Source organism: Engystomops pustulosus, chromosome 1 (genome assembly GCF_040894005.1).
Source record: "Engystomops pustulosus chromosome 1, aEngPut4.maternal, whole genome shotgun sequence".
Lineage (NCBI taxonomy): Eukaryota > Metazoa > Chordata > Amphibia > Anura > Leptodactylidae > Engystomops > Engystomops pustulosus.
The window spans coordinates 181,330,589-181,402,677 of record NC_092411.1 but is presented as its reverse complement, the minus strand read 5'-3'; the positions used below and the strand labels follow the sequence as shown (position 1 = coordinate 181,402,677).

General features: G+C 41.5%; 3 protein-coding genes across 6 annotated transcripts; all 3 read left to right on the top strand.

Annotated features, from left to right (window-relative positions):
* Positions 1 to 12,620: 12,620 nt before the first annotated feature.
* FNTA (farnesyltransferase, CAAX box, subunit alpha) lies at positions 12,621 to 26,499 on the top strand. Its single transcript, XM_072114342.1, has 9 exons — positions 12,621 to 12,880; positions 13,073 to 13,158; positions 13,244 to 13,358; positions 14,197 to 14,301; positions 18,655 to 18,781; positions 19,908 to 20,056; positions 20,535 to 20,597; positions 21,026 to 21,197; positions 25,891 to 26,499. The coding sequence occupies exons 1-9, from the start codon at positions 12,738 to 12,740 to the stop codon at positions 26,029 to 26,031; spliced, it is 1,101 nt and encodes a 366-aa protein (XP_071970443.1). The 5' UTR covers positions 12,621 to 12,737; the 3' UTR covers positions 26,032 to 26,499.
* A 4,328-nt stretch (positions 26,500 to 30,827) lies between these two features.
* On the top strand, positions 30,828 to 35,100 carry POMK (protein O-mannose kinase). Of its 2 annotated transcripts, none has more exons than XM_072114333.1 (3): positions 30,828 to 30,955; positions 33,469 to 33,792; positions 34,235 to 35,100. In XM_072114333.1, exons 2-3 carry the CDS (start codon positions 33,508 to 33,510, stop codon positions 35,006 to 35,008), a joined length of 1,059 nt encoding a protein of 352 aa, XP_071970434.1. In that variant the 5' UTR covers positions 30,828 to 30,955; positions 33,469 to 33,507; the 3' UTR covers positions 35,009 to 35,100. The 2 variants fall into 2 exon arrangements, with proteins under 2 accessions (XP_071970434.1, XP_071970430.1); XM_072114329.1 differs by having other exon boundaries at positions 30,931 to 31,073.
* HGSNAT (heparan-alpha-glucosaminide N-acetyltransferase) lies at positions 30,949 to 70,915 on the top strand. Of its 3 annotated transcripts, none has more exons than XM_072114319.1 (18): positions 30,949 to 31,073; positions 48,248 to 48,360; positions 49,296 to 49,423; positions 51,006 to 51,127; positions 51,894 to 51,963; positions 54,736 to 54,805; positions 54,981 to 55,081; positions 57,077 to 57,153; positions 57,369 to 57,399; positions 57,559 to 57,719; positions 58,225 to 58,340; positions 58,473 to 58,594; positions 61,506 to 61,632; positions 63,131 to 63,217; positions 63,376 to 63,453; positions 64,928 to 64,998; positions 68,149 to 68,261; positions 70,279 to 70,915. In XM_072114319.1, the coding sequence occupies exons 2-18, from the start codon at positions 48,277 to 48,279 to the stop codon at positions 70,458 to 70,460; spliced, it is 1,740 nt and encodes a 579-aa protein (XP_071970420.1). In that variant the 5' UTR covers positions 30,949 to 31,073; positions 48,248 to 48,276; the 3' UTR covers positions 70,461 to 70,915. The 3 variants fall into 3 exon arrangements, with proteins under 3 accessions (XP_071970420.1, XP_071970428.1, XP_071970413.1); XM_072114312.1 differs by lacking the exon at positions 30,949 to 31,073 and adding an exon at positions 43,265 to 43,563; XM_072114327.1 differs by lacking the exons at positions 30,949 to 31,073; positions 70,279 to 70,915 and adding an exon at positions 43,264 to 43,563 and having other exon boundaries at positions 64,928 to 65,006.
* Positions 70,916 to 72,089: the final 1,174 nt, after the last annotated feature.

Here is a 72,089-nt window from a genome sequence, read left to right as displayed (position 1 = left end):
GGTGTCGGATGGGAGCACACAGAGAAGACCGGCCGTGGTGCGGGACATCGCCGGCGCTGGACGAGGCAAGTACATGTTTATTATTTTTAAATAGCCCTCCCCAGCTCTGCCCTCAGTAATTTTTAAAACCCGGATAACCCCTTTAATTCTTAAAGGATGGACTTGTGTCTTTTTCCAGCCTTATATACTATGATACGGTGAAATTGATGAAAAAAAGAAGTTAAACCATTTTCCTATGGGCTGAAAAATAAATAATGGAAAATGTCAACTGGTCGTGCAAACAATGAAAATTAAAGAGGACCTGTCACTCTGAAATTCAGCACTAGGATCTGCTTACTAAAGTGCTAAAACAAATGCAGCAGTGTTACACTGCTAGCGTTATTGGAACTTGCGATAACACTATCTAACACTGCTGCGCTGTACACTAGAAACACCGGACTGCTCTCATGAGTGGGCGAGATTAGGGGCAGTGACTGCCACTAGACCCGCGGCACTCACTGCTGAGCTATGGCGCGAGGCGGTCCGGGGAAGAGGCAGTTCCTATTTTCTATTGTACACCGCAGAGGTTTCCGATAACGCTATCATTGTAACACTGCTGCATTTGCTTTACCACTAGGAGCTGCTTACTTTAGTAAGCAGGTCCTAGTGCCGAATTTCTGGCTGACCGGTCCTCTTTAAGCAAGCTTAGAGTGAATGCACACGTGGCGTTTTGAACACATTTTTGGGCCATTTTTTAAGCAGTCCGTCAAAAAACGCATGCGTTTTTGACCAGTTTGAATTAAGATAATTGATCAAACCTGTCAAAAACGGATGCATTTTCAAAAAAAAGCATGCGTTGACAGACTGCTTAAAAACATCCCAAAAACGCATTCAAAACGCCACGTGCACCATCATCCTTACTGTGCCAAAGTATGAAAAAGTTACAGGTGACAGAATATAGCAATGCAGCATCATTTTTTCTTTTGTGAAGGTTTGTAAAAGTATGTAAGCTACTGACTTAAAGAATAAAGGAGATGTGTCAGAAAATGTCTCAGGCCGGTGACACACGTGCCATTTTTGGTGCGTTTTTCTCATAGCGTTTTTGCATCCTTGTAAAACACATCAGTTCTACATATAGGCTTTTTATATCGGTTTTTGGACAAAGTGTTTTAACTTGGCATTTTCTCCCTTGCTTTTTTGAGCTGCATTTTCATTGCGCTTTTCAAAGCAGTTGCGTTTTTTTAAAACGCATGCGTTTGTAGTCTGCATTTTAAAACACATGCAATTACGTGCACAAACAGGAGGGAGAACAGGATCACTGCATTTTTCCAAATTCCAAGAGCTAAAGCTCCATGCTATTAATGCATGTGTTTTCAAGGTGTTTGAAATTGCTCCAGAATGCCATGTGCATAACCGTCCTCAAATGTTAATTCCACTTCAATTAACTGCATTAGAATATTAACTCAATGCTGACCACTCACTGGCTTTAGTGACTTTGCAGCAAGAAGTGTCTGCGCAAGTTTTGTGTCACAACTGCACTCTCCAACAAGATGGAAAAAAATGTGCACGAAAAGGAGCGTGTTAGTGCTTGGACGGAGTTTGCGACACATTTAATACAGCGACTCGACAGAATTGTGTCGACTAAGTACTCCGACTAAGCACTAACATGCCCCTTCAGGTGCACACTTTTTCTGTCTTGCTGGCACAATGCAGCCACAACACAAAACTGGCGCAGACACTTCCTAAATACATGTGTAAGCTCCAAACGACACAAAATTGGCGCAGACACTTCCCAAATACATGTGTAAGCTCCAAACAACAGAAAACTGGCGCAGCCAGTTTAATAGACCTGGCCTGGTGCACACTTCCCGAGTAGTACAGGATACGACAGATAATTGAAGAAAAAATAAATTCCAAATTTATGGCATTTGCAAAATGATTATGTCTGCATACAGGTGTGTATGAGTTTTGACCCAGAGAAAAAAAAAAGTTTTTATGTTATTAAACAAAAATTGATTTACTTTGTGTCCCCCTTAAAATAGTTAATAAAGGCCTCTTAAGTTTGCATTACCAAAAAAAATTAATTTATAGCCTGTACAATGTGACAATACAAATCTGCTCTGAATGGCACTGTCTTCTTTTTATGCCTGGCCATGTGCCCATACACCAGCTCACCACCACATGTGGGGTATCAGTGCACTTGGGAGAAATTGGGCATTAAACTCTGCTGAGCATTTCATCATTTAGTTCATTTTGAAAGTAATTGTTGGCATAACTAAATGTATTTTCCATTCTGGTGGTCTGACTATCTTCCTGGAAAGCAGAACATTTAAAACTTTGAAAATTAAGAATTGATATAATTTATTATTCCATGCTGTGTACTGGGAAGCTGGAAAAAAATTTCAAATGTGGAAAAATTGAAAAAAAAACGCATGTGTGAGCTCAGTTTTTACGACTTTCACTCTTCGCTCCAAATAACACCTCTACTTTATTTTTTGGTTCGGTACGATCGTGGTGATACCAAATTTATACAGGTTTTATTGCATTTTAATACATTTTCAAAAATTAAACAAATGTGTACGAAAAAAAAAATTGCCATCTTCTGACGCTAATAACTTTTTCATACTTTGGTGCAGGGAGCTGTGCAATGTGTAATTTTTTACAAAATGAGCCGACGTTTTCATTGCTATCATTATGCGAAATTTTGATCACTTTTCATTACATTTTTTATGTCATGTAAAAAGGTGTAAAAGTCACTGTTAGGATTGGGTAACACAGAAGACAGGGGAAGGTGTGCCCTGAGCTTCTCCCAACCTCTGTCCCTTCCTATAGACCGCCCCCCACGCTAAACCGTGTCGACTACTTGAAGACTCGAAATACACTGGATAAGTGTGGGAAGGGAAAACACAAACAGACTGACAAACATAAAACACAAAAGAATGGTAAACTAGCCGGGGTCACAACGAGAGGGTAAGTCAAGAGCGAAATCAGTAAGCAAAGAGTCAATGTCAAAAAACTAGCCGAGATCACAACAATTCAGACACAGAGCAAGTCAAACCAGAAGCAAGGAGCAAGTGATGAATGGGATTTCAAACACTGGCACAGGTGATTAGTGAATCTGCAATTTATGCAGCCAGAACCTGATAGGAGCTGGACAACTTCTGGGAATTAACCCCTCATGGTGCAGAATAACCAAGCACAATAGCAGGCACCATGCAGAGGTACCACAAGTCCCAGCAGTTCAGAAAACAACTCCTAGACAGCGCAAGGACGCACGCCAGAGACTGCTGGTAGCGGACGAGAGGTGGAGTTTGCACGGATAAGCGCCAGAGGTCGGAGAACGCTGGCAGAACCACCAGAAGTCCCAGCATTCTCCCCAGCGAACCTGACAGTCGCATTTCGAACATTTGGGCACCATTTCCCGTCTCGGAGGTCACCGCCCGGAATAACCATTTTTATATTTTGATAGATCGGGCATTTTGGGACGAGGTGTTGCCTAATGTGTTTGTGATTTTTACTGTTTATTATATTTTATATCAGTTCTAGGGAAAGGATTTGAACTTTTAATATTTTATTAATTTTTTTACATTTTTTAAACTTTTTTTTCTTAGACCCTCTAGGGTACATTAACCCTAGATGGTCAGATTGTTCCAACCATATACTGCAATAGTACTGTATCGCAGTATATGGCATTTCTGCACAGTATACGTTACAATGAGCCACTGGCTAATTTTAACGAATATGCAGAAGCCATTCAGCCTCGGGTCAGACGAAGACCTGAGGCTGTCATGACAACCTATCACCGCCCCCCCAATGACGTTCGGAGGAGCGACGATTGGAGGAAACATGGCGGCGCCCATGAAGAATAGGTTAACACCCGCGGGTCTTTGCTGTGATATGCACTGCACAAACTGCGCCCGCTACCACAAGCCCCCCCCCGCGCCCGAACTCCAGCCTGTTCTGCCCGCTATCGCAAGACCCAACCCCCCCGCAAGAACTCCAGGCCGCTCTCACTCCCCCCCCTGCTCAACTCCGGTCACCCCCCATCACCCCCTCCCCTGGAACTCATGCCTCATAACCACACTGCCCCGAACTCCAGATGCTGCATAACCTCCCCCCCCCCTGGAACAACAGACACCTGAGCAAGAGCAAGTAACATATGTATTTTTATGTATGTATTTATGTATATGCATATTATATTATAAATGTATATGTGCATTTGTATATACCTGTGTGAGGGCTTATTTTTTGCGTAACATATTTTACTTCTCAGTTATTTATTATTCCATGCCGTGTACTGCGAAGCTGGATTTTAATACTTTCGCTCCAAATCATTTGTCTCCTTTATTCTTTGGTTCGGTAAAATCACAGTAATTATATGCTTTTTTTATAATTAAAACAGTGTACGAAAAAGAAAATAGTTTCGCCATCTTGTGAGGCTAATAACTTTAGTGTACGGAGCTGGGGAGGTGTGATATTTTTGGTTAACGAGACGTTGTTTTCATTGCTACCATAGTTTCATAGTTTAAACGGTTGAAAAAAGACACTTGTCCATCAAGTTCAACCAAGGAAGGGTAGGGATTGGATGAGGAAGGGATTTAGGGGAAACAATTCTATATAACATAACAATCAATGTTATTTAGGTGTAAAAAGGCATCTAGACCCTTTTTGAAGCTCTCCACTGTCCCTGCTGTGACCAGTGCCTGAGGCAGGCTATTCCACAGATTGACAGTTCTCATAGTAAAAAAGCCCTGTTGCCTCCGGTGATTAAAGGACACCTGTCATCAGGTCTCTGTCACTTGTCCTGTCACTACTACCTGTTGGAGCAGCTCACAAGGATCCCATCCCAGCCTTTATCTAGTTATTTCATACATTATTCATTGTAAAATCATCTATTCTTTATCATGTAAATGAGGCTGGTCACATGGTCAGAGGCAGTGATGTCACCCCTGTTACCCCTCCCCTCTCCTCCCCCTGCTCATGTCTGTGTGTAATATATAGTGAAGCATGGCTAGTGTGTGTATGTCATCTGCTGACATGCTGCATCCTCCTAATATACAGGTGAGAGACACAGACATCAGCTACACATGAATCTGACATGTTCTGCTATAACATGGCTGCATCCTGGAGCTGCTGTATCTCTCCTAAACACACACACATGCACACACAGGCTGCAGGGGGTGTGGCCACCAGCACCAGGAAGCACATCATTATACAGCCTCACATCATTACACAGGCTGTCAGTCAAGCACTGGGGGTGTGGCTGTGCCTCCCACTCATGAATAGAGTGGACAGCTTGAATATGCTAATGCTTCATTGGACATTTCACAGGTCATTTACATACAGCTTTAGGACCTCATTGCTTAGGTTTACAGGCATGTAGAGGGACAATGAAGGGATAGAGGCAATGCTCTCTAATGGCAGTTTATGAAAATATATTTAGTTTAGGGGGGTTATTTTGCATGACGGGTTCTCTTTAAACCTTGTTTTCTCCAGACGGAGACAGTGCCCTCTCGTCTTTTGATTTGATTTAATCTGAAACAACTTACCACCATATTTTTTGTATGGACCATTCATATATTTATATAAATTAATCATGTCCCCTCGTAGTCGTCTCTTTTCCAGACTAAATAAATCTAGTTTTTTTAATCTTTCCTCATAACTAAGAACCTCCATACCCCTTATCATTTTTGTAGCTCTACGTTGAACCCTCTCCAGCTCCAGGGCATCCTTTTTATGGTCCGGTGCCCAGAACTGGACAGCATATTCCAGGTGTGGCGAACCAGTGCCTTGTACAGTGGTAATATTACATCCCTATCACGAGAGTCCATTCCACTTTTGATACATGACAAGATCCTACTAGCTTTAGAGGCAGCTGATTGACATTGCATGCTCTTATTCAATTTATGATCTACTAGTACCCCCAGGTCCTTCTCAACAAGGGACTCTCCCAGATTTACTCCCCCAAGGACATATTTTGCCTTTGGATTATTGGCCCCCAGGTGCATAACCTTACATTTATCCACATTAAACCTCATTTACCAAGTGGATGACCAAACATTCAGTTTGTCCAAGTCACCCTGCAGCCTATGAACATCCTCCATGGACTGTATTACACTACACAGCTTGGTGTCATCTGCAAAAATAGACACAGTGCTATTAATTCCTACCTCTATATCATTAATAAATATATTAAATAGTAGTGGGCCAAGCACAGAACCCTTTTTGAGGACTGCGTGACCTTTTGATAACTTTTTATTACTCTTTTATGTGATAATACACCAAACAATATGTGGAGGTGGTTGTTAGGGCAAAACACACCACCTCCCTTCCTTAACCCCTTAACGCTCTGCGCCGTAGCTCTACGGCGCAGAGGTATAAGGGATGTATGAAGAGGGCTCACGGGCTGAGTCCTCTTCATACAGAGGTGGGGGTTTTTGCATTTTGCACAAAACCCCCACCGCTAATAACCGCGGTCGGTGCTTGCACCGATCGCGGCTATTAACCCTCTAAACGCCGCCCGCAAAGTCGCGGGCGGCGTTTAAAAGACGGCGGCGCGCGGGCGCCGCCATCTTTTTTTCGATCGCCACGCCCCCGAACGTCATCGGGGGGCGGCGATCGGTTACCATGGTAGCCTCGGGTCTTCTCTTGACACGAGGCTACATGGTTTATGCAGGTTCGTTACAATGAGCCAGTGGCTCATTGTAATGTAAGACCTGCAAAAACGCCATATATTGCAATACTGTAGTATTGCAGTATATGGTAGGAGCGATCTGATCATCTAGGGTTAATGTACCCTAGATGGTCTAAAAAATAGTGAAAAAAAAAAGAAAAAAAAAAGTTTAAAATATAAAAAAAATTAATAAAATATTAAAAGTTCAAATCACCCCCCTTTCCCTAGAACGGATATAAAACATAACAAACAGTAAAAATCACAGACATATTAGGTATCGCCGCGTCCCAAAATGCCCGATCTATCAAAATATAAAAACGGTTACGGCCGGCGGTGACCTCCGAGGCGGGAAATGGCGCCCAAATGTCCAAAATGCGACTTTTACACCTTTTTACATAACATAAAAAATGAAATAAAAAATGATCAAAATGTCGCACAGACCTCAAAATGGTAGCAATGAAAACGTCGCCTCATTTCGCAAAAAATGACCCCTCACACATTTCCGTGCGCCAAAGTATGAAAAAGTTATTAGCGTCAGAAGATGGCAAAAAATTTTTTTTCTTTTTTGTGCACATTCGTTTAATTTTTGAAAATGTATTAAAACACAATAAAACCTATATAAATTTGGTATCACCGCGATCGCACCGAACCAAAGAATAAAGTAGGCGTGTTATTTGGAGCGAAGAGTGAAAGTCGTAAAAACTGAGCCCACAAGAACGTGACGCACGTGCGTTTTTTTTTCAATTTTTCCACATTTGGAATTTTTTTTCAGCTTCGCAGTACACGGCATGTTAAAATAAATAACATTACGGGAAAGTAAAATTTGTTACGCACAAAATAAGCCCTCACACAGGTCTGTACACGTAAAAATGAAAAAGTTATGGATTTTTGAAGTTGGAGAGCGAGAAATTAGCCGAAAAACCCTCCGTCCTTAAGGGGTTAAACATAAACTCCTATCAAGTGTGAGTAAATAATCAAGTACCAAAAGAAGGTTAACAAAATTCAATATGCTTTATTAGATAATCAAAAAGCTTCCCGTAGGGATAAAATATGGGAACACAAGGACAACAAACAGACTAATATACAATGCACAAGACCCGGATAAAAAACATCTATTATGTTTTTTATCCGGGTCTTGTGCATTGTATATTAGTCTGTTTGTTGTCCTTGTGTTCCCATATCTTATCCCTACGGGAAGCTTTTTGATTATCTAATAAAGCATATTGAATTTTCCTCTCTTTTATGTGATGTAAAATGGTGTAAAAGTGGCGTTTCAGTGTGTATAGGACTGCTGGAATCCGAGCTCAGACAGTCCTGTGAAAATTTATTCTAAACTAAACCGTCAGTTTTCAGGTTAAATTGCCGTACTGGCACTTTGCGATAAGTAATTAGGTTTTGGGTTGCAGTTTGGGCACTAGGTCTCTAAAAGGTTCGCCATCACTGCAGTATACCAACTATACCTCACACTGTGCTCCAAATTAATATATACCCCTCATAACAGCCCTTAAAGAGAACCCGTCACCCATAAAAAAGGCACTAGGAGCTGCTTACTAAAGTATCTCCTAGTGCTACAAGAAGATAGAAATGTTACACTGCAATCGGATACCTCCAATAACGCTAGCACACACTGCCCCGCTGTACAATAGGACTAAGCTCACAGCCTCGAGCGTATTTAGGGAGGGCGGAACTAGAAGGCGATGACTGGCGCATGAGGCCTGGCATTGGGATGGGCGGTCCGAGGAAGAAGCAGCGCCTCGGACCACCCCCTCATTAATTTCTTTTGTACAGCGCGGCAGTGTCTGCTAGCTTTATCGGAGGGTTCCAATAACGCTAGCAGTGTAACACTGCTACATCTGGGGTAGCACTAGGAATTGCTTACTTTATTAAAGGGGTTGTCCGAGTTCTTTTAAAAAAAGCTAAAAGTGGCCGGGACAGGGCTGCTTAAAAAAAATAAAGATGTACTTACCTCCCGGTGCCCTCCCGTATCCAGCGCTGCTGTCGCTCTGGTCCGGGCGCCATGTAAACAAACATGGCCGTCGGAGCAGCGCTGGACTCAGTTCCAGCCGGACCCGACAACCTTCCGGCCCCCATACACAATGCTGTGTATAGGGACGGATAGGCGTGCCCGGCCACGGCCGGCCGGAAGCTGAATCCAGCACTGCTCCGGCAGCCATGTTTGTTTACATGGCGCCCGGACCGGAGCGACAGCAGCACTGGATACGGGAGGGCACCGGGAGGTAAGTACATCTTTATTTTTTTTAAGCAGCCCTGTCCTGGCCACTTTTAGCTTTTTTTAAAGAACTCGGACAACCCCTTTAAGCAGCTCCTAGTGCCTTTTTATGGGTGACAGGTCCTCTTTAAAACACATTGGCACTCTGCCTGGCATAGAATTGTGTTGTAACTTGCTTTAGAAACTGGCGCAGGCTATAGCTGTTGCGAGACGTCCATGAGCTGGCCCATTCCTGACTGAGCTTACTTCATGCCCTTCCCCACCCACTTGGCATGGAAATGGCAAGGGAATAGTCACAACTCCTGGCTTTGATAAATAACCCCCAGGACTCTGCTTGACGAAGGGGCTATTACTCTCTGCCCGCTCTAGAGGGAGGAGTAGGTAATGTAATTGTGTTATGTGTAACTAACATGAGAGCCACCAGTTGGCAGCTCTGTGAATAGTGAGGTAGAACAGCTCCCTGTTTTCCATCAGTCCCTCCATCCTAGTTTGTGATTCTGCATAACTGTCTCTCTGTACCTCAAGCTATGTTAAATGTTAACATTTTAAAAAGTAATAAAGACATAAATGTTTAAAGGAGTTTGCCCATGAAAGAAAATTCCTCAAATTTAAATCCCCTAGTAATGTTTATAAAATAAAGGTAAGTGTGGGCGGGGAATCTCTAAGCAGACACTTCATGATTGCTCTGCGATAAGAAATGCTGTGTGTTGACAATGGGGGTCATTAACTAAGGGCCCGATACGCGTTTTCCTGACGTGTTACCCGAATATTTCCGATTTGCGGCGATTTCCCCTGAATTGCCCCGGGATTTTGGCGCACGCGATCAGATTGTGGTGCATCGACGCTGGCATGAGCGCGACGGAAATTGGGGGGCGTGGCCGAACGAAAACCCGACGGATTCGGAAAAACCGCCGCATTTAAAAAAAAAATGTGTTGCGAAAATTGCACTTACCTTCACTCAGCCCGGCTCGGTGTACTCCAGTGCATTCTGATGCTCTTCGGCGCAGCAGCGCCACCTGGTGGACGGTGGAGGAACTACCTTAATAAATCCCGGCCGGACCCGAATCCAGAGCAGAGAACGCGCCGCTGGATCGCGAATGGACCGGGTAAGTAAATCTGCCCCATTGTGTTTGGATTATCAGGGTACATGGTTTATTTACACTTTTTTAGCTTCTAAACATTCTCCAGTATCTGACAGTATCTCAAAAAGAGAAATTAGATCCGTGAAATGGATATAAAGCACAATGACACACAGATGAGGGTGTGCAGTGCTACACACCTCTCTCCTACGCGTGGCTGTATGATCATACAGAGCATACGTTCATGTGCAGGGGCCTTACATAGAATTGAAATAAAGATAAACAACAAAACTGATAGGTATTACTTCCTCCCAAAATTTCTATCGCAATATTAACACGATTATTTCTGACAGTAATGGAAAATAGCAACCAAATGTCTGAATTCTCACGTGAATAGAGTCATCATTTGGCCCTAACCTTGTAGGCTTGAAGTAGGAGAAGCTGCTGAGTTTTTACTCATTTATCACATCATGATTTTAGTGTTAAAAATTGCAATGCAAAAATCAGAAAAGAGCATTTGCACATGCTAAAAGAAATAAGCTTTAGAAGGTCTGTGACAGCATCTTGCTAACTCATTTACGAAGTAGTCCTTACCCATTAAATGTGGAAAATGATGACAATAAATTAGAACCATTATAATGTGGTCTGATTAAAACAAAGGCTTCCACCTACAAAAGTGTTGCAATTTCCATTTACTGTAGATGCACTTTATCTGGATGTGGTTACTAAGAAGCACTAAACTTTGTATATGCACAAATATAATTATACATCTTGAATAATACATAGCTTAGCAATACAACTTTTAAGCTGCATCAGTAGATTTATGCAGTTTTACATTAGGTTTTTTTTTACCTTTTTTTTTTTACACAATTTTACTTCAGTCTAGTGATATTGATAGATTGACCATTTTAAAATGCTTGCCATAAACTTAGGCCATGTATCTATATTTGGATTAGTGTAGGCACATTGGTCTTAAAGGAAACCTACCACTTGAAGTGGCAGGTATAAGGGGGAACTACCGTGCACCAGCTCAGGGTGAGCTGGTGCCGGAGCTTAGTTATGTTAGTGTTTTAAACTGCAGTATCGCGGTTTAAAACACTTTTTAAACTTTATGGCCGAAGCTGCTTCGGCGCAGGGAGGTACGCACAGAAAGGATTAATAAAAATTTATCGGTAGCATATACAAAACCCACAGTTGTGCTATTAAAAACATTTTATCCCAAAAAAATCCATACCCAATACAACTATAGTGACAGAAAAATAAAAAAGTTATAGCTTGTAGAAGACAGTGACAGAAAAATGGCTCAGTGGTTATCATTACATCCTTGCAGCGCTGGCGTCCAGGGTTCAAGTCCCATCAGATGATAGCGATTGATTCCATTTTAAAACAGAATGAAAGCGTATGATGGCCAATCCCATATGTGTTTCTATGCAAACGCATGCAATCAGCAATCAGTACTCATGTCTTGCATTTAGACAATGCAGTACAAGATACCAGGTGCTGGGCGCCGATGGCAAGGGCTATTAACTGTGAGGCCATGCCCCATTTCTCTGAGGCCAGCAATTAATCTGGCACAGCAGAGAACTTTCTAGTTCTTCTTTGCACTGGTTTAAAAACCATCATTTTAATATGTCCCTTCCCTAGGATCAAACAGTAGAGCAAATGTATTTCACTTTTGTAATTTTAACCCCTTACCGACGTGTGACATGGTAGTTCGTGACACATCGACTCCCCCATATTGCAGCAAACACCCAACGATAACACTCGTGGTGACACACGTGGCGTTTTGACACCGGTTTTAGTCCATTTTTAAGCAGTCCGTTAAAAACCGCATGTGTTAAAAACGGCATGCGTTAAAAACTGCATGCGTTTTTTTTTTAAAACGCATCAGTTTTTGACAGGTTTCACCAATTATCTTAATTAAAACAGGTAAAAAAACGGATGCGTTTTAAAAACTGGATGAGTTTTTTTTAACAGACTGCTTAAAAAACGGACCAAAAACGGCCTAAAAACGCAATGTGTGTCACCATCCTTAGGCTATATTCACACTGCCGTTGCCCGCCCGTACCGTACCGTAGCGGGCAACGGCAGTGTACGGGGAGAGGAGGAGGAGGTGAGCGCAGCTCACCCCCGCCCCTCTCCATAGCAACCTATGGCGCACGGCGCCGTATTACGGGAAAATATAGGACAGGTCCTATCTCTTTCCCGGGTACGGAACACGTGCGGCACCGTACCACTCCCGTAGGGTGCCGTGCGCCCATAGAAGTGTATGGGGGACGTATATCGGCCGTATATACGTCGGCCGTATATACGTCCCCCATACGTTAGTGTGAATGTAGCCTTAGTCAGGGATGAGGTCAGCTATCTCAAACTGGGGAAAACCCAATCAGGAAATGCTTTCATTTTCCAATGGTCTTTGAACTTTGTGTACCATCTTTGATACATCAGTCCAACCATCCTGCATATTCACTACAAGTGTGGCCATAGTAGTCACAGCAGGATTTAATAAGTGGTACTGCATAAAAGAACAATGAGCTAAAAGGTAAACACGTACATTAAGCTAGTACGGAATACTACGACAGTTCTAGTTAGCGGAATACAGGTCTTCTAGAAAATGGCTCCCGATACGGACAACTCCAGAGAACGGCGGTTACCCCCTGCTGTTGCTATGTCAGGAGGACATGGAGGAGTGGTGTGGGCTGCTCCCGGCTCAGGTTGATAGCGCAGCTTCCTCTTCCAGAGCAGCTTTCGCTTTCCTCCATTAGGCAGGGTGAGGATGCAGGCTCCGGGGGAAGAAGATGAGATGGTCGGCGGGCCAGGAGGAGCGGAGCAGCAGGACGCACAGTATAAGGAGATGGACGGAGCCGACGACTGTGACATGGAGTATGAGCGGATGTTTGACCGCTACGTTCCCTACAGGTATCACCCGCTTGCAGGGGGTTTACGTACATGGCCAGTGATTACAGTCCTTCACAATATGGAGCTGTGACTGTATCCAGTTAAAGGCCAAGTCCATTCCTTTCTTTGTTTGTGAAGGTGAACTAGCCCTTTAAACTTTATAACGATGACATACAAGTAGTACTTCATTATCAGTAACTACTGTATCCACAGAGAACGCAAAGAATGGGCAGATGTGACCCCAGTCCCTCAAGATGATGGACCAAACCCAGTTGTCCAGATCGTTTATAGTGAAAAGTGTGAGTAAGCCTGGAATCGTGTTGCTTGTTTTGTATTTGTGTTATTCTTTTAAGAATGATGATAATAAGAATTTTACCGTTCCAGTTCGTGATGTATATGACTACTTCCGTGCTGTTCTTCAGAGAGATGAGAGAAGTGAAAGAGCTTTGAAGCTGACAGCTGATGCCATTGAACTAAATGCGGCTAACTACACAGTGTGGTGAGTTACATTCAGGAATGGAGATGTTTAATCATAATAATATTGGCTTTTGGAACCTGTCATTATAATGATACTTGCCATCTGTGAGCATCTGGACTCTTCTTAGGAGCCCACCACAATTTGTGCCTAAAATTCAGTGAAATAATCTCGTATACCAGAGTACAGTATTCAGAATCCAGATATCCACAATCCTGGAATAATACATGTTTTCTCAGTCTATCTATTAACTAAGATATGATTAAACTGCTCTACAGGGCTGCTACCTAACACTATTGCAGCTTTTTATGGTCAAAATTGCAGACTGACTCCCTTGAAAGAGCAAGCTTTTTACTCACATATTTTAGAGCTAGAATTCCTGATTTGTTCACAGCAAAACTGACTTTGTGTTTGTAAATTGGCTCTATGTTCAGAGGAAGCCTCAAAGTGATGAAGATCAGTACCAAAACATATTCTACAAAAATGTAAGACTGGCCCCTTTAGTGACTAGGCTGCGTTGGGCCTTAATGAGCAACACTCTTTATATTTTAGTATGATAGTTGCTGAAAGGTAAGGAGGAGTATCTGCTCATTGGCCTGGTCTGGAAGCCACCGACACACCCTGGGCAAATTTAGTTGCACCTTTACTTATTTTTTTTTTTTTTTAATATGACTGTAGTGTGCTCTGAATGTTGGGGCACTAATATGGTGAGGAGGGGGTAGATTCCATTTATTAAAATTATTGTTGTGTGTGTGTGTTCAATGTATTTTTTCAATTTTTAAAAGACTTGTCATGAATGGCAAAGTGTCAAGTGCTTTTTGCCCATACATGGAAGTAACAGTTTCATTGACTTGTAACTCAGGCATTACAGAAGAGTACTTCTGCAATCTCTAAATAAAGACCTCCGAGAAGAAATGAATTATATAACGGCAATAATTGAGGATCAGCCAAAGAATTATCAAGTCTGGTAAGAGTCTTCTTAATGTCTTACATTGTTGTGAATACAATCTTTTATGCTTACTTGAGTATTAATTGTTTGAAGCTAAAGCCAACATATAACTTGTCATTTTATCCAAACTCTGAATTGCTGGTGCTGGAACCATTTGCGAGCCTTAGTTGCTAGGTTTGAAATCTGTATTCCTTAACAATTATTATTGGGACATAGAAAATTGCAGTACATGCAAAGCATCCAAAAGGCTACTACTTCATCTTTTGAATCATAACTGTGTGACAGAAGTCTACCAACTAAATATTGTTCTACCACTAAATTGTGTAAATTGTGGGGCATAAAGACTTTTTAAAGAATTAAAAAAATTACCAGAGTGTTTCTTAAAGACCCTACAAGTAATAACAGCAGAGGACCCTTATGTCACCTGGACTAGCTGAATACCTTTCTGTATGGTGGTCTCTTCACAAAGGTAGGTGTTAAGCAAATTGGTGGGAAGTTAGGATTCAAAATTTGGCCCTTTAAAAAGTTGCAGTAGTACATTTGTGCTAAAATGTTGTAGTAATTACACAACTTCAGTTGTGAATAGTAGGTTCCCTTGAACAGCCTAAAGAAGTGTGCTTTAATAAATCATTACCAGTATGCTGTCTTGCAACTTACCGTATATACTCGAGTATAAGTTGACCTGAGTATAAGCCGAGATCCCTAATTTTGCCAAAAATAACTGGGAAAACTTATTGACTATAGTATAAGCCTAGGGTGGGAAATGCATTCGTCACAGTCTCCCCAAGTTATGAAATGCCCCATGCAGGCAGCACACCCCAGCCCCAAATGATGAAATGCCATGCAGCTACGTGGTGTATATCAAAAATAAACACTCTGTGCATCTCCTTTCTTTTCTTTGTGTAACAGTGGGCAGAGGTGTGCTCCGCTCACTGGCTCACACTATGATGCAGCGGTGTTGTCAGTAATGATGTCATAGTGTCCGCCGGCGACCAGAGTGTTACATGCACATGTTATTTAATTTATTATACGCTAGTGTATTAACAGAGTTGGGGGTTTTTCAGCACATTTTTTTTTTTTGTGCTGAAAAACTCTGCTTATAAATGGCAACTTTTTCCCGATAATGTTTCTCGTGGCCCTGTTTCGAGGCATCCTCCATAAAATGGGCTTTGATGTGAGATATAAATTGGCTGTATAGTTAAGTCACCTTGGGATGCCACCTTTTTGCTATAATTATTTTTAATGCCCTTATGTCCAAGATCATCCCTAACCAGCTCTCCTCAAGTCTGGTGCATAATGTCAATCGCAGAAGAGCAGGGGGGTATTCGGAGGAAGAGAGAGCTTGACTGCAATGCTGAGCTTTCCGCCACTGGAAGGTGTTTAGCTGCTTGACAACACACTGACAGTGATTATTTGGTAAATTACCAAAGGTTCCCTTTAACCCCTTAAGGACGCAGCCATTTTACAGCTTAAGGCTCAGCCCGATTTTTTGGATTCTGACTTGCTTCGCTTTATATGGTTATAACTTTTGAACACTGTTACTTATCAAAACGATTCTGAGATTGTTTTTTCCCCACATGTTGTACTTCATTTTAGTGGTAAATTTTGGCAGATAAGTTTTGCGTTTATTTACAAAAAAAAGAAAATGTGATGAATTTTTTGAAAAATTTGCCATTTTCGAAATTCTAAATCATCACGTTTTCAGGCAGATAGATTTACCAGCTAAATAAGTTGCTGAATAACATTTCCCATTTGTCTACTTTACATTTTCATAATTTCTGAAATATCTGGATAATTTATTTTGACGTCACGCGGCTTGCAAATAGAATATCGCTTTTCCGGATTTTCAGAATTGACTATTTTGGGGATAAATACAGTTTTGAATGAAATTTTACATATTTAGCATCAAAACCCCCTATATAACCAACCCATTTTCAAATCTGCACCCCTCAAGCTATCAGAAACAGCTTTTACGAAGATTGTTAACCCCTTGAGATCTTCATAGTAATTGAATCAAAATGGAGGTGAAATTTAGAATGGTCATATTGTTCCCTTATACGTTCATTTAGCACCAAAATTTACACATTTCCAAAATATAAAAAGAGAAAACCCACCATACAATTTGTTCTGCAATTTCTCCTGAGTACAAAGACCCCCCACATGTGGCCGTTACTTGTTTTATGGGGGCACAGCGAGGCGCAGAAGGGAAGGAGGGCGCTGCAGCTGCCAGGAATTTAGTTTCCTCATTGGCCCCTTTTGAAGGCTATAACATTTTCGCTTTTTCGTTATTGGGGCCATGTGACGGCATTTTTTTTGCGGGATGAGATGCTTTTTCCATTGTTACCATTTTGGGGTTGGTATCACCTATTGTTGAAAATTTAGGAACTTTTTTTGAGGGCAGGAGTAGAAAAGCATCAATTCTGTACTGGATTTTTGACTTTTTTTTTTTTGGTGTTCACCGTATAGACTAATAGTCATGTTATCTTTATTCTATGGGTTGATACGATTACGGGGATACCAGACATGAATATATTTTCTTACGTTTTACTAAATTTGTCAAACAAAACCCTAATGTGGGGAAAAATCTATAATTTTTGTATTGCCATCTTCCAAGTGGCATAACTTTGTTACGTTTTTGGCTACGGAGCTGGTTGATGGCTTGTTTTTTGCGGGACATGTTGTACTTTGCACCAGTATCATGTCTGAGTACATATGGTTTTTTGGTCGCATTTTATATCATTTTTTGTGGGATTGAAAAGGTAAAAATCATAATTTTTGGAGGGTTTATAACAGTTTTTTTTTACGGCGTTTATCGTGGGGGTTCAATAATGATTTACTTTTATTCTACGGGTTGTTACGGACGCGGTGATACTATATATGTGGGGTTTGTGTTATGATTTAGACTTTTTTTTTGAGTTATATGTCTCTTTATATGTTTTGGGGGTTTGGGGCATTTTTAGTGATTTATGACTTTATTTTTTTATTGAATAACTTTTTTTTTTACTTTTTCACTTTTATACCATGGGACATGAAGAAGCAATCTTCTGATTGCTTCTTCATGATAATATTCTGCAATACTCATGTATTGCAGAGTATTATCAGTGTCAGCCTATGCACTTGCATAGGCTGGCACTTTGCCAGTAAGATGACGTCACAGACGCCATCTTACTGGCAATTCTTGCAGGTAACTCTGGGGTCCAGATCGGACCCCAGAGTTACTATAGCAACGATCGGCGCCCCCCGAAAACGGTTCGGGGGGGCCGATCGTGGGGGAAAGACCCCCCAGATACTTGTTAGATGCCGCGGTCGCGCTGACCGCGGCATCTAACGGGTTAAGCACCCGCGATCGGAGACAACTCCGATCGCGGGTGTTACACTGGGGTGCCGGCTATTAGTTACAGCCGGCACCCCGTGTTTCCCGATGCCGGTTCGGCTCTGATCCAGCCGCGGATCCGCCGCGGAGCGCGAAGGGGTTAAGCCAAGTTTCCTTTTTAAACATTTTTTTTAACACGGATATATGAGGGCTTGTTATCTAAGGGACACATATTTAATTTTTATAGTATTTAAAATTTTTTAATTTTTTTTTCATAACTATAGTAGTTCTTAAAATAACAGTTATGGGAGCCTCTTAGAGGCTCCAGGCTGTCATGGCAACCAATTGCCCCCCCCTAGATCCAAGATAATGGCACCTCAAGTTTGACCATGGCATCTGAAAGGTTAACAACTGGTTGTTAATGGTGGTGGCTGGTATATGATTCAACAATATACAGTCTTACTGCGAGGTACATATACAACACATGTCATGAAAACTGTCTCAATATCACTCCAGCAAAGAAGTGGCAAAGAAAGTAGATTGACATCTCATGCCCGACTAATGATGCCCCAAATTCATCAATCAGTTCAATGCAGTCGTCAGCAAAACTTACTTCAAAATGTTGCATTGCGCAGACTTGGCTAAGCTAAACTCGCTTGTATATGAAGGAATCTAGAGGAGCATCTGAAAACCCCTTTAAATGATAGGGGTCTCGGTGATGAAATCTCCCACAGATCACGAGAACGGGGGTTCTGGTAGGTTCTAAGGTACCTCTGTCTGTCCGCTCGTCGCTCCCCACGATGAGTGGAGCAGGCGTTTGCTCGTGTCAGTTCTGCCCCATTTCTCTCTGTGGAGCTGACGGAGATTGCCGAGCGTGGCGCTCTCATGATCTGTGGGGGTCTCACTGACCAGCTTGTTTGATGGGTAAACCCCTTAATAACTGTTAGTCTTGCAAAGTAAATGTGTGAAAACGATGATGCTTTGTATTTACTGCTATTATGGAATGTGACAAATACTATTGGTATGCTATCAGTTGCTGCATTTCTTTCATCCTTTAGGCACCACAGGAGAGTTCTGGTTGAGTTGCTAAAAGAACCCTCAGAAGAACTTGATTTTGTTGCAGATATCCTAAACCAGGACTCCAAAAACTATCATGCTTGGCAGCACAGGCAATGGGTCATTCAGGTATAGTGTCTCATAATTGGAACCATAATTACTTAGTTTACCGTTTACCCTCACAATTGTCCGGTTCTCAAGTATTTAAAAGGGTTTTCCAGGCCAGTGACATTGTTAACGCATCCACACAGAGAATAGAGCTGTAAGTACAGGAGTGGCCAGCTCAGATGGCTAGAGACATCTAACCCTCCCCCCACCTAACTGCAGCCACAGTATATCCAAGAAAATCTACCATTTGATGCATTTATGATCCAAACATACCTTTAGAATGATGTAGCTACACTGATGCAGAATAATATCTTTGTAATTCCTGAGTTGTAATTTTGCTAATTATTGCAATTATAAAATTCTGTACCTTGGGGAAAACTGGATCCACATTCCACACGGAGCCAAGAGAGGACTAATTAACCTGAGCTGGATCACTCATACACAGACTATGTGGATGGTGCAGAGATTGATTACTTCTGCCTGTCAGGGACAACACAGTGATTACATCCTCCTCTGGTGCAGTGCATAACTAATGTGAAAGGAAAAGCTCAACATTTTATGATGTTTTTTGAGCAAAACCACTCAGCACAGGGATTAAAATAGATATTATTCTGCATCAGTGTAGCTACAGCATTCTCAAGGTATGTTTGGTTCATAATGCATCAAATCAAATGGTAGGTTTCCTTTTAAGGGGTGTGGTTGAAAGATACAGGGGGCATGTTTGCAGGAGGAGGGGGTGTGCCAGTCTGACTTGCTACATAGCATTAACAAGTCACAACAGTAAATGAGGTAGGACCTGCAGTTTGGGTGGCTACTAGATGTGGATGTCAAGTTCTCTTTAAGTTCACGAGAGCCAGCCACTACACAGAAAACTTTTGACTCGGTTAAATGTTGTTTTTGGTTGCTCGAGGCTATGACATCAGCTGTTCAATGGAATATCAATATTTCGGCCCCATTTATCTATAGATGAGTTATCAAATCACTAGCCTGGGAAACCCTTTTAATTTGTGAGACCCAGCTTATTGGGCAGAAGGAAATCTCTTGTTGGCCTCTGCTTCCTGTCTACTATATCTAGACATGGTTAATAATAGGTCTTTATTTCTGGGTTTTTGTTTGTTTTATCTTCTTGATTTTTTTATTTTTATAGGAGTTCAATCTTTGGGATGGTGAATTGCAGTTTGTTGACCTGCTGTTGGCAAGAGACCTCCGAAACAACTCTGCATGGAACCAAAGATACTTTATAATTTCTAATACATCTGGGTATAGCAATCCTCAGATCCTAGAGAGAGAGGTCCAGTAAGTGAAAAGTGTATAGTATTAATAACAAGCAAGTTATATTTATAGGGGGGGTTTTCTGGTAATAACAAGTTAGGCGCATTCAAGTGGTAATTGCTAGATTGGTGGGGTCGAGTACGTATACTACAGCTTTGTACAGTACATGGCAGACCTATAGAACGCCAGTCCAGATCGATCTTTAATGCCAAGAAAATGTTGTCATACAGTGAATACATAACAGTATTATGCTGTGGTCAGTTAATGATATTGTGCTCGACACCGGAAAGCCAATAGGAGGTCACCTCTTAACTATCACACTGTGTTAGGACCTTGTCTTCAAATTGCTGCACTTTAGTGTATAGTGCCTTTCCTGGGTAATAAAGTGTTAAGACAATGCACAATACCCTCCAACTTCATAGACTCTAACGTAGAATTTATTCAATATCATATTATATGGTGATTAAATGTAGGTATTAACAATGTCTATTCATTCTACCAGGTATGCTCTAGAGATGATCAAAGTGGCCCCTCACAATGAAAGTGCTTGGAATTATTTGCGAGGGTAAGATCTGTGCTGATTTATCTATTGAACTTTTATGAAAATTGTTTGTTCCTTTCTCATAGATCAGGATTCTTAAAATCTGTACAAACATTTCACATGTTAATAAAATTAGATGCAGTGCATAGGAAAGACTTGCAGCAAGAAGCCTTGAGTAAAAGAGGCAAAGATTGAGCAAATAATGAGAATAATGCTAGGGAGTGGACCAAAGTTTAGTCTTCCCACAGACTAGGCAATAGTGGGGGACCTTCTTTACCGCATATGAATGAAGCAGCAGACCAGAGTGCTAGACATGTCTTTCTATGGCAGTTCCAATGGAGAGCAATAGAGTAGCAGTATTAAAACAATTCTGCCTTCTACTTTTGGAATATTTTTAATTCTTCTTTGAGAATTTCCAAAAGCTCACATGTTGTCAATTTATTTGTATTTAGAATATTACAAGACCGAGGCATGTCCGATTATCCAAACCTGTTGGAGCAAATCCAGGCTTTGCAACCATCTCACAACTCTCCATTCCTCGTGGCCTTTTTAATAGATTTATATGATGAAATGTTGGAGAAAAAGTGTGACAACACAGAGGACATTTTGAAAAAAGCTCTAGAGGTCTGTACCACTTGTCTTCCAGCTTACAATGTTTCATGAATGCATAGTACTGTGGGGATCAAAAAATGTGAGAAATCCTGCGTTCTCATTTTATCAAGCTGTCCTATCCTTCTTTCTTTCCCCACATGTTAAATAGTCTTTAATATATGCTCGCATATTGCAGCAAAGAATTACCGGTAACACCCGCGATCGGCGCTAAATGTATGAAAACATAATAAAACCTATACGAATTTGGTATCCCCTTGATCGCACTGCCCCAAAAAATAAAGTAGAAGTCTCATTTGGGGCGCACAGTGAAAGCCGTAAAAACAAAACCAACAACAAAACGGTGCAAATGCATGTTTTCACCATTTTCCCTGCATTTGGAATTTTCTTTTCCCACTACCCAGTGCATGGCATGGAATATTAAATTCACTATGAAGTGAAACTTGTTAGGCAGAAAACAAGCCGTCACACAGCTCTTTACATGTAAAAACAAAAGTTATAGATTTTTGAAGGTGGGGCATGAAAAAGGAAATGGGGAAAAAAAACAAAAAAGGGCCAGGTCGTTAAGGGGTTAAAAAGATAAAAGGGTAATGTAGTGATGTATCATCTCAGAGATCTCTCCATATATCTCTATTTATCAGTGGATTAAGCTTGTGTAACTCTATGAAAGCTTTAGAGCAGCTCTTGGTTAGATAAAATGGTCAATAGCCTAGAGCAGTGGTGGCGAACCTATGGCACGGGTGCCAGAGGTGTCACTCAGAGCCCTTTCTGTGGACACCCAGGACAGAGTTCACCAAACAGGACCAAATATATCAAGTCTTCCTGTAGTCCTAGGCAACTTAAGAGATGCTGCTCTTAGCATTATTTTACATTGACACTCCATTGACTGTTTGGAACTGCTTGAAAAGTGAGAAGGTGTTGATCGAACTGCATTATCTTTGTAGGTCATCCTGCTACAGCCACCATTCGTCCTGTGCAGTGAGACCCTGGAGAGAAGCTACAATAATAGTCTGAATTTGCCCACCTTCTTTCAACTGTATTGGTGGCCTTGAGTGGCCGATACAATTGAAAGAAGTGGAAGAACAGGTAACAGTAAGTTACTGTTTAACATGCCACGTTGGCACTTCACGGTAAATAAGCGGATTTTGGTTGTAGTTTGGGTACTCGGGTCTCTAAAAGCTTTGCCATCACTGACCTTAAAGCCAAAGAAAGAACGGGCACTACCAATGTCAATTAATAATGAAATGTCCACGCTTCCCTATTTACTTACATTAGCCAAAAAGAAAAGCAAGGCCTTGTGTCAGGGGATGTCCCTGGAGATGTAGAAACACCATATATAGACAATTTATGGTATTTCCTTGGTGATGCGGTTCCTGCTCTGCCAATTTCCCCATACATCTATGCAAAGGGTTCCATGGCTGGTGTCTCATCTGAGGATTCCCCTGCAGACAGTTACTACCGTAGGAGTATGTAGAACTGCAGAAGTCATTCAGTACTGAAAATGACAAACATGATATTGAACTGTTTTAAATGCATTGTGCAACCCTACATACAGCGTCGGTCTCCCTTCTTATCCATAGGAGGCCCCTGCCGGCGATCGCAATAGAACTCTATGCGGGCAGGAACCGGCCGCTTGAATTCTATTACGGCCGCTAACACTGACTGGCACTGCCGTCTGTGTAAGTGAGACGTGGCCGGGAGAATTTCCCATCGCACGCCGCACTCTGCCCCTGGATGCGCGGCAGCACGGTGACGTCATCACGCTGCCGCGCATCCCTTGCCAGTCTGCGCGGGCGGCTGCAGCAGAAGCAAGAAGAAGGGAGCAAGGACGTGTTAGCGATAGGTGGGTAAGTTACTGTTTTTTTTTGTTTTTTTTTTTATTTGAATGCCGAGGTGAAGGGGGCAGTATAGAAAATGCTGGGGACCTCCTGTATCGAAAATGCAAGGGGGAAGGGCAGGATACAAAATGTAGTGTCAGGGGGCCCAGTATGGAAAGTACAGATGGGAGGGGGACAGCATGAAAAATACAGAGGGACCAGGGAGGGGGAAGGGGCCCAGTATAAAAAATGCAGGATGGAAGTTGCAAAGGGTGAGGGGGGAGTAGTCAACATGCAGGGGAACAAGAGGTGGATTATTCCAGTAAAGTAATACAGGTGGGAAGTAAAAATACATGGTGACAGAGGAGGGTGGCTGCTGAGGAGGGGGGTATGGAAAATACAGGGGGACTGTGGGGGGGGGGGGGCAGGATGGAAAATGCAAAGTGAAGGAGCAATACTGGGAGAGGGAGGATTAGTCCAGTAAGGAAAATAGCTGTGGGAAGAGATGCGGAGGGGCAGTATGGAAAATACAGGGAGACCGGGGATGGGGTATTAAGGAACACAAAGTGTGGGCATTATAGAAAATACTGAAGGAAGAAAGGTGCCCAGGATTAAAAATACGGTGAGAAAGAGGGCACAGTAAATACATTGCCCCTTACATTTTATTTATTGTCCCCACCCCTTTGCAATTTATGTAAATTAAACAATAAACCCCTTTGCCTGTTGCATCGTTTTTACATTAAATTTTTGCTCCCCAGCCTCAAAAAAACTATTACTTTTTCATTTTTCCGTGTACAGAGCTGTGCGAGGGCTTATTTTCTGCATAACAAATTTTATCAGAGACGTTAATTATTATTCCATGCCATGTACTAGGAAACTGGAAAAAAATTCCAAATGTGGTGAAATTGGCAAAAAAAACCCCGAATTTGCGTCACATTCTTGTGGGCTGAGTTTTTAAGACTTTAACTGTGAGCTCCAAATAACACCTCTGCTTTATTCTTTGGTTTGGTACGATCACAGTGTTATACTTTGTCATGCTCCTTACCACATGGATTATACTTAAGAACGGGTCAAATGTGTCAAGATACCTTTCATAATTTGGGGGCTCTATGTAATAATAGAATCAATTAATGTCAGGAAATTATATAGAAATTAATAAATAGGTGATTGGAGGGCACCACATTTTAATTTATTAGAGGTACAGTATCATTTATTTAAGGGCTATAGAGTATTAATAAATTCAGGGTCGCAATATCATTTTTGATATATGCATGCGGCACAGAGTGGTTTAAATTTGGGGGTATATTTGATAATGGAGGCTGCAGTGTGGTCACTTTGTTTATGGGGATAAATATTATCTAGGAGCACAGTGTGGGACATTTCTGTTAGCCAGGTGACATTATATATACTGTAAGTGACTGTGGTATTTTTAGTCGCACAGTGTGGAGATGCGCTGACAGAATCTGAAAACATCTGAATATACTGCATCCTTAAAGGAAACCTACCACTTGTAGTGGCAGGTTTCCGATGAAAATACCGGGCACCAGCTCAGGGTGAGCTGGTGCCGGAGCTTATTTTAGTTAGTGTTTTAAAACGCGGTATCGCGGTTTAAAACACTTTTTAAACGTTATAGCCGGCGCAGGCAGGTACGCGCTCGGCGCTTACCGTGCACGCGGCTACATAGGAAGTGAATGAGAGCCGCGTGCACGGTAAGCGCCGAGCGCGTACCTGCCTGCGCCGGCTGTAACGTTTAAAAAGTGTTTTAAACCGCGATACCGCGGTTTAAAACACTAACTAAAAAAAGCTCCGGCACCAGCTCACCCTGAGCTGGTGCCCGGTATTTTCATCGGAAACCTGCCACTACAAGTGGTAGGTTTCCTTTAAGTCATGGCACTTCTGGACATAAAGTAGAAGTCCTGTATTTTGTCAGATTTCTGCCTCTTTCTGATTATTCCTGTAGTCACTGACTACCTTCTATTGCGAGAAAGCTCTTATCATGTGTAGTGCTTTATCCATAGAGTCGGTAAGCCATGTCTGATTGGGTGACTCATACAAAGCAGCTGGGAGTTTGTGCAGTGATTGATTACTCCTGCCTGTCAGGTACAACACAGTGAATACAACGTTCTTTGGGAGCACTCAGTTCAGGGATTTAATAAGATATGTTTCTGCATCAATGTAGCTACAGCATTCTCAAGGTATGTTTGGCCCATAATGCATCAAATCAAATGGTTGATTTCCTTTTAGTGTGATCCCAGCAGCCTCCGTTTACAAACCAAGAACCGTGCATTAGCAGAGAGGGAAGGAGAAATCAGAACTTTTATATTATATTCTGCTACTTCCCCCTCCAATGCCTATGCATTTCTAGACACCCTTGATATAGGTCGTATTTCTATGTAGTAGTAGGGTGGGCCCCCAGAATCATTTTCCCCTGTGGGCCCTTGGTACCCCAGTCCGACCCTGCCTACATGTACATGAAACCCTTCATGTACCTAAATAAAAACCCAAATGCAAGTAGCCATGATTCCTTACTTCTAAAAATCAACGGTTAAAATTATGTTAAGGAGCCAGAAGGGCTCTAGGGTTGTTACAAGAGCCCCTCAGTGCTGCAGATTCGCAGGCTTTTATTATGAACAGAAGATGTCTCACCCTGCCCCCTGTTTGGTATAAGAAGATTACCACTGTCATGGTGCCTGGATCTATGAGTAAATGTCCCTGGTTTATCCATTCTTGAATTTGATGGTAGGCTTCCTTTGATATCTGATCCATTATTTTAAGACAATTACTATCAGATTTATATAATACATGTTGAATATTTTGTTGTGCAATGAAATGTTCATGAATGTATTACTTTTAATACAAATTTTCATATTTTTCTTTATTTTCTTTTTAAGCTTTGTGAGATCCTGGCAAAAGAGAAAGACACCATTAGAAAAGAATACTGGCGATACATTGGCCGGTCTCTACAGGCAAAATATGATACAAACCTATCACAAAAAGAAGAGTGCAATTGTGTGGAAAGCAACGAGCAATAGACAGAATGTGACTAATATTAACTATATTTAACATATTTTCCTATTTTTACAAGTCTAAAATTAAAATGGCACTGATCAATCTTATTATTTCATTTGCCTGACCCCTGCAATGAAATTTTATAAGCCAACAAAGATCCCTTTAACGGTTTGGGCTGCACAAGTTGCTCATTGTGACAATAGCGCCTTTTGCTTTGCAGTGCACTGTGGCTTCAAGCTTATATACTAGCAACTATTGTTCCTTAGGGCTGCCACATGAAAGCCTGTACTAGTATTTAGTAGAATCATGGTATACTAGTGCATGCAAATAACAGTATTTCTTATTAAAAGGGAACTTCTGAAAGGAAAACGTGAAGACTCTAATAGTTTGCTCTTTAAATATGGTAAAATATTAACCAATATACAATGTTACTCAGAAATCCTCTCTTGAAGTTGGATGTTGCATATAATAAACATGACATCCTGTGGTCACATGCAGAGGTGGGCTTATTGAAGGATAGGCCCTGGACTAAAAAGGGTTTGTGCTACTTGATAAATGTAACATTCTCCGCATCTGACATTCTACCCTGCAATGTCAGTAACCTTCTCCTCTCAACAAAGTAACAAACCCCCTGCCTACCCCCAACATTCTCCTCTTAATGATTTCTCAATTTTCCTTTTCCCCCAACACCTTCCACCAACCTACTCCACCTTTGGCAGAAACATGTGTGGCGTCGCCTCATGTGGAGGAATAGCCAAGGACATCTTGTTAGCTAAATTTGCCAGTGCTGTTCTGTGTACTAAAGCAGAAGCTCCAAAAAAGAACTCCATTTAAATGCTGAAATAGGTTTTGGCACACTGCAAATCATCCACCACTTACAAAGAGGTCATTGTGGTACAGGTGGTGAAAGCCTGATTGCTGGGGGCCCCACCAATGGAACTAGAATGGGGATTGGAGAGCATTTGGTATATATAATTGAATGTGCAGTGAGTGCTGGATGAGGTACAGGCAGTCCCTGACTTAAGGACATCTGACTTGCAGACAATCCCTAGGTAGATGGACCTCACTGACCTGTGGTGACGCTCTCTGGATGCCTTACTTAAGCCACAGGCTGCAATGATCTGCTGTAATGAAGCTTTATTAACAATACTTGTTCCCATGGCCGCACAAAATTTTGTACATCCAATAGTCATTGGGACACATTTTTTTTTTTCTTTTTTTTTTTGCTTGGAGCTACAATTTTACAAAATGTCAGTTTTGACCTTGCATAGAAATTCAACTTAGGTTAGGTTTGTACTTCTCTTGTACGTAACCCAGGGACTGTGAAAGGGGTGTTCTGGTACCGTTATTGGAGAATAAGGCTGTGGCGGAGCTACATGACCGAGTGGGCAAACATGACAACATGGTTAATTTTACTAGAGCTAGTGGGTGGTTAAGTTATGAAGAGAGCACTGGGCAAACCCCCAACATTAAAGTCTGCCATTGGTTACATTCCAATAGTGTCTAATTGTCAAGTGATTTTTAAAGCCTTACATCTGTGAATGAAGTTTGCATAAACCTCACAATGACCGCCATAAGGATTGATGCAAGGACTAGATAACAGGTTGTTATTAATGCTTGGGCTACCCTGTTGGGGTGGATTATGTTTTGCCAATTACAAAAAAGCATTTAAGCATTGCCTTAAAGAAGCACTCCAGAAAGAGAGAGAAAAAAAAAAAACCTGTCCCCATTGGATGGTTACAACGTACACCATGATAATGCATTCCTATGATTCTTTTGTACAGCATCACAGGGGCAACTGGCGACTGCACCTTCTCTAACTGCTATGGGAAAATTGTGTCTATCCTTCTCTCTATTCAGCTAAAAATCTAAGAAACCATAGGGGAAAAATTATCATTACTCGTACCCCTGAAAACTGGCGTACAAGTGCTGAAATAGATGTAATTCCTGGTGTGTGGCCAGTAATTGCACTGATTTTTTTTCCCCTCTTATGCCACCTTCATACCTAGTAAATTGGGGTGTACCTGGCGGCATCTAGCGTCAGCATTTGATAAATCTGCCCCCTTATATTTTGAGGCAGAATGTCTTCTACCTTCATACCTGTGTTTAATTCAGCTTCAGTGCTCCCCTTTGTTGGAAAAGCATTGTGTTTCACATGTGTTTGCCCATGAGATCACATAACCCTAGTCCAGAGAAGATAGAAACAAACCCTGAATAAGGTAGCACTGTCTGAATTATATTGGAGGAATAGAGCTATAATGAAAAAATACACATTTTTACCAGCGTGCTTCTTTAAAGGCCAGATAATTTATGGGCAAGTGATTTTGTCACTGACAGATGTACAAAAGAATGCATTTCTTGAAACTGAACGTGGTCTTCTCTTTTAGAAGTTTGTAAAACCGTACATTACTAGAATATAGCCACCTTTCTTGAAATAAACTGAAAAAGAAAGTGACATTTTGATTCTTTTCCATGTCTCATTGCCACTTACTTCATTATGATATTAGACCAGATTGAGAACATAAGATACTTTCTAAACATAAATGTATTTTATGCAGCATCTTCACATCCTACCGGTTTACCAATAATGTATTTTAGACTAAGCTGAGACTGGCGTCAGCATTTCCGTTTATTAACTTCGTTAAAGAAAAAACTGATAACTGAAGACATATCGGTTACTGTCCATTTTTTTTACATTTATTATGACAAATCATGAATTCATATCTCATGTCTATCCATTTCCTCATTTTCTTCTAGCTCTACACAGGAGATCAAAATTAAAGAACAATATATGATCTCCATTTGATGGTTTTTTTGTAATGAGTACACAATGCTACTAGAACAGTGCTTTACCAAGTATATCAATGTAAAACAAATGTGATTATCTTATTTAGGTTACAGCAATGACTGTAATATAGAGAAATATAATTACATCTTCTGAAGGTTACACCAGTCCCCAATCCATAAGTGTACAGGCCTTTGCTTTGAATGACTCCAGCACATCAGCCGCCACAGAACATCAACAGTCTCTGTCACTGCTCTGGTGGGATATTGGTTCTCTTTTCTTCAAGTCTCTTCCACAGTTCTATGATTGAGGGATTCTTGACCATAACTTTGTGACCCAGAGCAGTGTCCAGTGTAAGGAGAGTGGCTAGGAGGAGATGTACTCGCTCTGGGTTCTGACACCAGCACATACAACCAGCATCAGTACACAGAGCAGAAACTGCAGTGTAAGCAGGGAGAGAAGAAAAGCCAACGGAAGGTGAGTTTTTTTTTTCCCTCCAGTGTTATTAGGGGGATTATAGCACTGGATAACAAAATAACACATTCTCTAATTCACTGCTATTTCAAAGATATAGATCCAACCAGTCAGTCCTGGTGTACACAATTTTTATTGCCCCAACCGTAAATCTTTTATCTTTGATGGACGGCAGGGCAGATTCTTCTCGTGAATTGCTTCTCCTGTCTGCAGGATGCAATATGCTCTCTGCCCCTACCCCCTGTATTACAAGATGAGCTCACAGACACTTCCTGATGGCAAGCAGTAGCATGCACAGACTTAAAGGGGTTATCCGGGTTTAAAAAATTTCTTATGGCCGGGCTGGGGAGGGCTATTTAAACACAATAAACATGTACTTACCTCCTCCGGTGCTGCCGATGTCCCGCGCCGCGGCCGGTCTTCTCTGTGCGCCGGTTTCATTACAAGTGTGCACAGAGAGCTTCCAGCCGGCTTACAACGCTGAGAGATAGGGACGAATGGGAGGAGCCGTCCACGTCGCGGACCGGAAGCTCCCTGTGCGCGGCTTCCGTGCCCCTGTAAACAAACAGGGGCATGGATCGAAGGCACCGCGGCGCGGGACATCAGCGGCGCCGGACGAGGTAAGTACATGTTTATTATGTTTAACTAGCCCACCCCAGCCCGGCCATAAGAAATTTTTTAAACCCGGATAACCCCTTTAATCTACAGGCAAGATAAGGTCTTTATAGCAGGGAAAGGAGGCATACAGCAGAGCTCATGGTGTTATAGGTGGGTTAGCAGGGAGTGTTCTATCCATCTCATCATCTTGGTTCTGTCTCATCTTTCGTTTTCTGTGTGTCAGATAATGATGAATTTACAGAAGCTAAATAAAAATGTAGATAATCCAAAGACCCCAAAAATCTAAGCACATTGTCAGCACACAGGGATCGTAATGTGTCTCTGACCATCACTGAGTGATAAACAACAATAAAACTGAGTAAAAGTGTAAAGTAAGGGGTAAAAAATTTTTTTTTATTGTGTAAACACCACTAGGGGGCTAAAATTTGAGAACTTTCTTCATAAACATAATGGAAAGCGATCAGAAAGACTTATGTTCCCCAAACTGAGACTAATAATACGTTTTTCCCACAAACGTAGGAATACATTTACAATACCTGTTATAGCACAAAGGATCCTTACTTTATTTATTTTAACTCAGTGTATTTTAATGTAACTGATAAGGGACAATCTGAACAGTTTACTGTCATCCATTCAGGTTACAGATATTACTCATAAATCTACATTTATAGAAGGAAAAAACTTAAAAGTCGAAAAAAACAATCTTTTTACATTTTTAATTTTGAGCCATCTTCACACTGGCAAAGTATTTATTTTCCTCAGCATTGTGTAGAATGTGAGATACACCATAGGAATCCAAGGCAGCGATACTTTATACGGGTACCGAGGAGGTTCAGCCCATCAGAGGGTGGGTCACAAATATTTCATTAGCATGACTGTGGTCCTTTCTCACAGCACACAATAATGACAGCGCTCGCCCCCTAGCGGTCACATACATTAGTACGATCTTGCACGCATTTCTCGGGCAAGCTAGCAAACCATGGGGCGACCACATGATACATCGCAACCCGTCACGTGACCGTGATGTCACCCAGGTCCTTGTATAGAATAGAAGGTGCTGTGGCTGATAGGTATGAATGGTGAGCGGCCTGTGATAACCGGTGCAGGGAATGGCGTCGCATTGAAGAGCGGGTGTACGGGACGAGTGTGCTGAAAGCAGCATATCCAGCTGTGCCGCAGAAGCCGTAGGTAGGAGCCGCTGGATGTGCACTCATGGCCACTTGTTACTTTAGGAAATGGTGGGGAAGTAGAAGCTTTACCTGATGCCGGGTTAGTGGTGCACACACTCATCTATAAGTAAAGTCCATGTACATAAATGATCTTGAAAAACTAATCCAATAAAAGAAAGATATTTAGTGAGAAAAATGTGAAAACCTTGGTTATTTGCAGCAGTGATAACATTTGGGTAAAGGGGGTCCATCAGCTTCTAAATCACATCACAACTGAAAATCACATTGTGTGGGCCGCAGTATTAGGCCATGGTCACACATGCGCTAGCGTTGCGTTCATAGTGCACGGGGGCAGGCCTCGGCCCGATCTAATGTGCATTACCAGGGAATCGCATGCGATCGGTAACCAGACGTGGTGTTTTGTATTCTTTCATACAGAGCCTCAATTTGACTTATTTAAGGACATTAGATGAAAGTTGTGCTTCCCCCACCTTTATGTGCTACAGCAGTGATGGCGAACCTTTTGGGGACTGAGTGCCGAAACTACAAGCATAAGCCACATATTTTTCACAAAGTGCCAAATGCCAATTTAAAGTAACTAAAGTAACTCACAGGTTTCAAACATATTGGCGTCCCGAGGACACAAATCCTGTAGAAAGAAGAAGAAATTCAGATTATTATTGTAGTTTCCCTCTAAGGCCCCTTAACAGGATCAATTGCAGCTCCAGAGAAGGGTCTACAATGATAATACAGCTTTGTCAGCACCTTCCGGCTCCTCCTGCACTTCTAGTTACTTTAAAATAGCGCTGAATGAGGCACGTACTGGGCTGCCTGTGCCTGCAGGAGAAGGTATTGAGTCCTAAATGGTGACCTGGGTGATAGCCTGGGTGCCCACAGAGAGGGCTCAGAGTGCCACCTCTGGCACAAATAAAAAAAAGCCTTTTTGTGAGTTTTATAATAAGTGGTAGAATTGAATAGACAGTTACAAAAATATATGTTAAAATGTATGGCATCAATCAGTCATGCTTCCCTAGTTTAAGCTAAAGATGCAGAGAGTGCGTGTACTTCGGCAAAGTCGCAGAAAAACAAGATTGTATCAAGTCAAGATAGAAAATAATAGTTACACATAATTAATAACATAATTATATGTGAATTACCAATGACTGTATGTGGGTATATTTTACCAAATATTACTGTATATACTTGAGTATAAGCCGACCCGAGTATAAGCCGTGGTACCCAATTTTAACACATAAAACTGGGAAAGCCTATTGACTCGAGTATGGGGAGCCGAGGGTGGGAAATGCATTGATCACAGCCTCCCAGTATATAGCCTGCCAGCCCCTGTATTTTAAAAAAAAAAAAAACCCACTGTACTCACCTTTCTGACGTCCCTCGTAGGTTCTCTTCTGCTTCTGAACATATGGTTTTTAATGGGTTGGAAAGAGGCATTCCTCTCTGAATTGAGGAATCCAATTTCCAGGTTTTCCATTATGTCAAAACTTAGAGTTACCACCTACTAATAAGTACTAGTAGTGGTGTGCCCCATAAGCAGATCATGAGTAAGAGCATATTGCTTGAATCACATTATCATTTCATCTGCCCAGGAATACCATGTTGCGGGAAGGTGATCTTATGAAATGTAATCTACAGATTTGAAGCTAGTTCATTTACCACAATTCTGGATTTTTTTTTTCCAGCTTTGAAGTAAAAAGAGGGGGCAAACTTCGAACGGCTATACCTTCTGTATTCAAAGTTCTGGTTTCATATTAAAGTGGATTATCCCCCCCTTTGATATGATACATGGATGGTGTTTCTAGGTGACACAGAACTGGAGATATCCACTGTTAAAGTCAGGAATGGAGAGCTGAATATAAAATTTGTCTTTTTAAACGCAACTTCTGTTTTTTTTTAAACCTAGATCCAGATATTATATTATACTAGAGATGCTCCTCTTTAATATAATACCTGTGTCTAGATGCTACGTTTCAGAAGATATAGGCGTTTGAAATGGGCCACTGTCAGAACGACTATACTTGTGCTATCTGTACGGGGCATGTGCAATTAGGAAGTAAATAACCGTATGCCAGTCACAAAGGAGATAAAGAGTATGAAAACTAGTGAGGTGGCCGGAGAAGGGCTGGTCCCAGCTGGTAGATTCCTTTAAAGGGGTTTTCTAGAACTTCATATCGGTATCTGGAGGCCATTGCTATAAGTCAGCAGTTCTCACCTGCCTCTGTCATTGGAACTATACATTACACAGTGTGCTTAACCACAGTTCTGCAGTTCTGTGATCCGATCTGATATTGATAAAACTAAAAATAGTTCATAGTGGATGTAATTTGCCCAAACATGGTCTTTATTATTGATACTTCTGTTTTTTAATTGTCTTTTAAATATTTTTTTTTCCTTAGTTCTAAGATGTGATACTTTTCTCAAAGACAGACAAGACAATGGATCTAAGATTTCATGGAAGTAAAAAGGGCGGCCACTGGAACTGTCTTGTGCTGCTGATAATCCTTCTCCTGTTCACAGTGGTGTTTATTAACATCGTGCTCTATGTGTATCTGGAACACCTCTATGTGTCCCCCAGTTATCCATATGCAGATCCCAGTACTTGTCCTCAAGGTTACTTCAAGATCGGCAGCATGAAGAATTGCTCTGCATGGCTGACATGTCAGGGCATAAACAAGGAAGTTCGGAGGCTCAAGCTTGTGGGAGAAGGTGCTGTGAAGAAGGTAATTGTTTATACAATATGGCATTTTTAGATAATAATATCCTGTCTTTGATAGGGACCTATTAGAAAATGTTGATCAACATAACTTATTTAACCCCTAAATGTGTCCTCACAGCTCAGATCTAGCTCTAACACCTGGGATCGAAAAAACTCAGATCCCTTGTGTTTAACCCCTTACACGCCACAGTCAAACATGACCGTGGTGTGTAAGGCTCGGTGACCCGATGCAGTTTTCTGCCCGGGATTCGGATATACTGTTATCAACTTTTAAAAGTGAATGGAACTAGTAATGTAAATTATAAAAACAGGAAGAAACCCACATATTGCATGTGGGACCACTACTGATCAGATATTGTTTTAAGGATAGGTCATCAATATCACCCACTTTAACTGTGTATTCTTGAAGCAATGACATGTTGGCAATGCTATCTCTCCCATTTTAGGTGTACTTATCAGAGTGGAAAGGAATGAAAGTGGCCTTGTCACAGCTCACAACACCCAATCTACAAGACGACTTCTTTCAAGGATTACAGATGTTGAAAGCCCTACAGAACAGGCATGTTGTTACTCTAGTGGGTCACTGTCAGGAAAATTACAGCATTTTAACTGAATATCATCCTTTGGGATCTTTGGAAAATCTGGACAGCACATTTAGTCTTCCAAAGTACAAAAACTTTAACACTTGGCAAAATCGCCTGGGCCTGGCCATAGACTATGTAAGCATTATTGGCTACCTGCACAATAGTCCTCTTGGGACTCTAGTCATGTGCGACTCCAATGATCTGGACAAAGTATTGTCTCAGTACCTGCTAACAAGTGACTTCCGCTTGGTGGCAAATGACTTGGATGCCTTACCTCTGGTGGACAAAGACAGGGGGCTTTTAGTCAAATGTGGTCCACGAGAAATTATTGGGGATTTTGTTGCTCCAGAACAGCTCTGGCCTTATGGGTCTGACAAGGAGTTTAGCAATGATCTTATGCCGTCATATGATGAGAAGACTGATATCTGGAAAATCCCAGCAGTAACAGATTATCTCTTGGGTCATGTGGATGGCAGTGACATTGTTCGATTTCACTTGTTTGATATCCATGCAGAGTGTAAGAAGAAGAATCCGGCTGAGAGACCATCAGCACAGACTGTTTTGGACATGTACAAGAGAATTAGGACTTTGCTGATGAAGGAATTTTCAATGTCAGATGTGAGAGAAATGTTGTGAATTATTGTTCTACATATCCTAGTTGCTTATCTGTCCCACTTGTTGTCTACAACACTGTATACTGTTATCAATAAAGACCAAAGACAGAGCAACTTTTGTAGATGTATGTACACATATACTGGAAGTTTTTTTTGGGGGGGAAATAGATGCAAAACCAGCATCTCTTACATTTTTAGACACATACAGTATCTGCTGCAGCTTTCAATCATTGACACAAGGTACTATGTCAAAGCTAAACTCCACTGTATATCTGCATCTAATTATAAGTATATATTGTGTATTTAGCATCAATATGTTTCAGCTGTAAAGTAGTGATAGTTGGAAAACCACCCTAAAGGGAAATTGTCACCAGGTTTTCACTAATAAACCTCATGACAGGTTCCCACAGCACTATGCCCACTCTGTTTTAGCTAAAAATGCATGCTTCCTATACCCAGAAAATTAACTTTGTAATCTAATATGGAACTATGGCAAAAGGTGCAGCGTGTCGCTGTGTGACTCGGCCCATGTCTCCGGCATGTCTTAGTCAGTGGCATGAATAACATACGCCCCTTTAGATTTGCTGGTCCTGTTAATAGGGTGCCATGTAGGCTTACAAAGTTCCTTTTTGTAAGCTAAAACCAGTGTGGACAGTAGTTAGCAAAGTGCTACGGAACCTGCCATTAGGTTTATTAGTGAAAATCTGGTGAAAGGTTACCTCTAAAAACCTAGGTCAACCCATATTTCCTTGAGTATATAATTAGTGTTACATACACGAAGGAGATATAAAAGCAAAACAAGGTTATGTACAGAATAGAAATCAGCATTTAGTGGCAGTCATAAGGCACAAAGTGTTTAAAAATATAACTTTTCAACGTCAATATGTTTCATCTGTAAAATAGTGGTAGTTGGATAACGACCCTACAAGGGAAATTGTTATGGATCACAACTGGACATAATTTACTTACCCAGTCCTGTCCGGCGCAATTCACGAAGCTCGTGGGCCCAAGTCCCTGCATCAGTCGCTTTCCCGCTCAGGTCTGCCGGAGTTCACCTTCTTCCCGGTGCGTGTCTTGCGACACAATTTGATATGTAAAATCCAGCTCGTAGTCCGAACCCGTCGGGTTGTCCGACGGCCACCCCTAATACGTGTTGCGTGCAAGCTGGTCGCCGATGTGCCATAATCCCCTGTTAAATGCGGAGCAACACGGTAATGGTCGGGAAACCCGATGAAAATGCGCTCTGCGGGCCCTTAGTAAATGAGCCCCAATGTGTCTGCTTAGAGAATCCCCGTCCACACCCTGGGATTTTGCAGTGACCAGCTTAGGGAGTTTCATTTTATTTGTTTTATTTTAAGGAAAACCTTTTCCTTGTCGGAAGCTCTTTCAAGAATAGATTCCAACTCCGGCCCAAACAAATTACCCTGGAAGGGGATACCACATAAGGTGTTCTTAGACTTGAAATCACCTTCTTACTGTCTTAACCACGAAGCTCTACGGAAGGAATCTGTAAGGCCACATTCTTTTGCAAAAAAAACTGATATTTTCTGTGGAGGAATCGGCTAGAAAACCCATAGCTGTTTTGAAAATAGGAAGGGTATTAACTATTTCTTCCCTAGAAGTCTCAGGACAGTGGCTTAGTGGTTAGCATTACAGCCTTGCAGCGCTGGGGACCTGGGTTCAGGTTTGTATGTTCTCTCCGTGTTTGCATGGTTTTCCTCTGGCTCCTTCGGTTTCCTCCCACACTCAAATTCACCCTGAGCTTTGCGAACTTATTTGTAGGCCTCTTTGAAGAAAAAAAATTATCTTCCCACATCCCCTGTTCATTAACTGTGTAATTTTCCAACGATATATCGATGATACATTAATTATCTGGAAAGGGAGCCCGGAAAACGCTAGGAGTTTTATTTCGGATTTGAAAAATAACACATGGGGTTTGAAGTTTACCGATAACATTGTCCTCAATAATGTTGAATTTTTTGACAAATCATTTTTCATGACCAGGAAGGAAATATTAAGACCAAGACCTTTTTTAAACCAGTAGACAGTAACAGCTATCTGGATTTTAAAAGTAACCATTTAAAGAAATTGCTTACGAATACCGCTTTCGGCCAGTAAAAGTGGATTAGGTAAAATCTTAAGGCCCCTTCTCCACTGGCGTTTTTCACGCGCGAGTTCTGCGCGTGCATTTGACGCTCAGAACTCGCATTGCACTCTGTCCCATTGTATTCAATGGGTCTTTCTCCATTTGCGTGGTTTTCAACGCGCGTGCTTGCGTTCGTTTGCACGCGCGTCAAAATCGCAGCATGCTCTATTTTTGCGAGTCACGCGCAATTTTCACGCCCCATTCAAGTCTATGGAGATGCATCAAGAACGCATTGCACTCGCAATCATTGCAAGTGCAATGCGAGTGCAATGCGTTTTAAACGTAAGGGTTGCTAGGTGACCAGAATAACAGTATTTCCCCTGCTCGCGAACGATCATTTAATTAAAAAAACACAGTGAAGAACAGTAAAGAATAGAATAAAAACAGTGAACACAGTGAACACAGGATCATTTAAGATAAAAACACAGTGCAGAACACAGTGCAGAATAGATTACAGATGTTCGGCACATCTGCTTACTTGTCGGGAGATACGCGCGGAACGGCGCGAACAAAATAGCATGTGAAGAACAATATATATGTGTGAAGAACACATTGCAGATGTATTTAAACATCTGCAATGTGTTCTTCACACACATATATATTGTTCTTCACATGCTATTTTGTTCGCGCCGTTCCGCGCGTATCTCCCGACAAGTAAGCAGATGTGCCGAACATCTGTAATCTATTCTGCACTGTGTTCTGCACTGTGTTTTTATCTTAAATGATCCTGTGTTCACTGTTTTTATTCTATTCTTCACTGTTCTTCACATCTGCTAAATTGTCGGGAGATAATATACGCGCGGAACAGTGAAGAATAGATCGCAGATGTTTGCAAATTATCAGAAGACATTATTTTTCAATTAAATAACACATTTTAATCCCAAACCATGGTCCCTTTGAAAAATGCTCGAGTCTCCCATTGAATCGCGCGTCAAAAATGCGCCAAAAACGCAAATTACTCCAAGGAAAAATGGAACAAAAACGCAGCCAAAACGTCAGTTTTTCACGCATTGCACCCTGACGTGAAACGCAACGCTAGTGTGCAAGAGGCCTAAGTGATAGCCTTTTTTCCGAAATCTATCCCCGTCGCCTCACACAAGAGGCTTCTGCACGCGCAGGCTCCCTCACTGAGGAGGATTGCCTGAAACCCAAACAAAGAGTGCCGCATGAAAATTTCCGAATTTTCTTAACTTCATAACCACTTTTTCTAATGAGAGCACAGACATCAGGAGGATTTTACAGAAACACTGGAGTGTCCTATTGCACGACCTCTATATGAAAGATACCATCCCATGTAGGCCAACATTGACTTTTAGACGGGCCAAGACTCTAAAGAATATATTGGCTCCTAGTAGCTTAAAACCTCCCAAGAATCCCTTCACAACGTCTATGTCTTCTTTCTTCCCAAAAGTTTTAGGCTCCTTTAGATGTAACCATGTGTAATGTGTAAATGTTGTGAAAACCATCACACATAGACGTAAAGAGTTTAAGTCCAACGTTATATTTTTATAAAACGTTTTAATAACGTTATATATTTTACCCCTGAGAGAACGTCTTAATAAGCACCGCAGTAATATGGAGAAGGGCTATGCACAACATAGCGTCTCCAGTCACGCATCAGTACACCATGACTGCAACTATAAGGACTTTTCTATTACACCGATTGAATGGATTAGAAGCTTTCATCCCCGTAGATTTAATAGCCTGAAACAAAGGGAGATGTTCTGGATTTTTAAACTCCAATCACCAGTGCCTGCGGCCCTGAATGAGAGTATTGAAAGGGTCTTTTAATATCATCTTTTATATATTTATTTATTCATTTAATTTTTTTGTATAATTTTTCGCTTTTTAGTATTAATTGTCCCGAAATAATTTACTATGGTTATAACTTTCATGACATCTACATTGTCCTCCTTTTTATACGTCCCTTCACACATTATATAATTTTATGTATAATGATTTTATCTGTATATATCTGATGGTACATGTATTTATATACTTTTATATATTGATATTGAGAATATGTTTTATTTTCCATTCATGAATTTCCTCATCGTAATATTGTTTATTTATTGATTCATTTCACTATTTATATCCATCTGCTTTGTACATGCAGTTACTTTGTCCCCCATATTACTATTATTTTTATAAGCCTCACAATTGAGACAGACTCTTCCCATTGCTCTATTCTGTATTGATTAACTATTCTCCTCTGTATCCCTCAGATGCACGGGCTAGTATTAACTGTTTTCGCTGCTTCTCATACCTTACCTGTGCACGGCACGAACAAGAGGTCCTTCTGCGCAGGCGCCAACGGCCATCTTGGTACTCCCTAGCCATCTTGCCTCTCCCAATTACTGTGCATGTGCGCATCCCTCGCAGGATCAGAGGCCTCAGAGCATAGTGGCTACCTGCTTATATGTATAACCAGCAGCATCTTCTCGCTTTCAATTTAGAATTTTGGCGCCACTGACCCTCCCTTCTGGCGCCATACTGTTTCCAGTCGCCTCTAAGCGCCGGAGTTTGTACGAGCCGACACTGTGATCAGATGGCAGGGGAGAAAGCTGGCATTTTTTCACATATGCAAAAAAAATGATGGGATTGTAATCTACTTCTTGCCCTGCCCAGTTAGTTGCCTAGCAACATTTGAGAAAAATACAGTCTGCATACGGATGTCATGCATGTGCCGTCCATATTTTTGCCGATCCATTGACTTCTTTGGATGTACGTGGTCTTGTAAACCGACCCATAGGAAAACAGTGGGTCCGTTTGCCATCTGCAAATAATGACAGCACACGGACATCAAAAGCGCCCGTTTAAATGAGCCTTAAATGATGCATTTTATATTAACATTACCAGGACAACCTTTACAACACACATACATATACTAAACTCTCATAAAGCACTAAAGTTCTCCTGGCAAATCACTGGTTGAATGTTACTGATCGCAGGCATTTCATGGAAATGCATATGCGATTGTACTGAGCCCCATCCCGAGATGTTTGCATTGCAGTTCTAAACGCATTGCACTCTAAACATTCAGATAATACTTTTTTTTTCTTTTCTTGAAAGTAACGTATCGGTAGAGATAAATATTTAAATATATTTTTATATATAAAACACATTACAAATGCATTTCACCCTTAAAAAATTATGGATAGAGACGGACCACAATTAAGAACTAGTCATTCTTTTTGTAGTTTGTACAGTAGTTCACCAAACAGATTTTCAAACAATTGCTCCGTTTATTGCTATTATTCTCGCTGCCACAGCCAGTATTTCCTTAAAATAAGTGAGGGTGTTTAGTTTTTATATCGACACTTAACTTTTTGGGGAAAATTGGTACACCTGAGATTTTTGTTTGCAGGATGAGATACATTTTACATTAAAAGTTTTTTTGGGGAGGCAATATGCCACTACCGGAATGTTTTATTTTAATTTTTTTTTTTGAGAGGGGGGTGGGGGGGGAATTGTAATAAAACTTTCTTCTTTGTTCTATGTTCAATAGCGTTTATTTTAAACTGTAGGAGATCGGTAGTACAAAGAAGTTAATTCACAAATTTTCAAGAACACAAAGTACGGTAGCACTATTCTAGCGAATGAAGGTGCTGGAATAAGAAATACTGTATATAGTCAAGTATAAGCCGAGGCACCTAATTTTAACACAAAAAATGGGAAAACCTATTGACTGTGTTGGAAATGCACTGGTCACAGCCCCCCCCAATATATAGCCAACAAGCACATGCCCTCGAGTATATAGCCAGCCCCTGTCCCTTAGCATATATCCAGCTCCCTGCCCCCTTATACGCTAACAGAATAAAATGCTCATGTCAAGCAAGACACACCTTCAGTTATGACTCTAGAAGTCATGGCAATCCTAGATATTCTCACAAAACACAAGACAACATGGACACTGGACAGGTGCAAAAGGAAAGAACATAAGGGGAAGGGTGATAGATAGGGGACGACCCATAAGATCGACGGGTGAAGAAAGTTTTATCTACTAGTCTAGTCAAAGTCCAGTCTAGATCGCAGAATTCAACCCAGGGTGACCAAATCTGGTAGAATTGGGGAAGTTGCTTCTCAGAAATGTGTTCGGTGGCTCTTATCTCCTCCATCCTAATGATCTGATTCAATGCCATTGAAAAAACTCATTTGGAGAGAAAATCACTTGTTTTTACATCACCATAAAATTAAGATTTTTTTGTGGAGTTGTTCAAGGGCTCATTTTTTGTGGGGGCAGGTAGTACTTTTTACTGGAATCTAGATTAGAGTACGTGTGACATTATCATAATTTTTTTTAAATTTGTTGTGCAAAAATTATATTTTTTGCTACAATTCAAAAAATTGATTTTTGTTACGGTGTTCACCATACAGGTACAGTAATGATGTTAGTTTGCGATGTTGAGTTTGTGGTTTGTGTGAGAGGAATATTTGATATACCGTATGTGGGGGGCACATACCGTCAGTTGTGGTGTGAGGGAAATATATATGTGGAGGACAAAGAGTGGTTGGTTGTGGTGCAAGGGGAATATATATGTGGGGGGCACAGGGTGGTCAGTTGTGGTGTGAGGGGAATATATATGTGGGGGGCACAGCATGGTCAGTTGTGGTGTGAGAGGAATATATATGTGGGGGGCACAGCATGGTCAGTTGTGGTGTGAGGGGAATATATATGTGGGGGGCACAGCATGGTCAGTTGTGGTGTGAGAGGAATATATATGTGGGGGCACAGCATGGTCAGTTGTGGTGTGAGGGGAATATATATGTGGGGGGCACAGCATGGTCAGTTGTGGTGTGAGGGGAATATATATGTGGGGGCACAGCGTGGTCAGTTGTGGTGTGAGAGGAATATATATGTGGAGGCACAGCATGGTCAGTTGTGGTGTGAGGGGAATATATATGTGGGGGGCACAGCATGGTCAGTTGTGGTGTGAGGGGAATATATATGTGGGGGCACAGCGTGGTCAGTTGTGGTGTGAGGGGAATATATATGTGGGGGGCACAGCGTGGTCAGTTGTGGTGTGAGAGGTATATATGATATATATGGGGGGCAGAGCGTGGTCAGTTGTGGTGTGAGGGGTATATATAATATATGTGGGGGGCACAGCATGGTCAGTTGTGGTGTTAGGGGAATATATATGTGGGGGCACAGCATGGTCAGTTGTGGTGTGAGGGGAATATATATGTGGGGGCACAGCGTGGTCAGTTGTGGTGTGAGAGGAATATATATGTGGGGGCACAGCATGGTCAGTTGTGGTGTGAGGGGAATATATATGTGGGGGGCACAGCATGGTCAGTTGTGGTGTGAGGGGAATATATATGTGGGGGCACAGTGTGGTCAGTTGTGGTGTGAGGGGAATATATATGTGAGGGGCCCAGCGTGGTCAGTTGTGGTGTGAGAGGTATATATGATATATATGGGGGGCAGAGCGTGGTCAGTTGTGGTGTGAGGGGTATATATAATATATGTGGGGGGCACAGCATGGTCAGTTGTGGTGTGAGGGGAATATATATATATGTGGAAGCCAAAGGAGTGGTTGGTTGTGGTGCAAGGGGAATATATATGTGGGGGGCACATCGTGGTCAGTTGTAGTGTGAGGGAATATATATTAGGGGGGCACAATGTGGTCAGTTGTGCTAGGGGAATATATATGTGGGGGCACATTGTGCTCAATTGTGTGAGGGGAATATAAATGTGGGGGGCACAGTGTGGTCAATTTTGGTGTGAGGGAATATCAATGTGGGGGACAGAGGGGGTGGGATAGTGTCCTTAGCTGTGCGAGCGTTGCATAATTTATACTTAGAGGAGGTAAGAAATTCTGGACCCCCCTCTGCACCAAGGCACATAAAATACCTGGTTGTAAGTAACACTCCACCCTATATCATTTCTATCCACTCATGTATCAGCACAATCATTCAGCGCTCATCCGTAACATGGTAACATTTAGGGAAGCGAATGCCCCTATTTCCAATTCTCCTTGCCCTCTTTCACATTACATTCACCCCAATGCTTCCCTATTGAACCTTCTTTCTCACCCGGGTTGGGACCTTACACCTTCCCTCATCTCTCTCTCCCCGCTGTCACTGCAGCCTTTCCTAGTAGGCTCCAGCCTCGCTCCTCCCACATACAAGTCTAGTCACACGATCATGACGTCATCGCAGGTCCTTTCGCCCCACTTGGAAATACTATCTACTGTCTCTTCACGCCGAGAAAACCCTGGAACAGGGGGCAGTAAGAAAACGGAGGGGGAGGCGGAAGAAGAGGTGGAAGAAGCCGCACAGCGAGGAGAGCGCTGGTGACAGCAGGGGAAGGATGGGGCTGGCATGGCCCTGTGCCTCTGCCCACTGCCTGTGCTTAGTGGTCACCCTCAGCCTCATCCTGCTGGTCAGCTGCAGCAGCTCCTCCATCAACAGCCAGCGTGCAGACAGTAAGTGACACAGGTGACGTAATCTTCCGAGTGACATCATCCGGGTGACATCTCTCCTTGTCCTGGCCATAGCCGCAGACGATGGATCAGTGATGATCATGGAGGCAGCGTCTTCTTTTCCTGCTGAACACATTTACTATAGAGAGAAGACGTTTAGCAGAATGACACTGATCCACAGCAAGGGGTGTAAATCTCCTCTCACCAGGCACCAATAGGGAACATACTGCCTCTGATGTTATGCAGAGCCTGGTCCTTGTGGCCCCAAGCATAAGTGATCAATAACTAACTGGAAATGACCCAGTACATCACAGATCAGCATCCACACAAAGTCATTGAAGCTGAAAGGCGGGATAGCATTCTGATAAAAGCGGAGACACTGTAGTCAGCTGCTGTAACATCTGGGGTAGAATACTGAAAAGTCTACACACAGTGGGGCACATTTACTTAGAAAGTCAGAAACTGCAATAAAAGTGCATTGTCTGTCTATAATGCAGCGTGCAGCGATTCACTAAGATCGTGCGCCAGAAATCATGAATCTGTTGCTTCCCCGCACTGGTCCGACAGAGTTCACCAACTTTTTTGTGCTGCACCTTTAACATAGGGCATGCGACACGATTTTAAAGTTAAATATGACGCGCAATACGAATTAGCCTGACAGACCGACGGCACGCCACCTAATTTGTGTTGCATGGAAGCTAGCGCAGCTGTGCCACTAAAGGGTTGCGTGCAACACAATAGAGGCGCGGACAATTCTTAAATACCTGTGCAAGCAGTTTTAGCCTAGGAGAACATGCATTGTCAGACAAAAGTGCTGCGCAAAGCCCTTAGTAAATGTGTCTGAGTGTCTTGGGTTTATTTTATTACATCAATGGATTTTTAATTGATTTCTGTGACAGGGAAAGTAGGGAAAAAAAAGACAGCAAATCGAAAACCTATGAAACAGGTGAGGTGAGTTTCAGTGCAACGTTTTGGTGTAGTCACCTTTAACCCCTTAACGCTCAGCGTCCGATATATCGGACGCTGAGCTCAATGACTTAGCGCTCAGCGTCCGATATATCGGACGCTGAGCCCATGCCGGTTCAGCTCAAGATCTGAGCCGAACCGGCATCGGGAAACACGGGGTGCCGGCTGTGACTGATAGCCGGCACCCCAGTGTAACACCCGCGATCGGAGTTGACTAACATGCCTCTGGGGGGTCTTTCCCCCACGATCGGCCCCCCCGAACCGTTTTCGGGGGGCGCCGATCGTTGCTATAGCAACTCTGGGGTCCGATCTGGACCCCAGAGTTACCTGCAAGAATTGCCGGTAAGATGGCGTCTGTGACGTCATCTTACTGGCACAGTGCCAGCCTATGCAAGTGTATAGGCTGACACTGATAATACTCTGCAATACATCAGTATTGCAGAATATTATCATGAAGAAGCAATCAGAAGATTGCTTCTTCATGTCCCATGGTATAAAAGTGAAAAAGTAAAAAAAAAAATGTTATTCAATAAAAAAATAAAGTAATAAATCACTAAAAATGCCCAAAACCCCCAAAACATATAAAGAGACATATAACTAAAAAAAAAGTCTAAATCATAACACAAACCCCACATATATAGTATCACCGCGTCCGTAACAACCCGTAGAATAAAAGTAAATCATTATTGAACCCCCACGATAAACGCCGTAAAAAAAACTGCTATAAACCTTCCAAAAATTATGATTTTTAGCTATTCAATCCCACAAAAAATGCTATAAAATGTGATCAAAAAACCATGTGTACTCCGACATGATACTGGTGTAAAGTACAACATGTCCCGCAAAAAATAAGCCATCAACCAGCTCCGTAGCCAAAAAAGTAACAATGTTATGCCACTTGGAAGACGGCAATACATAGATGATAGATTTTTCCCCACATTAGGGTTTTGTTTGACAAATTTAGTAAAACGTAAGAAAATATATTCAAGTCTGGTATCTCCGTAATCGTATCGACCCATAGAATAAAGATAACAGGATTATTAGTCTATACGGTGAACACCAAAAAAAAAAAGAGTAAAAAATCCAGTACAGAATTGATGCTTTTCTACTCCTGCCCTCAAAAAAAGTTCCTAAATTTTCAACAATAGGTGATACCAACCCCAAAATGGTAACAATGGAAAAAGCATCTCATCGCGCAAAAAAAATGGCATCACATGGCCCAAATAACGAAAAAGCGAAAATTTTATAGCCTTCAAAAGGGGCCAATGAGGAAACTAAAATCCTGGCAGCTGCAGGAAGCCCCTTCCCTTCTGCGCCTCGCTGTGCCCCCATAACACAAGTCACGGCCACATGTGGGGGGTCTTTGTACTCAGGAGAAATTGCAGAACAAATTGTATGGTGGGTTTTCTCTTTTTATATTTTGGAAATGTGTAAATTTTAGTTCTAAATGAACGTATAAGGGAACAATTTGACCATTCTAAATTTCACCTCCATTTTGATTCAATTACTATGAAGATCTCAAGGGGTTAACAATCTTCGTAAAAGCGGTTTCTGATAGCTTGAGGGGTGCAGATTTGAAAATGGGTTGGTTATATAGGGGGTTTTGATGCTAAATATGTAAAATTTCATTCAAAACTGTATTTATCCCCAAAATAGTCAATTCTGAAAATCTGGAAAAGCGCTATTCGATTTGTAAGCCGCGTGACATCAAAATAAATTATCCAGACATTTCAGAAATTATGAAAATGTAAAGTAGACAAATGGGAAATGTTATTCAGCAACTTATTTAGGTGGTAAATCTATCTGCCTGAAAACGCAATGATTTTGAATTTCGAAAATGGCAAATTTTTCAAAAAATTTATCATATTTTCTTTTTTTTTGTAAATAAACGCAAAACTTATCAGCCAAAATTTACCACTAATATGAAGTACAACATGTGGGGAAAAAACAATCTCAGAATCATTTTGATAAGTAACAGTGTTCAAAAGTTATAACCATATAAAGCGACGCAGGTCAGAATCCAAAAAATCGGGCTGAGCCTTAAGCTACAAAATGGCTGCGTCCTTAAGGGGTTAAAAAAAATTTACATTCAAATAAGCTCACGCCTTCTTAATAACTTTTGAATTTGGGTGTGCTACCTCTTTTCCTGGTTATCTTCACAGGTTCCCAGCAAGATCCTTGGGGCACTCCACCCACTCTTTTTGGAGTTTGGATCCTTTTCTGTGGTGCTGTGGACTTTCTTGTGATATCTATTACAAAATGTCCGAGACAGTGGAATATAAATATCAAATATATTTCAATAATTTATCCGATGATACCAAACCCAGCCTCCTACCCCCACCCCCTGGGGATAGGGGGAGGGACAACTTTAAAATCTTAAATTGGAACCCCTATATTTTTATTGCAGATTTGAACAAACATTTCTCTCCAATGATACTAAAGTTGACCCTTTATTTTAATCCTAAGGGTGAGGTGAGGATACTTTTTTATGTACAGGCAGTCCCCGGGTTACATACAAGATAGGGTCTGTAGGTTTGTTCTTAAGTTGAATTTGTATGCAAGTCGGAACTGTATATTTTATCATTGTAATCCCAGCCAGAACTTTTTTGGTCTCTTTGACAATTGGATTTTAAAAATGTTGGGTTGTCATAAGAACCAGGATTAACAATAAATCTTCGTTACAGACACCTGTAATAACTGTTACAGCTGATCATTGTAACCTAGGACTAAAGTACAATAAATTACTAATATCCAGAGGTCCGTTTGTAACTAGGGCTCGTATGTAAGTCGAGTGTTCTTAAGTAGGGGACCGCCTGCGTATGTATAAAGGATGTGGATGTACCAGTAGTTTTCTGTTCTCTTCTGAAAAACATTGCATAAGGCCATTTTCAGATTTTGGATCTGATGTGTATTAAATGGTTATCGAGTTTAAGAAATAACTTAGGGCCAGGCTGTGGCAGGCTAGTTAAAAAATAAATATGTACTTACCTCCTCCAGCGCCGCTGATGTCCCACGCCGTGGTTCTTCCTGTTTGTTTTCAGGGGCACAGAAGCCACACACAGGGAGCTTCCCTATCTCTCAGCATTATAGGGCGCTGGGAGACGGTGTTGGATGGGAGCTTCCAGCCGGCTGGATAACTTTGAGCGTATATGGGGTGTGCGGTTTGATTCTAAAGGACAGACTATTTTCTCCCTAGAATAAGATCTCAATTCTGGCTGGGTGATTCTGTGCTTTGTTGGGCTCCCACAAATAAAAATCCTATCAATAAATTATCCTATAGTATTTCTATTTCCTTTGATAGGCCATGGTTAGGACCCTGACCCTGTTTGAAGTAGTACCTACCCTTTGTTAAGGTGCTTGGAGTAGTGGGCATGCACCTTCACTATTGACTTTTTCATTATATTCCCATTAGATTACAAATGTACTGTGACACTTGCATTTCTACAATGCTGTGCTTTCTTTAATTTCTAAATAAATCTATACCTGTCCGTTTTGTTCATACTTATGTGCTTTATTTGTTATTGTGCACATTTATCTACCTGAGAGGTATGTCAATTGATCGATAAGGGTTTGTGAGATGATTGTGGCTGATCTGCCATTTGTCATGCCGCACGTAAAATGGTAGGCACACCATTTGTAACAGAACTTTTAAAGTGCTTTTGGTTAGTTACTATGTCTTTATAATATATCGTCTTTTTTTGTATTTTTTTTTCTAATGTAGGCCTTTCAAAAAGATCCACTCATCTAAAAATGGACCAAGCACTTCTGCTGATTCACAATGAGTTGTTGCCTGAGAAGTTTATTGTTTATTGGCGTTCCGACCAGTGTTACCAGGTAAAGACATTTTTTAGATTTTTTCAGTGAAAAGGGTGGTCTGACTTACAATTTAAGTTGCTTTGAAAAAAAATCCCCTCCAAATTCATATACAAATGAGCTGGAGAGAGCCAGAGATGAGTCTCTCTGAGAGCCCGAATGGTGAGCTCAGATGCAGATGGCTTGGATTCTATTGTATCTACAACCACCATATAAAGATAAGATTTTCATCTTTCATATTGCTGCAGGCAGTCTAAGATACCAAACCAAAGATGCAGGCAGATAAAGTCATAGGTGAGAACTTGATATTTGATTTGTAAAGCGTTACGGAATATGATGGCGCTATATAAATAAAGATTATTATATTATTTGGCTGTTGCTCACATTTCCAAGTATACTTTTTAACTGCCGGTATCTCTGGTCCTTAGCTCACAGAACCACACGACTGATCTGAAATACCACTATATTGCAGTTTATGGACACTTTACTAGATCTCTATAAGACCCTGGTCTATTACCGATCCTGCTATGACAGCCATGGATCCTCTGTAAGGGTCCTGACTATCATAGCAACCAATTGCATACAAGATGGCGGATCCACAATTTCGTCTGACACTGCTGGTCAGTGCCTGAACCAATTGTGGATACTTGCGGTGGGATTCTGCTACATAATGCAGCAAACATCATCTATGTATGGAGAAAGCTCATCCCGTGATCCCCTTCCATACATTCTTAGCAATGCTGTGCAGTAATAGTAAGGCACATGTCAATAAAGGGTTAAGTTTTTACCTAACATATACCCTTCCTTGATGTGCTGCTTGTTTGAAAATACTTTGCTATACTTATTGATAAATGATTGTTGTAGGTAACTTTGTGTGTTTGTGGCATTTATTATGTATAATATTGAAGTATCCAGCATAATGAGGGTGGCTATTTCTTTTTCCGTCCTGGTGACAGTGCTTGTATCAAACTTTAGCTAAATCAGACCAGCGATCAGATCGGGCTAGTGATGTGGCTGTAGTAGACGCTCGACACCCAATGACCCTGCAAATTAATGCCACCTCAGGGAATACAGAGCTTTGTCGGTAAGTTAATAGCACTGCTCCCTGTATGTATTTCCTTTTATATTGCATGAGGGAATTATCTACAACTCTAGACATACTAATGTCAGGCCACCGCTTCCAGTCAAATCCAGTTCCCAGTCTTGTCACCTGGTTTTATACAATTCACCTCCCTTTATCCCCTGGTGAGCTATATAGATTTTTGTTTTTGAACCAGGGAGACCACTTACTGGTGCACATATGGCACTTTTATTATGAACAGTAGTTGACATAGGAGCACAGCAACCTGGCCCTTTATTCTTTTCAGCCGAAGCAATGGGGCAAATGACTCTAATATGACACTTGGTTTGTAGACTTTGTGTTTGTTTTCCCCTCCACACAGTTTCTAAGACCTTGTAGCCAAATGGTAAATATCCAGTTCTTTTAAAGAAGATAATGGATTCCCATTACCCAGTAGCAAAACTGGTGGAACAATCTAGGGCTGTTCCCCATATTAGTCAACTCATCTACTTCAATGGTATGTTCTTTGTAAAATGGAAATCTCCAAAATATCAGTTTAACGTTAAATATATAAATATATAACATTTTTGAGACTTAATATGCCCATACTCAATCTGTTGGTTTTGCCATTCCTGTCTATCTCACGATACACATTCATCGTTGGTTCAGCCATACATGCCTGTGTTCTTAACAGGGAAGAGGGAGTAATCTGCTTTGTGAACAGTGGGATTGGACATAGAAATTCAATATGCCGTATGCCTTTTTTTTTTCTTTCTTTTCTATCTCGGGGTAGTCGGAATGTCCCCATACAGAATAAGATGGACGATTGGTTTGGTCAATATTAATGTAAGAATTATGACCATTTTTAGATACCTCTTTTGTTTGTTTGTGGGTTACATGAAATTATATTGTAAATTCTGACTATAATTCCTGTCACTTCAGCCCTTGTATCTAATGTGGTGAGTTTGACTCTGACTACTAGCTATTTCTTTACTTGATCAAGGAAGTGAATAACACCTTCCCACTCAAAAAGTTATTATATATTTATAGGAAGAAGGATAGGAGGCTCCATGCCTCGCCAATGTGGTTCGCCAAGTTCCATTCTAGGCACACTCTCTCTGATATATATGAGTCTCTCTGGTCCTTATCTGGGTACACCATTAGAGGCGGCCCTGGGGTGGGAATATGGTGAAGGTGCGTGGTTGGGTGCTTTGTGCTCTTTGTGTTTCAAATTTGTTCAGCGTTACAAGGGAATGTGCTAAATTTTATTTGAACCCATTTTTGTATGGCACACTCTACATATGTATGTTTATAAACATGCTTGAAGTTTCTACAAGTTCTCTTTTTTTTTCTTTGCCGTCTATGGTAGCAGACCATACATATTGTATAACTGTACCTTGTTTTCAGTTTTTTTCTTCTCCTTTATGTGGGGTCTTGCAAGACCACCATTTATGTGGTGTATCTCCAAAAACACCCTCTAATAAAGTTTTTTTGGTGATTTAACTAGCTATTTCTTTAGCTGAAGTTTAGTCCAATGAAAGCATACAAATGACTCCAAAAGGTTCTCAAATAAAGGTTATGTTATTGTTCTTTTTGCTCTTTTAAGTGTTCATTATAGATTTAGAGAATTTGGAAACTACTCCTTGTGGGTGAAGAACAGCAATTCCAGTACCAAAGATATAGCGTGCAACATAATCATAAATCAGAACCCAGTTTACACCAATCTTCGTGAGTACTTCTAAGGTGCTAGTTCAATGCTCATACTTAAAGGGAACCTACCACCACAAATCTACCTATAAAGGTAGATTGGGTGGTAGGTGGATTAATGGGACGTGAGGAGAGCCCTTTTAAGGGCTAATCCTCACGTCCCTGCACTTTTTTAATAACTTTAATTTGGTGTTTATTCAAATTTACTTATGTGGCTACCGGGGCGTGGAGTAGCCGCATATGAGATTACAGGAGGCGGCTACTCCACGCCCCGGTAGCCATTTTACCACTCCTACTCACCCATCTTCGGCGCGCAGCTCCGTGTAGCTGCGCGCCCTCGTCCGGCGATCCTGCCGTCTGCGCATGCGCAGAAGAGCAGGCCCGCGCCTGTTTCGGAGTTGTGACCGCGCAGGCGCGGGCCTGCTCTTCTGCGCATGCGCAGACGGCAGGATCGCCGGACGAGGGCGCGCAGCTACACGGAGCTGCGCGCCGAAGATGGGTGAGTAGGAGTGGTAAAATGGCTACCGGGGCGTGGAGTAGCCGCCTCGTGTAATCTCATATGCGGCTACTCCACGCCCCGGTAGCCGCATAAGTAAATTTGAATAAACACCAAATTAAAGTTATTAAAAAAGTGCAGGGACGTGAGGATTAGCCCTTAAAAGGGCTATCCTCACGTCCCATTAATCCACCTACCACCCAATCTACCTTTATAGGTAGATTTGTGGTGGTAGGTGCCCTTTAACTAATTTTACTTTAAACTGACCTATATTTTTTATTTCCTCCACAGCCATTGTCATTGCCTTTTTTATATATGTGGCCATCTTTATAGTTCTATCACTGGGATCATTTTTGTTACGGTAAGCATATACAGCGCACGTTGATAATTCCATGTAAGCAAATGACAGAGCGTCACTAAGTGATTAAGATTGGATACTTGGGAACCTTGGGACTCACGCTTTCTCATGCCTCTGACAATTCCATGGAAGATAACTGTTAGAGTGCTGGATCAGCATTCTATATTCAGTTGGGAAAGGGGGGGTGCATCTGCCTCACATGTCGTGCTGGATATACTGAGGGGCTCCAGCGGCTCAGGACAGATCTACACCAGGTTTTGTCAGCCTGGCTTGGAATGGAGGTGGTGTAAGTCGCAACTGACAATTGCATGTTATAAAACATACAGACTTTGTTGGTCATGGCAGATTAGTAGCTATGCTGACTGATGCTTCCTTGTGAAAGGTAATGTGTAACATAAATGTGTAAAGCTGGTAGTTTTTAAGCAGTTGAAAATGACACTGATTAATATAAATAAATCATGTTCATGATATATATTGGTCGTGTTCATATAATATAAATGTACTATAGATGTTACTGAATTAGATGAGTTTGCAATAAAACAGGAAATTTTGATTCTGAAAAATACAGAGATCAGCTTTTATTCTTCCTGTTTTATGCAGCTGGGCAAACCATTATTAATTTTGTTGCACAAATGAAACCTGTTAAACCTTTTAAACCCATCCTATGTTTATATTTAGTGGTTTATATAAATATAATTTTTGTGGTGGGTAGCTGTTTAGCATGTCTTTTTTTTTCCTCTTTTAAATACACATTTTCTGTATCCATATGTGTTGAGTTATGGAGTTTGTCTAGGTGTTGTGACAGAGCGAAGCCATTTGAATGTCTCCATCTTGCCGCTTTAGATGCATCTTAGTAACCACATCCCTGTCCTCCCGTCTTAAATTAAAGGACATTTACCATTGGATATACTGATGGTACACTGCCCTCACCTAACTGCTAGCACCAAACGTGAGTATGAACTCATTCTATGCTGCTGGCAGCTTTTAAAAGATGGCAGCGTATGGATGCCGCCATCTTTATTACAATCGTCACTCCCCGAGATGTCATCAGGGAACGGCGATCAGTTGCCATGCCAGTCTCAAGTCTGTAAGACCTGAGGCTGCATGGCTTCTGAAGATTTGATAATGAATACTATGTATAAGTGCAATATACGGCAATTCAGCAGTATTGCCGTATATTGTAGGAACAATTAGTTTAAACGATTAAAGTACCCTAGAGGGTCAAAAAAAGTAAATTAAAAAAATAATAATTTAAAACACCCCCCCCCCTTTCCCTAAAACTGATATAAAACGTAATAAACAGTAAAAAGTATATAATTATAATATAGTGTGTCTGTACTCATGTAATGCACACATACAGTATATAATAGTAATAATGCAGTGTATGCTTGTACTCATGTAGTGCACACATACAGTGGTGGCGAACCTATGGCACGGGTGCCACAGTTGGTACTTAGAGCCCTCTCTATGGGCACGCGCGCCATTACCCTTGCGCCAGACAGGACTCAGGGCCTCTTGCAGTCCGAGGCAGCCCAGGACCCTAGAATGAAGCTACAATGGTAATCCAAACTTCTTCCCCTTTTTTCTACTGTATTGGTGTACTCAGCTGCCTATACAATTTAAACATGTGACAGAGCAGGGAGTAATAAGTTACTGCTTAATTTGTCGCATCGGCACTTTGCGAAAAATATGTGGGTTTTGATTGTAGTTTGAGCACTCAGCGTCTAAAAGGTTTGCCGTCACTAATCTAGTATAAAATAATAACTAGCTGTAGTACCTGCAGTGTATGCCTGTACTCGTACACTTTACAGTATGAAGGTTCCAACTCAACATGGTGCTCCCTCTGTTTTTTTCCATTTAGTTTACTTGTTACATCTACATCTGGTTGGTAAAAATTGGGGTAACACACTTTCCCATGAACACCAACTTTGGGCAGGATTTACTCTGTGCCAGAAAGACTAAGGATCTGCCCTTTTTCAGTCCAGGACAAAAAAATAACAGTACTGCTAAAGACATGATGGCTGTCAAGAGCACCTTATTTACTAGACAGGCCCATACAGACTATGAACATGTCCTGCAGGTACACACTAAACAAATTCATTCATCGTAGACCTGCCAAATCTTCAGTACTCTATTTTACCTGACTTGGCAGGGTTATTTATAAGTGTATTAAAAATTATACTATTTAGAGTGTTTGAGTTGGATCAAGCAAAGCATATGCACGCCCCCTCTATCTTCAGAGAGAGGGGGCATGCGAAAAACGGGGGCAGCGACTTTCCCAAACGACCAGCATACAAGTTTGGACAACCTAACATTAGTAGATCTCTTTAAATTACATATTTACTTACCTGTCCGGAGGAGTTTCAGAAAGTGCATTGTCCGTGTATAATGCACTGTGCGCCCGACCCTGCTTGTGTCGCTTCCCCGCTCAGGTCCACCAGAGTTCACCGATGTAGGTAAGTGCATTGATTTTAATCTTAAATTCACCGCTCAGTCCGCATCAGTTGGATCCGATGGCCCTCCCCCCCGGTTTCTACTGCGCCAAAATCGAGTGCGACACAATCCCCTTCTAAATACCTGCCCTAGCGCCGCAAATCCAGATTACCATGAACAGTCCGACGGAAATTTGATCCGCGGACCCTTAGTGAATAAGCCCCATTGTCATTGGTTATTAATATATGTTCACACATGTTTACTACCTTTAAGGCAATTATGAGTTTATAGGATTTTTTATGAGTATTTACCAGTAACTCAATATTTTATCTATCTTTTCAGACTGAATACTGTGCAGAATTGGCTATGCAAGCGGATGAACCCTGTTGAAACCGATCGACTTATTAATTCTGTGAGTTAATAATTGGATCTTTGCTATCAGTTCTCTTCATTTTCTGTACAGGGTTTAAAATTTCTCAGTCTAAGTTTTATAAACCCCATATGCCATCAATATTTTTACATTTTGGTGGTAGATTTTCTTTAACCAATAGAATTAGCAATTTTACTTTGTGTGTTCTGGTTTATAGGAGCTTGGTTCCCCTAGGGCTGATCTAGGCAGCCAGGATCCACATTTTGCTACCTGGAATGCTGCTCCCCAAAGACTCCGATCACTTGACACTTTTAGAGGGTAAGTATTTGCTATGCATTTTTTTCTTCATGGAAATATTAGGAGGGCTCTTTTTCTCTGTTGAGATGTTCCAGTAGAGGCTGTACAGTACATAGCAAACATGTTTAACATGTTTTAGCTATTCTCTACATTACTTGGTTTTAGAAATATGTACTGGTAAATTTTACCTGGCTCCCTGCCAGCTTGGGCTGCTAAGTCCAGGGGGTGAGCTTTTGAAATGTTATTGGGCGCCTCCCCATTTGAATCCTTGAGACGCTCATCCCCCATTCATTATTATTTCTACAAAACCCCGTACCACATCCTCCCTCTGTTCACCCTCCCACTCATGATGTAGGCTCATCACACAAGCAAAGCTCGCACTTGCACGGTGGGCCTTGTAACTCTGACATGTGCAATGTGACGAAATATGGGTTATGATGCACCCTCTCCCCCAGTTAGAGACTAAATCACTTCTCAACACCTAGTCCCTTGGCAAACATCCCCCCCCCCCCATCCTGTTCCTTCCTGTTTTACTTCCGTCCCATAAATAGCAAGTGTTAATTGATGCACACTTTCTGGTATCTTCCCGTGTGTGTGTGTTTGTCATGTCCCTTAAAATGGCTGCCGAATAATATGGCAAAATGATACTTAGAATCTAACCTGGTCATAACTTATTCCTGGGGTATCGAGTGCCATGGATTTCGGAGTCGGGGAGCCAAGAAAATGGTCATTAGAAAATAGCCCCAACATTTCATAATGGTGTTTGGGATTGTCAGATGTGTTAATTCATGCTGGGTAATGTGCTGGGCATATCTTTTACTCAGGAGACCCATGGAAGAAGATATGACATAATAAAAAAATATGTCCCCAACTTTCCACCTTGATCGAGGTGTAGCCACGCTCCTCTCACATGACAAAGGGGGGCGTAGTAGGTGGTTATTCAAAAGAGCATAGCAGAATTTAATCATTGTCAGTTTCAAGGAGATGCAATAAGTTTCGTAGAGCTGTCCAGGATTTCATTGGTTCTTCGGGGATTGCTTTTATGTCTGTCTGTTTATTTCATCATTTTGTAACCTATAAGCATTGTGCCTTTTTGCATATTAAATTGTCATTTAATAAGTTATCCTATAGAATCTATAGATTCCCATAACTCTGGAGAGGTGAATTACAGCTTCGCCGCCTCACCCTGTAGTTGTCTGTGTGCTAGCAGTTAGCAGTGTGTGTCCAGGTGAAGTGTACGGCACCAAGAAGAGTGTGTATCCGGGTATGTTTGTGCGGTCCTGGTATAATTGCGAGTGGCGGCAGCTGTGATAAGTGTATGGAATGCGGGTGGGAATTTATCGAGGGGTAGCGTGGTTCTGTGCAATAGATAGGCACCTAAGTGGTAGGGGGTACATAATGCGGTTGTGCGCCCCCTGGGCTGTGCATTTCTGCTGTGTAGGGTCAGGGACTCTGATTCGTTTGGTTTCCCTGACAGAATCGGGTGCTAGCGGAGTAGATTCTCGCATATAGACGCCATCCTGTATTGGTGGGTAGGTTTATGTGCTAGGGCAGGTAAACTCCATGATTGAACTAAATGGTAGAGGTTCATCACAGTTACCATTTCAAAAGCGCACGCCCCGGACTTGGGAGCGCAAGCTGGCAGGGAGCCAGGTAAAGTTTACCAATGCATATTTCTAAATCCACATAATGTAGAGAATAGTTAAAAAGCAATTGTGGACATGAACATTGCCTGGACCTCTCGGCCACAGTAGGTTAATTTGTGACAAAACTGATCTAATGGAGTCACTTTTGTGTCTGTAGCAATTTTGTGCTATTTTAAGTGCTGTGTATAGGGTCACTTAACTGTGTGGGAGGTTCCCTTACAATACAAGATGTGCCCTTTAGGAGCATACATGGATTTGGTTATCTAAGTTCATCCCTGTCTAGGTTCTATAGTTTTATTTCAATGAAATTATTGTTTTAATTAAGTGAATAAAAAGCTTTTAACACATGTAGCTATCTTTTTGTGTGTAGGCTTTCTCTTATAATCATGGTGTTTGTAAATTATGGTGGAGGAGGTTACTGGTTCTTCAAGCATCAGAGTTGGAATGGTAAGTTTCCTTGGGTTTTTAAACATTTGATTAATTACAAAATGAGGTCCCGGTCCTTAGCAAAGTCTACATGAAATATTGGTAAATGAGACACACACTGCGCTAATCCGGGTTATGGGAACACAGTTGCAGGATTGGGCATTGGTTAATTATTTAGCTAGACCCATATTAGTCCAATAAATGCATACATTATGTACTTTTTTATTTAATTTTAGGTCTCACAATAGCTGATCTGGTTTTTCCATGGTAAGCATTTTTGGTATATCTTATTTAATGTACACCATGTGTCACATGTTTGAATTGTACAATGTGTTTCATTACTGTGACCCCTTTCTCTATAAGTATGTATAAAGGATTGTATGTCTTTTAGTTTGGTAGCTGGACCTTTTTTTTTTTTAATCCTAGGTTTGTCTTCATAATGGGAACCTCCATTCATTTGTCCTTGACTTCCATGCTGCGTAAAGGAAACTCCAAATGGAAACTGTTTTGGAAAGTTCTTTGGCGGAGCATTCAACTTTTCCTTATTGGATTGTTTGTGATTAATGAAAATTACTGCCGTGGACCATGTAAGAGTTTATTTTATTACTTATAAATCATCATACAATTACCACGTAAAAAAATGCAAAGTCTGATAGAAAACTGGTACACAGCCTTTAGTAAATGTACCCCAATATGTTGTGCACAACAGGAGGGGGGGGTTAAATGGAACACAAAATTGTAAGGAGTAATAAAAACTCTAGGCACACCAAGTAAACCGTTGACCAATTATTTCTAAGTATATTATGTTAAAATAATGGTACCTTTGAGAACATATTTTGGGGCCCTCCACAAAAAGCCCAATTATGTTGTGATGAGTTGAGTTTATTTTCATAACTTGCATATCTCAGATTTTTTTGGGAAACATGAAACAAGAGAATGTCACAAGGCTGAGCGAATAAATCAAGAAGCGCCACAGAATGCAGGCACTTCACAGCAGCTAGTGTCTGCTTTAACCAGACTTCGGCCTCAGTATCTAAATATTATTTGTATAGAAAATGTTTGTGTGTGTGTGTAAAATCTTTTTCTTTTCAGTATCCTGGAATGATATGCGAATCATGGGTGTTCTTCAGCGGCTCAGCATCACTTATCTAGTGGTTTCAGCTTTGGAGTTATTATTTACAAAGTTGTTACCAGATCCAGTGCCCCAGGTATCAAGATTAAGGATAGGATATCAGTATCAAAATTAGTCGGGGACTAGAAATCCCCATTAGTCTTAAATGATCCCTGTGTCCTCTTTACTGATCCTCCCATTCCTGGCAAATATTATTTTTACATTCTAGAACCGAACCTGTTTCCTTTTGCAAGATGTGATCTGTTACTGGCCGCAGTGGTTAATAGTCATAGTCTTGGAGGCAGGCTGGCTGTGTTTGACTTTCCTACTTCCTGTGCCTGGATGCCCCACGTGAGTTTCTTTATTATTTGTGAATACAGTTTACTGTACTTAGAATAAATATATATAGATGCAGGGCACTGCATCATCAAACATCTCCCAACCCTCTCTCAGTCCGTCCATCTCTCCTTTCCCCTATGAAAACTGTAAATAGCATCAACATTTGCAGTCCTATAGCCAAATACTCAGTTCCACTTATGTTCTCATACACCCAACAATCCCCCTGGACGCAGTCTCGCCCAGCTATGCAGTACCCCGCTTATGCCATTCTAAGGCATGCCATCAATTTGCTTCGCTGCTTTTCAAACTTCTTCAGTGACTGTCTTTTAATATAGACTTTCATCTCCATCTGAAGACAACCTCTTTAGACCCACATTGTGTCTGTACGGCATGCCGAAGCTGTAGACATTAAAAAAGCAGGGCAGGCTGGGTAATAAAAGTGGCACTGGAAATATTTTTAAAAATGGCCCCATTTTATAGCCAACATTAGGCAGTGTTAGCAAAGCATTTCATTCACCACAGCTATATTGTTGTGTAGATGGCCCAGTGAACAATATGTGCTGCTTTTTGCTAGTAGGCAGGGTTAATGTGCAAGTAAACAAGAACTGGCAAAGTACAGTACATGAAGCAAAAACACAAGTAGGTAAGTGTCAGTAACATTCTCATTGTCTTGTTCATGTATAATCCAAAGGGAAACGATTGGAACTCCCTTCCAAGTAGTAGAATATAACTTTAGAAATACTGGGGGAGAAGTATCAATGTGTCGTTCTTTAGACCAGTGCGGAGTAAAAGCAGACAGTTCTCTGCTGCGCCAGATTAATCCCTGAGTTTGATGCTAGATGATTAATCTTGTGGAGCATAAGGCCTCATTCAGACGTCCGTCTGTAAGGATGTATATGCGGCCGCATATAATCCCCATAGACAGCAATGGCGGTATGGCAGCGGTGTGTGGCACCCATCCACACCGTACACGGGGAAAAGATAAAGCATGCTCTATCTTTCCCGGTGTCTGCAACCATGCGCTGCTGTTTTCTATGGGGGGGAGGGGTCACCTCCTTCTACTCTCCAGTGCACGGCGGGCATACTGCCGTGTGAATGTAACCTAAGGGTTCATTCACACGGCCATCTGCAGGGACTTACATGCAGCCGCATATATGTCCCCATGGACGACAGTGGCGGCACAGTGGCACACATGTGTGGCTCCGTTCCGCGCCGCACACCAGGAAAAGATAGAACATGCTCTATCTTTTCACTGGTGTGAGGCTGTGCGCCGCTGTTTGCTATGGAGGGAGGAGGGGCCACCTCCTCCTCCTCTCCAGCACACAGCGGTATGCCCGCACAGCTGATGAGTTCTATTTTGCACCTCCTTTTAGACCTCATGCACACGATCGTATGGTCTTTCCTGTTCTGTATATACGGCTATATTCTGGCAGTAAATACTGGCCATATTGCAACAGTATAGCAACGTATTAGGCTGCATTCACACACATGTATGGGAGACGTATGTACGGCCGATATACGTCCCCCATACACTTCTATGGGCTCACAGCCCTGTACGGGAGCGGTACGGTGCAGCACACGTGCGGCACCGTACCGCTCCGTAACCCGGGAAAAGATAGGATATGTCCTATCTTTTCCCGTGATACGGCGACGTGCGTTGTATCTTCCTATGGAAAGGGGCGGGGGTGAGCGGCGTTCATCCCCTGCTCCTCTCCGCAGTGCCGATGTACGGCGGACATACATCGTGTGAATGTAGCCTTACACCGTATCCGTACAGTATCTGTATAAAATACGGTGGGCTGGCATATGATGGATGACCATTGGCTAGCTGACAGACTGCACCTCCCACTGGTCCCTGCTGTCCGCTACATAGAAGAGTGACTTATACAGACAAAAGCAGTGGTGCTATGTCTCTGTTTAAGTTATCGGAACTGGGGGTGACCGGCCCACCGGGAATTTTCTGAGCGGATTATATGGCCTGTCCGCCCCTGGGGACCTCTAAACCCCAAACTTCTCCTGAAGTTGCTAAAACGAATTCAATATCAAGCCATCATACAACTGCTTCAGATTCCAATTCCCTCTGATTCTATCTCTGCATATCCTCTAACATGTGTACTTCCCCCAAATAGGGTGGTGGCACACGTGCTGTTTTGGCTGCGTTTGCAAACGCAGACCAAACCGCACCCACCGGGGCGGGCCACAACCCGATCGGATCGGCGTTTCTATGGTAACGCCTGCGATCGGGAACAAGCCACCGGTGTTTTGCGTTAAATTAATGGAAACCACCGGCGGCTCGTTCCCGATCACAGGCGTTTCCAGAGAAATGCCGATGCGAGCGGGCCGCGGCCCGCCATGGTGGGCGCGGTTTGGTCTGCATTTGCAAATGCAGCCAAAACGGCACGTGTGCCACCACCCATATGGTTTATCCCATAAATGTGTTAATTTAGTCCAGGGAGACATGTCTGCTTATATAACTTGCTTATACAACTTTCTGCCTATCTGTTTATGCAGTCAGTTTTTTGCGTTGTCTAAAGACAACCGCCGCCTCTTCCAACACCCCTGATGTTGCCTGACGATTTAGATAGTCTTGTCATATTTATCACTGTTCACCTGGAGGGGATAAAGACTGACGGGGGCGGGAGAGACTATGTGGGAGGCTGGCTGGAATGAGTTAATTGGGTGGGAGAGTGTGCGGCCGGCACAGGTGGGCAGCTCTGGGTTCAGCACAGCAGGCGGGGCACCAATATATTTTGGTTTTGCCGTCCATCCCGTGCCCCTAAGTGGCACCGGCCCCGTAGCAACGACTGCTACAGTTGTTGTTACGCCACTGTTTAGGACCAAGTGTCTGGTAACAAGTTAATAGATATAGAATACATGTTTAGTGTTGCCTGAAGTTCAGATTCTGGAATTTTATGTCTTACAGGGGTTATCTTGGACCGGGAGGTATTGGTGACTTTGGAAAATATCCAAACTGTACAGGAGGTGCAGCTGGTTACATTGACCGCTTAGTTCTTGGTGAAGACCATGTCTATCAGCATCCATCTTCTAATGTGAGTAATACTACTCCAGTATCCCTGTCTTCACTTAGGGGACAGATGGCTTCCAATACTTAATGATAGTTGGTGCTGTGTTTTATTCCATTAGTGTAAACTCTGTGATGAAAATTTAGTAAACAGTTTAAAAGAAGAAGTCACCACACCCATTTTATTTCATATTCTGGTCATAAAACAATGACAATTACGCTGTATTTGGTTGTTTTTGTTGTGCATTATGTATACAGTAAAAATAGCTGTTTAATCCCCCCCCCCCCAATTTCATAAATATACAATAAACATATGTATGACATGTCCCTAGAATGTGCTTAATATAAGTCTTGTCTTGGTTTTACTTTAGTTCCTAAAAATCAATGAGCTACTCTGAGGACACAAGACTTTGAATAAAATTATTGACAGTAATATTTCAAAAATCGTCCTCATGAGAAACATGTAGCAGCAAACATACTGTTTATCTGTAATAAACTAAATCATCAAACAAAAGCGGAGGCACTCTCTTACCGCCATCGTTTTGGTGGTCTCCCGACTGACCAAGGATTGGACAGATTTTTTTTTTAATAAAAATCACCCTCCGGGCAAAAACAAAGGCTGTAAGGGGACATCTGAATAGCAGAGGCTCAAGGAGTTAAAGGAGTGTTCCCATTTCAGCAAAAAATGTTATGGTTTGTATAATGAAAAGTTCTATAATTTTCCAATATACTTTTTGTATCAATTTTTTTCCATTTTCTATATCTTTGCTTGCTGCCATTCTATAGAAATCTGACCACAGTCAGGCAGGTTTGAAGCTTTGTACGTAAGGACAGCAAGCAGAGATCTAGAAAACCCAGAGGAATTGATACAGAACGTATATTGGGTAAATGTATAAATCTTCATCATGCAAACAATGACATTAATTTAGAAAAATGAGAATACCTCTTTAAGCAATGTTTTATTTATGGGCACTTGATTTCATTGTTCTCACTACTTTTTAGACAAATAATGCAATGACAAAAAAGTATGATGAGTTTTTGTAGTATATACAGGCGGTCCCCTACTTAAGGACACCGGACTTATAGATGACCCCTAGTTACAGACGGACCCCTCTGCCCCCTGTGATCTCTGGTGAAGCTCTCTGGATGATTTACCTCACTCCCAGGCTGCAATGATCAGCTGTAAGACGTCTATAATAAAGTTTTATTGATGATCCTTGGTCCCATTACAGCAAAAAATTTTGAATTTTTTTTTTTTGTCTCATACTACAATTATAAAATATACAGTTCTGATTTACATACAAATTCAATTTAAGTACAAACCCAAGGAACCTATCTTGTACGTAACCTGAGGACTGCCTGTATTGGATGTGCAATTTTTCCTGCTAAAAATAAGCAACATGCGCTTTATGTTCTACAGACAAGAAACACTCATTCTGTGAAGAATTGCTTCACTTGTACATGAATTTATTTCATCTTCCAGAATCCTTTGCGGCCTGCCTCACATTGTATGTACTGTCTTACAGGTGGTCTATAACACAACCGTGCCTTATGATCCGGAAGGAATATTAGGAATTATCAATTCAGTGGTGATGGCATTTCTTGGACTTCAGGTAATGTAAATACTCTAATTTATTTTGATGCCCCCCCCCCCCTCCCAAGAGCAGGCATTTACATTTTCATAATGTTTTAGTCCAATATTTATAATTTTGTCTATGAATGTAAGATCCTACTCTATTATTTACACATGTTCCATTGTGTTATATTACAGGCTGGTAAAATTCTTGTGTTTTACAAGAATCAACACAAGCAGGTGCTTGTTCGGTTCTTCACGTGGAGTGTGTTCATGGTAGGCAATTACATTTTTATTATAAATAGTAATGTATTCATTATCAGGAATTCTGTGTTTAGATTAATTTATGGATAATATAAAGTTGCCAATTACCACAGCATCTAATATTCTAGAAATGGCTTTCATCAGTGGCATAATTTTAGGGCACTGCCACATACTCCAGCAATAACATGTGGCTAATCCCTACCAATCACATCATAAACTTGCAGCCAAATTTATTTTAGTAATTACCCTAACTGTAATTCTACAAGCATCAGGCTGCTTTCTAAAAAGTTTTCTGCTGCAATTTTGCTTTAGCAGGAGACAGAGAATAACTGTCATCAACAGAGATCAAAGGGACATATTGATTATGGCATCTCCGCCAGTCTTCTGGCTGAGAAACCACATGAATCTCCCTGTCCCCGCCATTTTCGGCCATTCTCCGACCACATGCCGCTTATGGGTGTGTGGGGGCAGGCAAGGGCATGAACTCCCGGCCTGTCACATTTACTATAATCTCCACCAGAAAAGCAGCGGAGCCTACAGTAGAAAACTCTGCCGGCTTCTGATCTGGTCTACAGGTCGGAACTGGTAGCGTTTGCTCTCATAATCTCCCCCCCAATGTGTGTATGAGATTTTCATATGCTCAGGTCACACTCTCCAACAAGAAGAGCATAACGGAAACAAAGAATGGCAGGTGAACAGAAGTCTCTGTTCACCTTGCATTAAAGGGAAACTGACATCAAGAGCCCCTTTTTTGGCACCCCCACGTTCCCATAGAGAATAGTGTGCACATTGCCAAATTTCTATTTTTTACAATAAAAGAAAAGTGAAGTTAGTTACCTTTCTCTCTGCAGAGCAGTGTCCTGTGACCCAGGGGTTCTTTCTCCACACTCAGGAAACCTTCCTGTCATGCTTCCATTTCAAACCAGAAAAGGCGCATGACAGATGGGTTTCACAAGGCGGGCAGGACCACTCCACACAGGACACTGCTCTGCAGAGAGAAAGGTAAACTTTCATTTAATTTTTCTTTTTATTGGAAAAAGGTAGTTTTATTACACTTTGGAAATGTGCACACTATTCTCTATGGGGATATGAGGGAGCCAGTTACAATGCCGTGGGGGGAAATGTTATGTGTAAAGCCATACAGGGTTGCACTATGCTAATAATTGAATAGCACCTCTGAGGATGCATCCAGACATAAAACTGGGATGCAGGAACACGTCAGGTGTTAATGACAAGATGCAGAGCAGGCTATTGTTACCACCAATGCCTAGCAATTTAGTCTAAAGGCACTATGAAAAGTGCGTTTCATTGATACAAAAAGTGTATGCAATTTCATTATATAGAAAATATATATATGTATTTTTTTTAACTCGATTAGTAACGTTATTAATGTTATTAAGTGTGTAGTTGTGTAAATGCAGAAATTATGTAAAAAATCATACTTTGTTGGTTTCTTTATTTACATTGTATTTGTTTTGGTTTCTAGGGTGTCATTTCTGCTATTTTGACTAAATGTTCAAGTAATGAAGGTTTTATTCCAGTCAACAAAAACTTGTGGTAAGAAAGTAAGCGTTAAACTGCCGAACAAATGTTCCCTAACATATTATCTTGGATGGTTAGATTCTGTACAGTTACATAGAACCACCTCATCTCTTATGATGTCTGCTGTGTTTTGGATTTATTATTATATCATGTTCTGCTTTTATTCCATTCATGAATACAATGACAACTGGGTTACCCTTCCCCTTTATTAAGGGCTGTGTCCCCTTACCACAAAATACTTTAATAATACAGGTGTACTATTATAGTTGTGGGTGTTAGCTGTATATCACACTGATGATCAGAGCGCATGCCAATCACAGGTGTTAACCCCTTACACGCTATGGTCAAGCATGACCATGGTGTATAATAGGTTTCCTGCCTCTTCTCACTTGGATCTGACCCCACTCGTGCCACTGAGGGGGGTCCGGTCCGCTCCATGGCAGCCCAGGGGTCCAGTGAATGCCCCCAGCTGCCCAAGGAATTAATGAAACATCTCTCTCTCTCTCTCTCCTCTCTCTCTCCTCTCTCTCTCTTCTCTCTCTCCTCTTTCTTATATTTATATAATATCTTATATTAATTTTTGCTCCTTAAGATACACTAGGTCTTATTTTAAGGGGATATTTTATTTTTCCATGAACAAGAATTCATTTTTTGTAGAACATTTATTGTTGAACAAAAAATCATCTTCACTAACCTCCTTATGACTTTCCAAACTCTGAATTTCATGCTGTATTTCTTGTGACTCCAACCAGTGATTTTTTGCCACATCTAAAAGATTTCCTAATACTAATGTATGGGGTGGGGGGAGCTGCTGCAATGACCACCACTAGATCTTATTTTCAGGGGAGGCCTTATATTTCTAAGCCTAAACAAAATTGTTCTAGGTCTTATTTTCAGGGGATGTCTAATTTTAGGGGAAACAGGGTACCATCCCATGCGTAGGGAATAACATTCCTACTGGGAACAACAAAACAATATGCGTGTAACCCTAGGATATAAGAGAGATAATGACACTGATACATGGGGCTACAATGCGGTTTTCCCTTTAATATATATATATATATATATATATATATATATCTCTATATATATATATAATATTGCAGTAATTGTATTTCCATAGAATAAAGATATTATTTTATATAAGGCACGGTGAAAGGCATAAAATAGTGCTACAAATCCTAAACAAAAATTGATTACCGTATATACTTGAGTATAAGCCGAGTTTTTCAGTGGAAAAAAATGTGCCGAAAAACCCAAACTTGGCTTATACTCACCTTCCCGCCGGCGCCCATAGGTGTTCTGCGCGATCCGTTCGGCAGCGGCAGGTCCGTGCGACGTCACATGATCTGACGTCAGCTGCATCTGCGGCAAAGGTATTGTGTGTGCCGGCAGGCTATCTACACTGAGGCAGGGGCTGGCAGGCTATCTACACTGAGGCAGGGGCTGGCAGGCTATCTACACTGGGGCAGGGGCTGTCAGGCTATCTACACTGGGGCAGAGGCTGGCAGGCTATCTACACTGGGGCAGGGGCTGGCAGGCTATCTACACTGGGGCAGGGGCTGGCAGGCTATATACACTGGGGCAGGGGCTGGCAGGCTATATACACTGGGGCAGGGGCTGGCAGGCTATATACACTGGGGCAGGGGCTGGCAGGCTATATACACTGGGGCAGGGGCTGGCAGGCTATATACACTGGGGCAGGGGCTGGCAGGCTATATACACTGGGGCAGGGGCTGGCAGGCTATATACACTGGGGCAGGGGCTGGAAGGCTATATACACTGGGGCAGGGGCTGGCTGTCTATTTACACTGGGGCAGGGGCTGGCTATATACTCCAGGGGGCTGAATGGCTATATACTGGGGAGGCTGTGACCAATGCATTTCCCGCCCTCGGCTTATACTCGAGTCAATAGGTTTTCCCAGTTTTTTGTGGTAAAATTAGGGGCCTCGGCTTAGACTGGGGTCGGCTTATACTCAAGTATATCCGGTATTTTCTTTTCCTGCGCCCTGAAAGTGTTGATAAAATGTCAGCAATGAGCTATAGATGGCCCAAAATGAAGTATCTGTACAGTGTATCACATTCAGCAAAAAAGAAGCCCTCACTTGTGTTACCAAAGAAACACTACTTTTATAGCCTATACAATGTAACAATGCAGATCTGCTGTTACTCCTTCCCTTCAATGCCCAGCCATATGCCCATACAGCAGCTTACCACCACATATAATTGGGCATCAAATTTAGCAGTGCATTTTGCAATTTAATCCATTGTGAATGTGTAATTTTTTGGTGAATGTATTTTCCAAAACAATTACACTTCAATTTTGTTTTAACCTATATGAAACACTTAAAGGGCTGTAGTTTCTAAAATTGGGTAATTTATGGGGTTTTACAATTATTTTTGCCTCTGAAGTCACTTGAAAGCTGAGTCTCGGTGATTTTAATGAAAATGTAAATTGCACCTGAAGTTAATTCTTATAACATCCTAAAACAATGAGAGGGTGTATAAAAAACCATGCTAACATAAAGCAGACATCCGCTAAATGTTAGTTAGTAATTTATTATGGTCAGGCGGTGCGTTCTTGGTGAGATTTTAACCCCTTGACGTTCGGTTTCAGCCATTTGGGCTCTATTTTCCGCTGTGGTTCACCAGCGGCAATAACCGTTTTTATATTTTGATAGATTGGGCGTTTTGGGCCGCGGCGATACCTATTGTATCTGTGATTTCTACCGTTTATTACTGTTCAGCCTGTGAGCCCTCTTCATACACCTGCCCCCCCCCCCCTGCGCTGTACAGCTACGGCGCGGAGCATCAAGGGGTTAAAATCTCACCAAGAAGGCACCGTCTGACCATACTCTTACAGAAGGACATTTTGGGCCTTTATATCTACAAGGTGCTTGTTAATTGTAGCTTTTCATTTTATAGAGACTCCTATCCTAGAGTACAAAGCTTATGTGTCCTTTTAGGTGCGACCACACATTCAGTTTTTGATGCCTGAACCTGGAATGGAGTAAAAGTAGGAGCAGCCCTATGTTTTGTCTCAACCCATTATGAACCACACCTGCTTTTGGCTCCAAAAACTACATCTGAAAAACTAAACGTGTGGACGCACCCTTTAAAGTATATAGCAATTTAGACGGTCTTTGTTGTTTTTAATTGATATAGGTCCATCTCCTATGTGACAACACTTGCTTGTTTTGCTTTCTTCCTGCTGATGTTGATTTATTTTCTGGTGGATGTCAAAAAGTTTTGGATGGGAGGCCCGTTTTTCTACCCGGGTAAGAAAATTAAAATCAATGCTACCAAAATAGATATCTGTGTGTATATAAAGTAGTCCATAGCAGCACAACTTCAATTGAATGCAAAGCCGCAGATCCCAGGGCAAAAGGTTCACATTAGTAGTTCCAATGCAGAGGCCACTACAGGAAGTTGTACTCTGACCCTGGAAGCAAAACATCCCAGCGAGAAGCAAAACGTGGCGTTCGTATACATGCACTAGTAGGTGTTAAAAGGTGACCCACTCAGGGCGCCTTCCCACGTGGTGTTTTCGTCGCGTCCAAAACGAAAGTGGGAGGGGGTTTGGCCAAAATGCATATACGTTTGCAATGAAATGCATGCGTTTCAGGCAGACCTCCCCCTCCCACTTGCATTTTAGATGCGTTTAAAAATGCGACGAAAACGCCACGTGGGAAGGCATGGATATTGTTGTTATTCTAATTTATCAGTGAGTTGTAGGGAAGGGGGGGTGTGGTCCACACTCCAATACGTGGGATGTATATATGTTTTTAAAGAATGTTTGTTGCACAATATGTATAACACACACTTAACCCTTTATGGTGCACCTAATATAGGAATTGATGCAATACAGTGGAATATTCATGTGTTTTTTGTACATTGTAATTATGTTCACACCTCAACCATTAACCAATGACATGAAAGGTTGGCCTCTATGTTTGATTGTTACACTGTGCTTGAAAGAGGTGCTATGCCACCGAAACGTCGCAACCCTGCTTTTTTACTTGAAGGTGCAGTGCTGGAAAAAAAGTAAACTCCACTGATAAGGTCACATTCAAACGCTATAGTTGAATTGCATTTAGAAACGCAATTAAAGCGCAGTTGGAGGCATTTCACGAGAAAGCGTATGCATTTACATTTAAATTCTTGAGATTGGGAATGAGCAACAGGTGTATTGCATAGTTTACCGGCAATGTCTGTGTTGCTAATTCCTTATGGCAAACATTTCTGAGATTGTTAGAAGCCTCTCCCCACTGCGCTTGCATTGAGTTTCTAAACACAATTCAAACATGGTCTCACTCAATGCCTTGGGATTGTGTTTTTAAACACATTGCAAGAGAATTGGGTGAAAGTTTTCCATGTCTTGTGGTAAAAGACATTATGCTGTTGGGAATAGATATCTCCAGATGTGCTTGAAGTGTTTTGCAAAATGTAATCCCAGTGTACCGAGTGAATGTAGCCAGCATGCACAAGGGATACTGATGTACTCATTTATCCCATCAGTCTATAAGTAAGTTGGTACTTATGTTTAGTGTATGCTGCAAGATAAGTTTGGATTTGCCAAAAGTCCCTAATAGTGTCCCTTAAACTACTCTTTATTCCTGCTTAATATTTATTTGCATCACTGTAAATTTTGTACTTATCCATGGCTAAAAATACTCCTCAAAAATAGTATGAGGAGATTTTTTTTTACTTTGCATTAAATTTGGTGAGACCTTTAATTTCAACTACTACTTAAATGTGTTTGGAATAGGAAAGGCAGCTAAGGGACTATTAGTTCATGATCAAGTAAATAGGTCCCTAGCTGTTTTCTTCCAACACAGTGGGCGAGATTTATCAGAAGTGTCTAAGGTAAAAGCATTATAATTGCCCACGATAACCAATCATAGCTCAGGTTAACTTTTATAAACCGCCATAGGGAACATTAAGGCTGAGCTCTGATTGGTTGGCATGGATAACAGTTCTGTTCTGACACTTCTGATAAATTTCCCTTGCCCTTTTATGCAGCTTTTACCCCCACTAAGCATTAGTGCACTAGATATTTAATTTTTTCCAGTTTTTTGCTTTTGGATCTCACACTAGAGCCCTTGGTTACCTACCCAACTGCATTCTAAGTAAAGCTTTATGGTAACACACAAAGTATCAATAAGATTATATAAAGTAAATGGTGCTACATTTGCACTATAAGGCATCCTCATTTTGTGGATGCTAAAAGATTGTACAGCTGTATATGTGCTTGATTTGCTGCCATACGTTAACATCTTTAATCCTCCTTCTCAGGAATGAACTCTATCTTGGTTTACGTTGGCCATGAAGTGTTTGAGAACTATTTCCCGTTCAAATGGAAGATGCAGGACAGTCAGTCACATGCACAGCACCTTACCCAGAATCTTGTAGCTACTTCTATATGGGTATTGATCGCATATATCCTGTACAAGAAGAAGATATTCTGGAAGATCTGACCATCCTATTTAATCTAAAAAAAAGTGCCATTCATAAAGGGACTGCATGAATCTTTTTAGAGGGGGTTTTCAGGAATCCTGGATTCAGATTACTGGCCCATACAGTAATAGTCTACCTGGCCCATTCCGGGTTTGTTTTAATGTTGTCTGTTTCAGTCTATAAACCACTGTAAAGAGGGTGCAGGGAAAAGGGAACATTTTAGTTTTTTATGTGTTGTCATTGTGCCCTCAGTGTATAATTTAAATGTGTCCAAACACTAATGAATTTACATGTACAAGTCTCTTTCCAGTATCACCTCTTCTATTCTCTAACCAGATATTTACCTCCGGCAGTGCAGATTTACTGGGGGTCTGTATAAAAATAAGATGCTTATGTTTCCAAATTATATAAAATTTTATTTTTAATTTTAACATATTCGATGAATGTTTATTAAATGTGTAACTGTATAAACCAATATGTTCCATGTGTGGTGCGAGTATAATTTGCCTCTGATCAGATCTCAGTATTAACCCCTAAACCTTTTTGTGACTTAGTGTCATTGGTGCCTTAAAAAAAAAAAAAAAAAAAGTAGAACAAAGATTGAAACATGAAGTTCGCATGTACTTGTTTTTCAAACAGTCAGCTCTGACTCTCTATCCATTCTGCTTTCAGCTGGCGTGGGACACACTTTGGCGAAGATTTATCAAGCGGTCTAAAAGTAAGAATGTTCCATGGCAACCAATTACAGCTCCCCTTTAAAATATTTGTGAGTACTGGTCAAATGAAAGCTGAGCTGTAATTGGCTGCCATGGGCAACTAAGAACCTTCTTTCTTTTAAACAGCTGGATAAATCTGTCCCTTCATCGATAATGTTGAAAACTCTGTTTCCCACTGTCTTTCTAGGTGCTAAAGCTGCATCTCCATAATTCCAACATTTGATGGTGTTATTTTTGAACCCTTAAGACTCAGTTAAGGGAGTGCCAATTTTCAGGATGCAAAAACAGACCCCAGAGTTGTGATAAATCCTCCACAGTGTATCATACTAAAAAGGAGTCTCCTTTTCAATATGATGTCTATATTGTACTTGTAGGTGACACAAAACAGAGATATCCAATATTAATACCTTTCTGCTGAGCGCATTTGATGGCTTAATTTTGCACTAAGAGGTTTATTTTTTATAGGTAGGTATATAGGTATTTTTTAATTTAATTTCCAAGTTCTTTACTGGAACCATAACATGATCTTCCAGGTAACATATTTACCCAATTCATATGGTGACTTGAATCCATAGCCATGAGGGTGCGTCCACACATTCAGTTTTTAAGATGCAGTTTTTGATGCCCAAACCAGGAGTGAAGTGAAATTAAAGGAGAAGTGGCACTTTGTAATGATAAATCCTCATCCATTATGATCCACACCTGCTTTTGGCTTCAAAAGCATCTGAAAAACTGAACGTGTGGCTGTACCCTAAATGTTGAGATGGACATACCAATGTGAGCACAAAAGTGGTTGGCTTGTTTTCAGTACCAAGTCCGCACACAACATATTTTAGAATCTCTCATTACTCTTAATGAGTAACGTAAAGGAGTTTTCCCACAAAAGAAAATTCTCACATTCTTACATTACTATTTTACTCAGTGTAGAATCCC

Excerpts from the sequence above, each read along its gene's own strand:
- FNTA (XM_072114342.1), top strand. The coding sequence starts at position 12,738 with ATGCAGGCTCCGGGGGAAGAAGATGAGATGGTCGGCGGGCCAGGAGGA. Across the intron at positions 12,881-13,072 it reads GACCGCTACGTTCCCTACAG|AGAACGCAAAGAATGGGCAG; the intron begins GTATCACCCGCT and ends CTGTATCCACAG. Across the intron at positions 14,302-18,654 it reads CCAAAGAATTATCAAGTCTG|GCACCACAGGAGAGTTCTGG; the intron begins GTAAGAGTCTTC and ends TTCATCCTTTAG.
- POMK (XM_072114333.1), top strand. The coding sequence starts at position 33,508 with ATGGATCTAAGATTTCATGGAAGTAAAAAGGGCGGCCACTGGAACTGT. Across the intron at positions 33,793-34,234 it reads GAGAAGGTGCTGTGAAGAAG|GTGTACTTATCAGAGTGGAA; the intron begins GTAATTGTTTAT and ends CTCCCATTTTAG.
- HGSNAT (XM_072114312.1), top strand. The coding sequence starts at position 43,449 with ATGGGGCTGGCATGGCCCTGTGCCTCTGCCCACTGCCTGTGCTTAGTG. Across the intron at positions 54,806-54,980 it reads CCGATCGACTTATTAATTCT|GAGCTTGGTTCCCCTAGGGC; the intron begins GTGAGTTAATAA and ends TCTGGTTTATAG. Across the intron at positions 63,218-63,375 it reads TGGCATTTCTTGGACTTCAG|GCTGGTAAAATTCTTGTGTT; the intron begins GTAATGTAAATA and ends GTTATATTACAG.